The following is a 72,089-nucleotide window of genomic DNA, read 5'->3' on the forward strand; positions in this document are numbered from 1 at the left end:
TCCAATTAACCCCATCCCCCACTCAAATATGGGTGTTCCCCTCCCCATCCTGCTCTCATTACTGACCTCCCTGCAACAATCCTGATCACTGGGAGTTCAGTCTTGGCAGGACCAAGGGCTTCCCCTTCCACTGGTGCCCTTACTAGGCTATTTATTGCTACTTAGGGAGTTGGAGCCCAGGGTCAGTCTATGTATAGTCTTTGGGTAGTGGCTTATTCCCTGAAAGCTCTGGTTGGTTGGCATTGTTGTTCATATGGGGTCTCAAGCCCCTTCAAGCTCTTTCAGTCCATTCTCTGATTGCTTCAACAGGGATCCCGATCTCAGTTCAATGATTTGCAGCTGGCATTCACCATATTCTGACTGTGTCTCTCAGGAGAGATCTACATCTGGTTCATGTCAGCTTGTACTTCTTTGCTTCATCCATCTTATCTAGTTTGGTGGTTGTATATGTATGAGATACATATGGGGCAGGCTCTGAATGGGCGTTCCTTCAGCCTGTGTTCTAAACTTTACCTCCCTATTCCCTCCCAACAGTATTCTTATTCCGCTTTTAAAGAAGGAATGAAGCATGTGAATTTTGATCATACTTCTTGGCTTTCAAGTGTTCTGTGCATCTAGGGTAATTCGAGAATTTTGGGCTAATATCCACCTATCAATGAATGGATACCATTATTCTTTTTCTGTGATTGGGTTACCTCACTCAGGATGATATTTTCCAGTGCCATCCATTTGCCTATGATTTTCATAAATTCATTGTTTTTTTTTAAGATTTATTCATTTATTATATATAAGTACACTGTAGCTGTCTTCAGATATACCAGAAGAGGGCATCGGATCTCTTTACAGATGGTTGTGAGCCACCATGTGGTTGCTGGGAATTGAACTCAGGACCTCTGGAAGAGTAATCGGGTGCTCTTAACCGCTGAGCCATCTCTCCAGCCCAAATTCATTGTTTTTGATAGCAGAGTAGTAGTCCGTTGTGTAGATGTACCACAAATTCTGTATCCATTCCTCTGTTGAAGGGCATCTAGGTTCTTTCCAGCTTCTGACTATTATAAATAAGGCTGGTATGATCATAGTGGAGCATGTGAGTTTGTTATATGTCAGAGCATCTTTGAGTATATGCCCATGAGAGGTATAGCTGAATCCTCAGGTAGTACAATGTCCAATTTTCTGAGGCACCTCCAGACTCATTTCTGGAATGGTTGTACCAGTCTTTAATCCCACCAACAATGGAGAGGTGTTTCTCTTTCTCCACATCCTTGCCAGTATCTGCTGTCACCTGAGTTTTTGATCTTAGCCATTCTGGCTGGTGTGGGGTGGAATCTCAGGGTTGTTTTGATTTGCATTTCCCTTATGACTAAAGATGTTGAACATTTCTTTCAGTGTCTCTCAGTCATTTGGCTCTCCTTTGCTGTGAATTCTTTGTTTAGGCCAGACCCCATTTTTAATAGGGTTATTTGTCTCCCTCCAGTCTAACTCCATGACTTCTTTGTATATCTTGGATTTATCCCTCTATCAGTTGTAGATTTGGTAAATATCTTTTCCCTATTTGTTGGTTGCCATTTTGTCCTAAAAACAGTGTCCTTTGTTTTACAGAAGCTTTGTAGTTTTCTGAGATCCCATTTGTTGATTCTTGATCTTAGACCATATGGCATTGGTATTTTGTTCAGGAAGTTTTCTCCAGTGCCCATGTGTTTGAGTCTCTTCCCCACTTTTTCTTCTATTAGTTTGAGTGTATCTGGTTTGATATGGAGGTCCTTGATCCACTTAGTCTTAAGCTTTGTACAGGGTGATAACAATGGATCAATTTGCATTCTTCTACATGCTGACCTCCAGTTGAACCAGCACCATTCAATGAAAATGCTATCTGTTTTCCATTGGATGGTTTTGGAGCCTTTGTCAAAAATCAAGTTACCATAGGTGTGTGGGTTCATTTCTGGTATCAATTCTATTCCACTGGTCTATCTGCCTGTCCCTGTACCAATACCATACAGTTTCTTTTTTTATCACTATTGCTCTGTAGTATTGCTTGAGTTCAGGGACAGTGATTCCCCCGGAAGTCCTTTTAGTGTTGAGGATAGTTTTAGCTCTCCTGGGTTTTTTGTTATTCCAGATGAATTTCCAAATTGTTCTGTCTAACTCTCTGAAGAATTGGATTGGTATTTTGATGGGGATTGCATTGAATCTGTACATGCTTTTAGTAAAATGACCATTTTTAATATATTAATCCTGCCAATTCATGAGCATGGGATATCTTTCCATCTTCTGAGATCTTCTTCAATTTCTTTCTTCAGAGGCTTGTAGTTGTTATGATACAGATCTTTCATTTGCTTGGTAACAGTCACACTGAGGTATTTTATATTATTTGGGACTATTATGAATGGTGTCCTTTCCCTAATTTCTTTTTTTTTTCTTTTTTTTTTTTATTATTAACTTGAGTATTTCTTATATACATTTCGAGTGTTATTCCCTTTCCCAGTTTCCGGGCAAACATCCCCCTCCCCCTCCCCTTTCTTATCTGTGTTCCCCTCCCCACCCTCCCCACATTGTCCCCCTCCCCCCAACAGTCTAGTTCACTGGGGGTTCAGTCTTAGCAGGACCCAGCTTTCCCTAATTTCTGTCTCGCCTTGATTCTCTTTTTGTGTAGAGGAAGGCTACTGATTTATTTGAGTTAATTTTATACCCACCCAATTTGCAGAAGGTGTTTATCATGCTTAGAAGTTCTCTGGTGGACCTTTTCGGATCACTTAAATATACTATCATATCATCTGCAAATAGTGATATTTTGACTTCTTCTTTTCCAATCCGTATCCCTCTGATCTCCAGTTATTGTCCGATTGCTTTGTCTAGAAATTCAAGAACTATATTGAATCAGTAGGGAGAGAGTAGGAGGACTTGTCTAGCCCCTGATTTTAGTGGGGCTAGTGAGTGCATCAAGTACTCTCCATTTAGTTTAATGTTAGCTACTGCTTTGCTGTATATGGCTTTTACTATATTTAGGTTTGGGCCTTAAATTGATATTCTTTCCAGAACTTTTGTCATGAAGGGGTGTTGAATTTTGTCAAATGTTTCTCAGCATCTAAAGAAATGATCTCGTGGTTTTTTTTTTTCTTTCAGTTTGTTTATGTAGTGGATTACATTACTGGTTTCCCGTATATTAAACCTTCCCTGCATCCCTGGGATGAAGCCTAATTGATTATGATGGATGATTGTTTTGATGTGCTCTTGGATTCGGTTTGCAAGAGTATTTTGAGTATTTTTTTTGTCGATATTCATAAGGGAAATTGGTCTGATGTTCTCTTTCTTTGTTGGGTCTTTGTGTAGTTTATGTATAAGTGTAATTATGGCTTCATAGAAGGAATTCGGTAGCGCTCCATTGGTTTCAATTGTGTGGACTTGTTTGGATAATATTGGTATGAGGTCTTCCATTAATGTCTGATAGAATTCTGCACTGAACCCATCTGGACCTGGGCTCTGTTTGATGGAAGACTTTTAATGAGTGCTTCTATTTCTTTAGGAGTTATTGGGTTGATTCAATGGTTTATTTGTTCCTGATTAACCTTGGGTATCTGGCATCTGTCTAGGAAATTGTCCATTTCCTCCAGATTTTCAAGCTTAGTTGAATATAGGCTTTTGTAGTAGGACCTGATAACTTTTTGAATTTCCTCTGATTCTGTAGTTATGTCTCCCTTTTCATTCCTGGTTTTCTTAAATTGTAAACACTCTCTGGGTCCTCTGGTTAGTCTGGCTAAGGGTGGATCTACCTTTTTGATTTTCTCAAGAACCAGCGTTTGGTTCTGTTGATTCTTTGTATAGTCCTTTTCCTTTCTACTTGGTTGATTTCAGCTCTCAGTTTGGTTATTTCTGAATTTTACTCCTCCTGGGTGTTTTTGCATCATTTTGAACTAGAGCTTTTAGGTGTGGTGTCAAGCTCCTGATATATACTCTCTCCTGTTTCTTTCTGCAGGCACTCAGAGCTATGCGTTTTCCTCTTAGCACAACTAAGGGTGCAGGGAGCTCTTTGACAGGGTCCCTTCAAATCTGAATGGTGTCTGCACCCCATTGGGACCTACAGCTTGAGTGCCCCTATCTTCCTGTTCCTCGAGGCCCTGTACAGTTTCCTCATGGGCCAGGGATGTAGGCATGGGTGGGTATTACTGGTGGTCTCTCCTGCCCTGGAGTCTCAGGATTGCCCCCCTATCTGGGAGGTGAGCTCTCCTTCCCACAGTGTTTGGGAGTAGGGAGCTGTGGGCCAGGATCAGAGAGGTTTGGGCCCCAGCTAGAAACCAGAAGTGCCTGGTCCCAGAGGAATTTTGCCTTTGTGAGTCCTTAGTCCACCAGGCAGGTCACTTGGAGCAGAAAAGTTGGTCTTACCTCTAGTTTCTGGCCTGGAGTCCCTACTCAGACGGGTTTCAGCTCCCCATGAGGTCAGCAACCAAAAGTGCCTGCCCTGCCTTCATGCAGGACCCTGTGCAGACCATCCCAGATGGCACTAGGCAGTAGGTGTTTTCTTCTAGAGTCAGAAATATGGGCAGAGAGTAGTTTCCTCTGGGTTCCCAGGTGTGTCTCCCCCTCTGAAGTTCTAGCTCTGCGTCCCATGGGATTTGGGTGCAGGTTGCTGTTTGACCAGGTCCCATAGGATCCGGGAAGTGTCTGGACTGCAGGGACCTTGCAACTTGAGTGCCCCTATTGTCCTCTTCCCAGAGGCCCTATACAGTTTCCTTATGGGCCAGGGATGTGGGCAAGGGTGTTCATTAACTTTTTTTGATAACTTCTGTTTGAAAGTCTATTTTATTCAGTATAAGAATGGTTAGTCTCTCTGTTTTCTTGGTACCATATGCTTGGTGTCAAAATTATTCCCAGACATTTATTCTGAGGAAGTTTCTGTCATTATCACTGAGGTATGTTCCCGGTATGCAGCAAAATCCCAGGATCTATTTATGTATCCAGTCTCTTAGTCTATGTGTTTTCATTAGGGAATTGAGACCATTGATGTTGAATTATATCAGGGCACAATGATAGATGTTCCCTAATATTTTAATATTTCTGTTGTTAGAGGTGGAATTTGGTTTGTGTGACTATCTTCTTTTGGGATAGTTGTAAGAGGATTAATTACTTGCTTTGAAAAGGGCGTAGTCTCCCTACATGTGTTGAACTTTTCCATATGTTTTCATTTGTAGGAATGGATTTGTGGAAATGTTTTGTGTATGTTTTGTTTGTAGGGCAAAGTACATTGTCATTAGGACAAAATAGCAAACAACAGATTGGGGAAAGATCTTTGGCAATCATACATCTGATAGAGGGCTAATATTCAATACATAAAAGAACTCAAGAAATTAGTCCAAGGAATCAAATAACCCTATTAAAAATGTGATACAGTACTAAGAAACCAATTTCAACTGAGGAATATTGAATGGCCAAAAAAGAGTTAGAGAATGGAATGAAAGACAATAACTTCTTGAAATTCTTAAGCAAATGGATGGAAGTAGAAGACAGTATCCTAAGTGAGGTAACCCAGTCACAAATTACCTCACATGGCATATAATCACAGATAAGTGCATATCTGCAAACAAGAAGCTGAAAGTACCAACAGTGCAGCTCTCAGACTCTATGAAATCCAAGAAGGAAGAAGATCACACCTAAGTGTGAATGCCACATTCCTACTCAGTAGGTAGAAGAGAACATTCTCTAGGAAGTAGAGGGAGAGAGGGATGTGGGACCTAGTAAAAAACAAAATTGGGCCAGTTCAGATTTGGGAGAAAATGACGGGGAAGTTAGAATATCAGGAATTTGAAAGTAGGTATGTAAAAGTAGGGGAGGGGTAAAAAGGCATAACCACCAGAAATGTCCAGTTGCCAAGGACCTAAGAGCTTCCTAGGATATAACAGGGAGCATATTATCGAAATGACCATAGAAGTGGAAATAGATCCTGCAAACACCATATCTAGTTGCTAGGCATGGCCTCCAGTTGAGGCATGGGGACATCATCCTACCTCAAAATAGTAATGCACACTTCCTCATGTCAAAAGGAAATGCAGGGACAAAGAGTGGAGCAGAAACAGAAAGAAAGGCCCACCTTAGGCTCCATCCCATCTGTTGACACCAAGTTCAGACACTGTTGTGGATTCCAAAAGTGCTTATTGACAGGAGCCTGATACAAAAGACCCCTGAGATGCTCTGCAGGAGTCAGACAAATATCAATGTGATAGACATAGCAAAACATTGGAATGGACACATGGACGCTAATGAAGAAGTTAGGGAAAGGACTGAAGGAAGTGGTTTATTACCTCATAAGAAGGATAAAAATATCAGACAAACAGACCACCCAAACCATCCAGAAACTCAGTATGGAGGGAGAAGAATGCAGAGGGCAGTGGGATGGAGGGAAGGGGGTGGGAGAGGGAAGGGGTTGTGGCAGAGGAAATGGGGAACATGAACATCTTAGGGGGACTAGGAGTGAAGCACCAGGAGCCAGCATAGTGAGTAGATTCAGGGGTTAGGCGGACCATGAAGTAACACTCTAGACCTGGTGTACATGATAGAATCTGAAGACTCAAAGAGGTAGATCATATATAAAATGCCCAACAGGGGAGAGAGGGAAATTTTTGAATCTACCTCCAGTAGAAAACAGGGCATCAAGTGGAGGGTTGCGGTTGCCATACCCAAAGTCATAGACTCTGCCTTAGAATTCTTCCTGTCTAAACAAACTGCAGAGACAAAAATGGAGAAGAGCATGAGGGAAATGAGGTCCAGTGATATACCCAAATTGTCATCCAGATAAAGGGGAGGCTCTAAGGCCTGACATTATTACAGATGGTATAGTGTGCTTAAAGACAGGGTAGTAGCATGTCTGCCCTACGAGAGGCCCAGCAAACAGCTGACTGAGACAGAAGCAAATATTATGCCCAACCAAAGTATGAAGAAGGGAGCCCCTGTGGTTGAATTAGGATAAGGCTTGAGTGCATTGAGGAGGAAGTGTGATCAGAGGAAGACCAGGAGTCTCAACAAACCTGGACCCTGAGATCTCCCTAGCTCTAAACCACCAAAGAGGCAGTGTCTACTGGCTGGCCTGGGACTCCCAACGTAAGTACAGCAAAGGACTGTATGGTCTGGACTCAGTCAAAGAAGACACACCTAACCCTTGAGAACCTTGATATCCATGGGAGTGGGACCATCTGGCGGGATACTGTGTATGTGTCTGTTTGGGGACATCCTCTTGGAGACAGGGTAGGAGGAATGAGATGAGGAACTGTTGGAGGGCAGAAAGGAGGGAGATGAGGACTGGACTGTAAAAAATGATTAAAGATAAGTTGACAAAGTGATTTACCTTCCTGGTTGTTAGAAATATCTCTTTTAAATTCCCAGTGAAAGACCCCCTTTGCCTGGCCACAATCTAAGTTTGCAACCATCCTACCGACTGAATAAAGTTAGACCTTAATTACAAAAATATAGATAAATAGATTGATAGATGTAGAGATATAATATATAAAACACATAATATATATATATAATATATAATATATATATGGAGAGAGAGAGAGAGAGAGAGAGAGAGAGAGAGAGAGAGAGAGAGAGAATATATACCTTGCATTATTAATTCAAAAGATTGCAGTTACTGTCTGAACACAGTAATTAACAAAGAATATTTTCAGGTTCCCTTGTAGGACACAGCATTTTAAGGCCAGGACCCAGGAGTTTTTGAAATGGTAATTTCAGGACATTCCCACCAAGCTCTCTTAACATCTGTGCTTAACAGAGACAGATCTCAGTTAAGTCCTTTTGCAATGTTAACAGAAAACGTGTCCTTCTTGTCTACTAAAAAATTAAGGGCCTGTGGTCATGGGATGCTCATTCTTAAGATAATCACAAGGAAACTTTGAGTAAATGACTGGATTGATATGTAAAATAAAAGGTGGGGTTTGTGATCTGCATGGCCTGAGCTACACAGAGAATTTTTTTTGAACCGCTCAATAAATAAATAAATTGGTGCTCAATAAGGAGTAGAACTCTCCTGAAGGTGGGACAATTAGACTCAGAAACATATGACTTCCCTCTGTGGCCATTCAGTGCAATCAGTGCAGTTTGGTCAGTCCTGAAACCATGTGAACACAGCACCTGAAATGGACTCACCATGCTTTATTCATGTATGTGAACATACTTTTTCACACACAGTTAAAAGTAATCAGAAATTGATGGGAAAAGTTTTGGGACATGATGGTCCTAGGAATAAATGGGACAACTGATGTAGCACACATTCCTTAAGAAGGATAAAAATAATTTGAATTAAAAAATGGCTAGTGGGCTAAGTTAGAGCTAAGAGTAATTTATGTTGTTTCCAAAGATTAATGTTCCATCCCTACAAATTGGTTTTGCTGTAATTCCAGTCCCATGCTTCTCCTGTGATTTTATGTCCTCTGTGGGAGCAGACATGTGCAAACACATGAAAACACACTCAATCATGTTCAGAAACACAGGTTTTCTCTAGAGACATACATACATATATATGATCATGAATTAATTGTAACATAAATGTAAACAGTGTATTAATCTGGCAGAGTTATTTCTTTACCTTTTGTTTGTTCCCAGTCCCTCCACAACAAAACTTAGATTTGCTTAAAAGTGCTCCTGGACTGCCAAGCAATCAAAGGACCTATGCTGACCTTCGATGCTAACCAGGCTACTTCCAAACCCTATCCTGTGGTACTTACTTAAAATTATTGACTTGACTCTTCTGACCATTTTTTCATGGGTCAGTTTCATTTGTACACACAGCACATCTGCTCCCTACCTGTCCTTCTGAAAGGAAAATTATACAGATTTGAGGTTTAAAAATATGAAGTTAAAAGAATAAGTTTTAAATTCAGACTCAGGGCTAAACACTGTGAAAAGCAAGTCCAGGCAGCCCCGCCCTGCTGCTAGAACTAACAGACCATAAAAGGAAAGGAATGCAGAACAGACCAGGAGTACCGGATTTGACTCACAGGCTACCTGGCAAGAAGAGATAAGCCCCCAGCCCCCGACATCCAGGACGCCCCAAACCTGCCAATGTGTGTAGCTATACCTTATTACCTCATCATGTGAAATAGCCAATCTTATGTGAACATGTCTATGTGCCTCATATGAATCCACCAGTCCCCGTAACTATGCATCTGCTTCTGTACGCCCGCTTCTGCTTCCCCAATCCTTATAAAAGCCCCATGCTGGAGCTGCTGGGCGCGCAAGTCCTCCGAAGAGACTGTGTGAGACTGTGTGCCCGCAGGTACCTGTGTTTTCCAATAAACCCTCTTGCTGATTGCATCCGAGTGGACTCGGCTTGGTCATTGGGCGCTTGGGACTCCTCCTGAGGGAAAGGTCCTCTCCGGGGGTCTTTCACTTCCTCTTCCTAGTGGAATTCCCACCCTTATCGCTGATTCTGCCCAATCTCTTATTCAGAATTCCTTAATCAGCATTACAAGACAGAGAATATGTGATAAGAATTGTGTACACAACTTACAAACTTGAAAGAGGAGATTCTTGGTATAATCATTACAGTGTGTCTTTCTAATATAAATAGGATTTAACATATCAGCTCAGGCTTTCCTAATATCATAATCAAGATTTATTTGAACACCTAATCCTGTCTCTGGTGACCAGTGGTCAGAGGACTGTCATGCAATTCCTTTCAGGCTGGGCTCTCTCTGCTCAGTAAGGAGAAAAAGACCATGTGAATGAGTGTTGCTCTACCTCTCTATATTAGGATTGACGGGAGTATGAATTAGGAGGAAGCTGTGTAAGAATTTAATTTACTGACCAATGTTCAAGCAGGTATAATCACAGCCCAGAAAAAGAGGAGGAAGAAGGAAGGTGAAGCCTTTCTGCTTTGGTAGTTGTTGGCATGAGTAGGCAAGAAATCCATTTTAGAAAATCAGTAAATTTCCATAATGGCCAGCTTGGGGCATTCTACAGAGCAGGCCAATGATGAACCTGAATGAGGAACTGAACTGATATATAGAAACCAAATTTCTGTGTTTTCCCTAGTTCAAAAATAGATCTAGACAAACTGGTGTGGGTGTACCTAACAGAAAAAGTATTATTCCTTTTTGAAAATAAAGAATATAAGAGAAAAGATACAATACTTGGTGTGCCCTAGTACATAGTTTACTCCCTGAAAAATATTGGACCATACAGTGTGTTTTAAATTTTAAAAGTAACGTTTGAGAGTAAAATTAAATCATGTCTTCTTTTCCTTTCTTCCTGGTGTTAAGTCTGAAAGCCTGGGAATAGTGGGTAGCGGGGAGGGAGCTATTGATCAAAACAAAGCAAACCTGGCCTTCTGATTTTCTCATTGGAACTCAATTCCTAACTGTCACAGCATATTGCTGGCATACCTCATCCTCTAGCCCAAGAGTAGGGATGGCATTCTCTCACTTACATTTCAAACCATTTGATAACTGGTCTTTTTCATTTATAATTATTATTCTAACCTCTTTGTCTGGCTCTTCCTTCTCCCCTCCTTCCACTCTCCACGAGATTCAAGGTCATGTATTTTCTTGGTTCTCCCAGAAACCCAAAGATCTATCTGTGTTCTTTCTTTTGTGTATAATAAACTCTCTAATCCAACATGCCTAGGAGCAGTGATGTCTTTTATTTTATACAGTGAATGTATAATTGAATATGCAAAGAATGCACACTGTGCCATGGAAAAGGGTAACAAGTGCTCTGGGAGACTGGAACATTCTATTAAATACCAACGTCATGGACTGGGGCTCTGTCTGTACTCATGATGGAACTGCAGAGCTTGGAGGACTCAGATGTTTGAGTCATTCGCTCTGTGATTCCCCCAGTAGAGGAGCTACTACTGTCCTGGGACCCAAATGAGTTGTACAAGCTTATTAGTAACTCTGGCTATGCCTTTCACACATGAACAATAGTGACAGGTAGTTTGAAGGTTCTTTATTGTGTTCTCCTTAGATGCATCTGTAGCGGTTGGCTATCAATCCCCTGAGAGGACAGGAACCGGATATGTCCTGACCCTGATTCTCCTAATTCCCTGGGTGCTGGTGCAGAGATGGCACTAAGCATTTTCCCCTGATGTCAGATATTTCGGCAGAGGGTAGTCTCCTCTGATTTCTTAGGAGTGTCCACAATTCTGAGGGTCCAGCTTAGTCACAACCCCTCTCGTGTTTTGTGTGTGTGGAGCTGTTTGACCAGTTCCATTCAGTTCCAGATGCAGACATGGACTCTGGGTTCACACATCTGGCTGCTCCTATATTCCGATGTCCAGAGGCATTATGCAGTTATCTCATGGGCCAGAAATATTGTAGAGGTGGGCAGTATTGTATGCATTCAATGATAAGTTGATATTCGGCTCAAAGCTCAAATAACCCAAGATGCAATCCATGAACCACATGAAACTCTAGAAGAAGGATAACCCAAGTTGGGATGCTACACTACTTCTTTAAAAGGGGAAAAAAAATAGCCATAGGAGTGGATAAGGTGGAAAAGTGTAGAGCAGACAGTGAAGGAAGATGATGTAGATTTGCAAGGATGGTTTTCACACGGTAATGCAAATTAATATAAAAACAAAATTCAGGAATAAAATTGTAAACTCTTTAGGCAAGGATAGATGCCAGAATAGTGTCCCAAATCTATTGACAAAACTGAGGAACTGGATGTTGTTAGTGTATATCATACCTTATAGATATAACTATTACAAGAATGTTCAATGTATTTCTGAGATAAAAGGCCTATTTAATGGACAAAATGAGCGAAATGTGCATTGGTTCTAATGCTGCTTGTGTTAAATCAGTCCCCAAACTGTACAGGATTCCTGCATTTGAGACACTGAGAATGCCTATCCTCAGCTGGTTATGATTGGTAAACTTGTGCAGCTGTTGCCAGGGCGAAGTGGGTATTAACCAAATTCCATTACACCCAATATTTGTTTATCAGGAATTTTTCAATAAATAAGAAAATAACCACATTAATTACTCATGTAATTAATGAGTAAAAGGCTTTTTACAACACAGTTATCCACAAATACATGACAATTACTGGACTGGATTCCTATCAATAAGCAATTGGTAAATCATTGCATGCAGCATTATTCTCAAAAAACATCAGAAAAGTCATCTGGTAGATAAATCCATACTTATAGTCAGTGTGGTAGCATTTTGCACTTTACGAATTCTTTATACAAGAATAAAATGTTCAGTGTATAATTAATCTCATTGGTCTAAAAGGACACTGAAGGGAATCTATGACATTCTGTTACAGAAGATTAGTTTTCAGGAGAAACAATGTGGTCATAATCTTTTGAAGCTGTAAGATATGATCGTCATCCTACTTTCTTAAAATTATAATAATATTTCGCTTCAATTACATAAAATTTCTCAAACAGGTATAAAACATTTTGGACATGTATTAGCGCCTTTTCTGTTGATATGATAAAAAACAGTGTCTAAAACAACTTAAAGAACAATTTAATTTACCCATGGCTTTAGAGGGGTGTAGGTTCCCATGTGATGTGACAACAGAAGTATTAAAAATTCCCTTCAGATATTGTGATGTTATATATGCTTGCTTGGATGTCAGTCATTAGTCAAGGCAACCTTTTGTCTTGATTTTTATGTGTCAGCCTACAGAACACAAGTTATAACATAGAAGAAACACTTCATTCTGTCCTGTTTTGTTAACACATTTTAACAATGTTAAAGTTAAAATGTTTAAAAAGAATGTAACAGTGATAAAATAATTCATATGTATCGAAAACAGCATTTTCATGTATACCTTAGAAGTCAATAAATATAAAAATCAGTAACTAACTGTGTTTCTCACAGCATATCTTGATTGTTATGTGTAGGTACATATTTTTTGATGTTCTATGCTTCTTCAGATTCCCTTTACACAGGACTTGGTACATCATCTTCAAGTTTGCCATCAAAGGAGATTATCTAGAGATGCTAGACAATGTAAAAGAAGTGAGCTTTATTTTAATAAATACTTTATGGTATGCGTATTCCAGTTTGGTGTGTCTGTGTGTTTGGGTGTGCACATGCATGTGTGTGTTTTTAATGTTATATGGGTTTTCAAGGCATGGATGATATGTAGTGAGTGAGTGACACAATTGTAGAACCTTCTTGGCCCTCTTTATATAGTGTTCAAAGTCAGGTTAACTACCTTGTGTACTGTAGCCCGTTCTTATTGCACAGATGTGCCAATAAATTTACCTAAAGCATTACACTAGTAAAATATTGTCTTCTTTACATTTTGTAAAATAGCCAATGATTTTTCATTAATACCATGTCCATGAGACTAAGCAGTGATGTTAGAACAGACCCCACAGGGAGCCAACAGAATCAGGGACTCACTCTGCTCCAGGTATTGGGGAACCTACCTGAATAAAAAGCTCCAAGCTGCACATATGCTATGCATGTTTTCAGGGGGTAGCACAGGTCAAGTCCATGAATGCTTTTTGGGTTGTGGATAATTCTCTGACAACCCTTAAGTATAGAGGTCAATTAACTCTGTTGGTCTATGTATGAAGTTCTTATTACCCCCAGATTCCTCAATTTCTTTTAAAATATATCACAAACTTCTGGAGCTCCCTCCAGTGTTTAGCCATTTTGTACAGCTGTAGCCTGGAGCCTCTAAAAGGACAGATATGCTAGGCCCCTGTCTGTCAGGATGCAGAGTATCATTAATGCTGTCAGGGATTGGTTCTTGTCCATGGGATTCATCTGAAGTTGGACCAGTCATTGGTTTTCCACTCCCTCAGACCCCACTCCTTCTTTGTCCCTGCACCTCCTGTAGGCAGGAAGATTTTGTAGATGGTTTAGTATGATCAGTCCTTCATTGGGAGTCCTGTCAGGTTACAGGAGGTGGTCACTTCAGGCTCCATATCACACACTCCTTGGAGTGAGTCTCAGCTACTATCACACTCACTCATTCCAAGGAGAATCCCCCATTCCAGGTCTCTGGCACATCCTAGAGAAGCCCTTCCGCAGCCTCTCATTCCTTCTGGAGATGCCCCCAGCCTTCTCACTTCTGTCATCATCTAATGTGTTTGAGTCCCTTGGTAGGGTCACAGCAATCAGGACAGTGGGGAGGTAGAGAAGCTTTGCAACACTGCATGCATTATTGAATTCTCCAGTGGCATTTATACACAAGCAGAATAAAGATTTCTCACAGCTTCTAACTCACAACAGCTTCTATTACTTAAACAGTAGTTTATCTGGGTACATGTGGACCTAAATCAACTTGCAGTTTGAGATATCTGTCTGGGGTCTCACTCTTCTAAGTGTAGATAGAGGTCAAATCATTCCTTCCTGCTTGCATGGATTAACTGCTGGGAACAAAACCAGGAACAAGGGAACAAGGGAGATTCACTGGAGGACAGACAAGTAAGCTATTGGAAGAAAAGCTGTTGTGCTGCTGAAATTCTGATCTGCAGGGATAGCAAAACATTGGCCTAGGCTGGAACCACTATGCTGTGTCTTTTTAAAACCCTCGAACCCTAAGGATAAGGCTGATGTCACTCAAAATTCACTAGCCAATCAGCACCTCGAGAGGGAGTTAGCAGTCAAGGGAGGCGGTTCCTCTTCCAGGTAGAAGGTCAGCAACTTCCTTTGGGAACTCAGCCCCTCTGAGTGCTTCCGGATGGTACATTCTGAGTCACTCTTCAGGTTGCTGTGAGAGGAGCTCAGAACACCCAACATGGTAAGTGCAAGATCATGTCCACAAACAGGAGGAGCAAGCTGCTTAGCAAAGGATACATCCCAGTGGCTGGACTGAAAGCGGCAGCCAGAACTAATGCTGCCACTTGTGAGGTCCAATGCAGTACCAGAGGGTGGATACTGAATTACTTTATTATGAAACCTGCATTTCTCCGAAATCGTTATGGCGGCCGCTTGTGTTGAGAAATATACTTGGCAGGATATCAACCCTGAAGCCCCGGGATTTAAACTATCTTCTAAAAATTCTGAACTTGGTAGTTAACAGTTAGTTATAAGGTCCATTTGGCTTGATTTTTGGAGGCTGTGAAATATCTCGTGTGTTGTGTAGTACTCTAATTATAAGCTGTGTAGTAAATGAGTAGAATTGAGAATGTATTGATTTACCAACGTTTAGATTATAATAAGTTACACTAAGTAGAATGTAGCTGAGGTAGGACTGCTTATAAACACCTCACAGGTATGGAGTAAGCTAAGCAGTCCCGTTTAAGATTAGGATAGTAGTGTATATGTTTGTTTAGCAGGATTGTCCAGATATTTGTCTCCAAACCATAAAAAAGGGGACAAATCTTGCTTAAACTCAGCGATAAGACCCATGATGGTCTCAAAGAACAGGACCCTAACAAAATGCCCAAGGTGAGATTATAGGGTCACAAAGAACAATGAGGCCTGGTCTGCCCTATAGATATGATTATCAGCTCCAAGTCAACTGTGGACTTCGCTAGGAACGTTTTTTGGATACTTAGGGTTCCCTTGTACAGCACTGTTTTATTAGACTTCTCCTGAGTTTGTACCATTGTATGAGAGTTACTGATTGCTTCATAATAATTTCCACTTGGTTCTACTTATCCCCTGTAAATAATATAAAAGACGCTACTCTTTAGAAGCTTACTTGGTATAAGACACAGCTTGTGCATGATCTACCCACCACAGCTGCTGCAGATTCTACCTTCTACCTTTCCTAGCATTCTCATCCTCTGGACCTCCAAATCAGGACCCCATCACTGGAGGCGGAAACTTAGGGTTGTTTTGATTTGCAGTTCCCTTATGACTAAAGATGTTGAACATTTCTTTAGATGCTTGTCAGCCATTCGGCATTCCTCAACTGTGAATTCTTTGTTTACCTCAGAACCCCATTTTTTAATAGGGTTATTTGTCTCCCTGCAGTCTAACTTCAGGTGTTCTTTGTTTATTTTGGATATAAGCCCTCTATCAGTTGTAGGACTAGTAAAGATCTTTTCCCACTCTGTTGGTTGTCAATTTGTCCTAACAACAGTGTCCTTTGCCTTACAGAAGTTTTCCAGTTTTATGTGATCCCATTTGTCGATTCTTGATCTTAGAGCATAAGCCATTGGCTGTCACAGATAATCCTGAAGCATCCGCATTTTGATCATCCTTCTGAGTTTCATGTGTTCTATGCATCTATGGTAGTTTGAGAATTTGGGCTAGTAAACACTTGTCAATGAGTACATACCATGTGTGTTTTTCTGTGATTGGGTTACCTCACTCAGGGTGATATTTTCCAGTGCCATCCAATTGCCTACGAATCTCATAGAGGCATTGTTTTTGATACCTGAGTAATATTCCATTGTGTAGATGGACCACATTTTCTGTGTCCATTCCTCTGTTGAAGGGCATCTGGGTTCTTTCCAGCTTCTGGCTATTATACATAAGGCTGCTATGAACATAGTGGAGCATGTTTCTTTGTTATATGTTGAGGCATTTTTTGAGTATATGCCCCAGAGAGTTAAAGCGGGGTCCTCAGGTACAGCAGTGTCCAATTTTCTGAGGAACCTCCAGACTGATTTCCAGAATGGTTATACCAGTCTGCAATCCCACCAACAATGGAGAAGTGTTCCTCTTTCTCCACATCCTCGCCAACATCTACTGTCTCCGGAGTTTTTGCTCTTAGCCATTCTGACAGGTGCAAGGTGGAATCTCAGGGTTGTTTTGATTTGCATTTCCCTTATGACTAAAGATGTTGAACATTTCTTTAGGTGCTTCTCAGCCATTCAGCATCCCTCAACTGTGAATTCTTTGTTTAACTCTGAACCCCATTTTTAATAGGGTTATTTGTCTCCCTGCAATTTAACTTCATGAGTTCTTTGCACATTTTGGATATAAGCCCTCTTTCTGTTGTAGGATTGGTAAAGATCTTTTCCCACTCTGTTGATTGCTGTTTTGTCCTAACAGCAGTTTCCTTTGCCTTACAGATTTTGCAGTTTTATGCGATCCCATTTGTCAATTCTTGATCTTAGAGCATAAGCCATTTGTGTTTGTTCAGGAAATTTTCTCCAGTGCCCATATGTTAGAGAATGTTCCCCACCTTTTCTTCTATTAGTTTGAGTGTATCTGATTTGCTGTGGCGGTCCTTGATCCTTTGGACTTAATTTTCTACAGGGTGAGAAGAATGGATCGATCTGAATTCTTCTACAGGCTGACCTCCACTTGAACCAGCACCGTGTGCTGAAAAGGCTATCTTTTTTTCCATTGGATTGTTTTACCTCCTTTATCAAAAATCAAGTGACCATATGTGTGTGGGTTCATTTCTGTGTCTTCAATTCTATTCTACTGGTTTATCTGCCTGTCTTTTTACCAATACCATACAGTTTTTATCACTACTGCTCTGTAATACTGCTTGAGTTCAGGGATAGTGATTCCCCCAGAAGTCCTTTTATTGTTGAGGATAGTTTTAGGTGTCCTGGGTTTTTTCTTATTCCAGATGAATTTACAAATTGTTCTGTCTAACTCTCTGAAGAATTGGATTGGAATTTTGATGGGAATTGCATTGAATCTGTAGATCGCTTTTGGCAAAATGGCCATTTTTACTATATTAATCCTGCCAATCCATGAGCATGGGAGATCTTTCCATCTTCTGAGATCTTCTTCATTTTCTTTAGAGGCTTGAAGTTCTTATCATACAGATCTTTCACCTGCTTGTTTAAAGTCACACCGAGGCATTTTATATTATTTGGGAATATTATGAAAGGTGTCTTTTCCCTAATTTCTTTCTCGCCTTGCTTCTCTTTTGTGTAGAGGAAGGCTTCTGATTTATTTGAGTAAATTTTGTACCCAGCCATTTTGCTGAAGGTGTTTATCAGTTTTAGTAGTTCTCTTGTGGAACTTTTGGGATCACTTAAATCTACTATCATATCATCTACAAATAGTGATATTTTGACTTCTTCCTTTCCAATCTGTATCACATTGATCTCCTTTCCTTGTCTGATTGCTCTGGCTAGGACTTCGAGAACTATAATGAATAATTAGGAACAGAGTGGGCAGCCTTGGTTTTCTCATATAATCTCTTGCTCTCTCCATGCATGTTACTTGAGAGTTTTGCTGGGTATAGTAACCTGGACTGGCACTTGTGTTCTGTTAGGGTCTGTATGACATCTGTCCAGGACCTTCTGGGTTTCATAGTCTCTGGTGAGAAGTCTGGTGTAATTCTTATAGGTCTGCCTTTATACGTTACTTGACCTGTTTCCCTTACTGCTTTTAATATTCTTTCTTTGTTTTGTGCTTTTAGTGTTTTGACTATTATGTAACGGGAGGAGTTTCTTTTCTGTTCCAAACTGTTTGGAGTTCTGTAGGCTTCTTTTATGTTTATGGGCATCTCTTTCTTTAGGTTAGTGAAGTTTTCTTCTATGATTTTGTTCAAGATATTTACTGGTGCTGTGAGCAGGGAGTCTTCACTCTCTTCTATACATTTAATGCTTAGGTTTGATCTTCTCATTGTGTCCTGGATTTCCAGTATATTTTGGGCCAGTAGCTTTTTCCCTTTTAAATTATCTTTCACTGTTGTGTCAATGATTTCTATGGAATCTTCTGCTCCTGAAATGCTCTCTTCTTTCTCTAGTTTTCTGTTTTTTGCTTGTATCTACAGCTCCTTGTCTCCTCCTTTTTTTTTTTTATTTGTTTGGTTTTTTTTCTTTTTTTTTTTAATATCCAGGGTTGTCTCCCTTTGCGCTTTCTTCATTTTTTTCTATTTCCATTTTCAGTTCCTTCACCTGTTTGATTGTATTTTCCTGTAATTCTTTCATGGATTTTTGTTTTTCCTCTCTAAGGGCTTCTTCTTGTTATTTGTGTTTTCCTGCATTTGTCTAAGGCAGTTCTTTATGTCTTTCTTGAAGTCGTCCATCATCGTGATCAAATGTGATTTTAAATCTAGATCTTGCTTTTCTGGTGTGTTTGGATATCCAGTGATTTCTTCAGTGGGAGGATTGGGCTCCCATGATGCCATGTATTCTTGATTTCTGTTGCTTGGATTCCTGCAGTGGCCTGTCAACATCCGCTTGTCTCTGGTGTTACTTTGTTCTGCTATTTCTGAGAGTGACTTGACACGTCCTATAGGCCTGTGTGTCAAGAGTGCTGTTGTCCTGTTTTCTTTCAGCCAGTTATGGTAACAGTGTGTTCTGCTTTCAGGAGTGTAGTTATTCCTGTTCACTGGCTTTCAGCTGTTCCTGTGGGCGTGTGTCATGAGTCCACCAGGCAGGTTACTTGGAGTAGAAAAGTTGTTCTTACCTCTACTCTGGCGTCTGAAGTGTTCCTCAGGGTTGGGTTTAAGCTCTCAGTGAGGGCATCAGCCAGCAAGGCCTCCACCTCTTCCAGGATCTCTGTGCACAGAGCACCCAGATGGGACTAAGCAAATTCCTCTATAGTCAGAAATGTGGGCAGAGAGTAGTCTCCTCTGGTTTCCCAGGTGTATCTGCCCCTCTGAAGCTATAGCTCTCCCTCCCACGGGATTTGGGCGCAGGGAGCTGTTTGACGGGGTCTCTTCAGATCAGCGCACAGTCTGGACTGCAGTTTACAGCAGCTTGATTGTGCCTATCTTCCTGTTCCCACAGGCCCTATACAGTTTCCTCGTAGGCCAGGGATGTGGGCAATGGTAGGGAGAGTTGGCAGTCTCTACTGCTCTGCAGTCTCAGGAGTGCCCACAAGTCTGGGCGATGAACTCTCTTTCCTATGTCGTTTTGTGAGTTCTTGAATTTCTGAATGTTCTACATTCAGTTTTGTGTGACTAATTTTGTCAATTGTTTAGAAATTAGTAGAAAAGAGGTAATAGGGTTCCTTCAGAAGTGTTTCATTAGAATCTTTTTACCTTTCTATTACCTCCAGTCAGTGGCATGATTCACAGAAATTCAATTCTTAGTTACAAACGGAGCTTCTGAGATGCAAGTTTCTCATGCGCTCATACTGCTGGTTCTGTAAATAGTACAAATCACACATCTTGTAACATAATCCATATAGCAGGAAGCAGACATTAAATGATGTATGTGATGGGAGGAAATTATATTATGGTCCAGTCTATTTGCCGTCTGTGGGATTCTTTTATGTTCATGGGCATCTCCTTAGTTAAGTTAGGGAAGTTTACTTCTGAGAAAATTTGAAGATCTTTGCTGTCTCTTTAAGTTTGCCATCTTTATTATCCTCTATAACTACTAACCTTAAGTTTGCTCTTCTCACAACATTGCTGTGTTCTGGATTTCCTGAATGTTTTGACTTAGAAGTTTTGTGGGGGTTTTCTGCATTCTCTTTGACTGTTGTGTCAATGTTTCTATGGTATCTTCTGCCCCTGAGATTCTCTCTCAAACCCTTATATTTTGTTGGTGATGCTTACGTACTACTCCTGATCTCTTTCCTATGTTTCCTATCTTCAGGTTTGTCTCTCCTTGTGGTTTCCTTGTTGTTCCTATTTACAATTTTAGATCCTAGATGACTTTGTTCAATTTCTTCCCCTCTTTCTTAGTTTTTTTTTTATGTAAATCTCTAGGGGATTTTATTGTTTCCTCCCTAAGGCAACTACTTATTTACATGTGTTCTGTATTGCTTTAAAGGAGGTAATTATGTCCTGCTTAAAATCCTCTATCATGACCATGAGATGTGATTTTCAATCCAAATCTTGCTTTGCTGGTATGTTGATATACCCATTACTTGTTGTGGTGAGAGAACTGCGTTGTGATGATGACAGTTAGTGTTGGTTTTTGATGCTTCGCTTCTTATGCTTTCCTACTGCCATCCAGTTATTGCTAATGATAGTTGATATTGCTGTTTCTGTTTATAGCTTTTTCCCCCTGTAGACTCATATGCCTCTGATCTTAGGAATGAGAATGCTCCTGGGAGACCAGTACTCTCTGGCCTTGTTTTTGGTCTGGAGGGCTATGACACACCCTTAGCACTGGGCACAGATAGAGACCAGGTCTGTCCTCTGCCAGGCCTCCCCACCACTCCATTGCCAAGATTATTCCAAGCTCATGTCTCCTTTAACAACTGTGGAGCAAATGTGTGTTCCAACCTCTGTGATTTGCAATGAGAGCACTCCTAAGAGACCATCTCAATGTGGCAAAGTTTTTGATCTAGAGAGCAATAGGACCGCCTCAGCTCTGGGAGCAGATGCAGACTATAAGGGTCACATCCCAGATTACTCAGACATTCCTGTGCCTTTCGAGCTCCTCGTGTATCTCCCTTTGGACAGTCAGTGGAGGGAAAGTGCAGTTTCACCTGTGGGCATAGGAGTGAGAGTGCTCCTGATAGACCACCCCTGAAGACAGGATTTGGGTGTGCAGGTCCTTGGGAAAGCTCCAGCTTTTGGCGCAAATGGAGACTGGAAGGCGGTATCATGATGTATCATGTACACATGTATTGTATCTTGTAGGATGTCCTGACCTATGATGATGTGCATGTGAACTTCACTCAGGAAGAGTGGGCATTGCTGAATCCTTCTCAGAAGAGTCTCTACCAAGGTGTAATGCTAGAGACCTGTAGGAATCTCAGCGCTATAGGTAATTCAATGAATTCATCATTCACTTTGTAAAATATAGGCACAGCTGGTTTTGTTTAATATTTAATTTGGTTTTTTTTTTGTTGTTGTTGTTGTTTCTTTTCCGAGCTGGGAACCGAACCCAGGGACACTTGCGCTTGCTAGGCAAGCGCTCTACCACTGGGCTAAATCCCCAACCCTGATTCAATTTTTTTTTAAGTCACTTAAAAATGAGGAAGAATGAAGTGAGTAAATCAGACATGGTTCTAAAGTTCACTAAAGATAGTAACTTAAATGTTGCCTAATTCCAATTATTTAACATAATTTCTCTGATACCATTTTTAGGCTACATTTGGGAAGACAATACTACTGAAGAATATTGTAAAAGTTCTGGAAGACATGGAAGGTAATTTTCACGTGAAAGATGATAAGATAATGCCACCCATGAAAATTTCATGTGTGCAGCAAGTTTTAAAGAAATGCAACAGGGTAAAATACTGCATCAAATATTGATTAGGTCATCATTATATGTCTAGACCCTTTCAATAAGCAAATAGTCCATAGTAAATTGTGGTGAACCTTATTCTGTAACAGCATGACTAAATTTAATGATATGGACATTTTATGAGATTCAAGAATGGTTTTGTGGAGAAACATTAAACCTTGTACCACAACTCTGTGAGGAAAACAAATTGAAATTGTGTAAATGTAATGTAGAAGTTTAGTTTTGTAATGTGTTGACTGTTATGTGTTATTCTTCTTTTGATATAGATGTCATATGTCCCTATGAATGCAAGCCAGGAGAGCATAGTGATACTGAAAGAAGCAACATACCTCTCTCTTTTCCAGAAAAATTAGAAGATGTACAGTAGATACCACTTTGAGGAGAGTTTCTTAATGTGGGAAAAGTTGATAAATATTTAGTTTTTGACTATGATTGGTGACATTTACACATTCAAAGTGCTGAATCACTTTATGAGATTAGGGTTATAGAAATTATCCTCTTTGCATTGGCTCATGTTGCAATTGTAGTATTCCTCAAAGATAGCAAAATTTATCTTCGCAGTCAGTCTACAAACGCTCCGAGTTCATTGAGTTTTCATCAAATGTGTTATTACTCTTAATAGAAAAATTATGGAATAAATATGAGTCATGTAATCAATTCTCTGCCTATTCCTTGTGTCTTCAAACATTCAAGACAACCCATAATAAAAGGCAACACCTTTGAATGTAAACAAACTGTTATTATGTTAAGATCAGTTTGGTCTTTACACTTAAACCAAATTTGAAATGAATTCATAGATATAAAAAGATTCATGAATATAATCAATGTGAGAAAAAATTTACATGTGCCAATTGTATTTGCAGGTATGAAAGAAGTTTTACTGGAAAGCAAACCTTTGATTTTATTCTGTATGGTAATGGCTTTGCAGTTCAGGGTCATACCCAAAGGCATAATGCAGAGGAGCCCTTTGAAGGTAACCTATGTGGTAAAGCTTTTGTACAGAGGAATAATCTCAAAACAAATAAGAGGACACATAATGGAGAAGAAACTTCTGAATGTAACCAATGTTGTAAAGACTTTGTAAGAAGCAGTGCTCTCCAAAATCATGAAGGAACACACACAGGAGAGAAACTCTGTGAATGTAGTCAATGTGGTAAAGCGTTTGCAGAAAGGGGTAGTCTCAAAAGACATAAAAGGACATGTAATGGAGAAAAACGTTATAAATGTAACCAATGTTGTAAAGCCTTTGTCCAAAACCATTGTCTCCAAAAACATAAAAGGACCCATACAGGTCAGAAACCCTATGAATGTAACCAATGTGGCAAAGACTTTGCAGACAGCCGTAATCTCCAAACACATAAAAGAACACATACAGGAGAGAAACCCTATGAATGTAACCAATGTGGGAAAGCCTTTGCACAAAGGAGTCATCTCCAAAGACATATAAGAACTCATACAGGAGAGAAACCCTACGAATGTAACCAATGTGGCAAAGCCTTTGCAGAAAGCGGTACTCTCCAAATACATATAAGAACTCATACAGGAGAGAAACCCTACGAATGTCACCAATGTGGCAAAGCCTTTTCAGGAAGGAGCCATCTCCAAATCCATATAAGAACTCATACAGGAGAGAAACCCTACGAATGTCACCAATGTGGCAAATCTTTTGTAGGAAGAAGTCATCTCCAAAGCCATATAAGAACTCATACAGGAGAGAAACCCTACAAATGTCACCAATGTGGCAAAGCCTTTGCAGAAAGCAATTATCTCCAAAGCCATATAAGAACTCATACAGGAGAGAAACCTTATGAATGTAACCAATGTGGCAAAGCCTTTGCCCAAAGAAGTACTTTCCAAAGACATATAAGAACTCATACAGGAGAGAAACCCTATGAATGTCACCAATGTGGCAAAGCCTTTGCACGGAGCAGTCATCTCCAAAGACATATAAGAACACATACAGGAGAGAAACCCTTTAACTTTTACCAATGTTCCAAAGCTTTCTCACAAAGCAGTAGTCTCTGAAATCATAAAAGTACATGTACAGGAGCAAAATTTTTTGAATGCATCCATTGTGGTTTTATAACATTTATACAAAGCAATGACCTCCAAATACATAAACAATCACATACAGCAGAGAAACCCAATGAATGTGTTACATGTTCTTAAACCCTTAGACATCACAAGCATCTTCAACTGCATGACTGAATAGGTCCTAGAGAAAAATGCTTGGACTGTAACTGATGTGGTAAAACCTTTCCCAAAACAGTCATCTCCTAGCCCATAACATCATACACACTGCATAGGAACCCTATGAATGTAAGAAATGTAGCAGACCTTTTGCAAATCGCAGTACGTTCCAAGTAAATAAAGAAGACATACTCAATAGACACCCTATGAATATAATCAGTGTGATCATGCCTGTGTATTTGAACGAGCAATCATCTTTCTTTCAAATACATAAAAGAAGACAAACATGAGGGACACCCTATGAATGTAAGCAAAGTGTTAAAGCCTTCGCATATCAGTCATATTCAAAGGCACAAAATAAACCATAATTTAAAAAATCCTTTGAGTGTATTTAATAAAACCTTATGAGTCCATTTAACCTGGTCAAACCTTCATGTATTTCTATAGACTTCTTCAACATAAAAAAATCCGTACCAGATAATAACTATGTGAATAGATTGAATATGGGGAGGTCTTTTCAATTCTCACATATCATCATCGGGGCAAAAAAATAAAGCTATGAAGGCATTGAATATGGTAAAGTCTTTGCACATTTCTAAAGTCTTTATCATCATGAAAATAATCATGCTGTAAAGATATGAGTATAAAAAATGTGGAAAAGCCTTTGTGCAATAGGGTTCTCTCAAATACAGCACAACGCAAACCCAGGTGATGAAAATGGTAGGAATTTAATGTAATAATGCTGCTCCTAGATCATGGACAGAAAATGAACTCAAAGCCTAAACTGTGACAAGTTAGACATCCCCTAATCACTGTGACGCAGAATGTCATAGAGCTGCTATCCCACAATCAAAATCTCTGACCAGAATCTTCCCTGTGTAAAAGAACTGGAACAACAAAAATGGAGAAGAGCCTGAGCAAAAGGAGGTCCAAATTGAGTTCCAGGTCAGTGGGAGGCACCAAGATCTGACACTATGATTCAGGCTATGGTATGCTTACACACAGGGGCCTATCATGACAACCTTCTGAAAGACCCTAGTAGCAGCTGAAAGAGTCAGATGGAGACATTTATACCCAACCAATGGGCAGAAACTCGGGACCCCTGTGGTTGAATTAGGAAAAGGCTGGAAGAACCTGAAGAGTGATCCTATATGAATACCAGCAGTGTTAATTAACCTGGGCCCCTGGGATGTCTCAGACACTGACCAACCAGCCAGGCAGCATATACATGAGCATAGGAGCCCCCAACACATACAATAGAGGACCTTTAAGTCTGGACCCATTCGGAGAAGATACACATATCTTCAGGAGACTTAGGGCACCACAATGAGGGATGGTGGGATACAGACATCCTTTTGGGTGTGGTAGGGAGGATGTGTGGGATGTGGAACAGTCAGGGTAGACCGGAAGGGGGATAACACTGGAATGAAAAAAAATTGAACAATCGATTCAAAAATAACGAGGAAACACATCTGGGCCAATTTCAGATACATTTTCCCACTGTCCAGAATTTAGGGGTAGATGCTTATGTAGATTAAAGTGTCAACTGTTTTCCGATGTGTGTGTTACAGTTTAGCCAATGATATTCATTTGCTCTTTGGTGTAAAAGTACCCGTGTTGTGTTTTATTGTTGTTGTTTTTTTTTTTCCCCCCGGAGCTGGGGACCGACCCCAGGGCCTTGCGCTTGCTAGGAAAGCCCGTGTTGTGTTTTTAGGAGCATGAGATAAATAGCTGGGGCATTATTAGAGATCGTCATTATGTTTTCAAAAACAAAAAGATGAGTAAAGGAAGGTGGCCACCAATGGGAAGTCCACAACTCCTGTCTGCCTGGGTATGTGAACTTAGTTTCACCAGATGATTAAAGGAGGGTGACTAAAAAAGGGGGGAATTCTTGGGGCTGGAGCTTGTTTCTTTGTTGCTTCTTCCCAATTGGTGTGGATTGGTTGTAATGTCCTCTAGTGCCAAATTGGTTCCCAAACTACATGAGAATCCTGCATTTGAGACCTGAGACTCCCTATCCCCAGCACGTTCTTATTGGTGAAATTACAAGAGGCCAATGTCTAGGCAAAGACAGAGGAATCACTTTTGAATTCAAGAACAAGGAGGATCACCAGACCAGGAAACAAATTGGATGCAGGCTTGGGAGCTGAGAAAGACAGAGTACCCTCCATGTAAGTTTCAGGGAAGAGGGGCCTCAGCGGTATCTCCCCAAGTCGGTTGTGAGTAGCAAAGATGTGATAAAGATTTTACTAAGCAACCAATCAGAACTTTCACAGGGCAGGCGGTGCGTTAGCAATGTTGAAGTTTGGGAGTGGCCCAGGCAGTGAGATGATTTATGCATATTAAATACAGATCTGTGTGTGTATGTGTGCTTGTGGTGGGTGGTTTCTTGTGTGTGTGTGTGTGTGTGTGTGTGTGTGTGTGTGTGTGTGTGTGTGTGTATCCTACATTTGAACATCCATACCATTGATTGTTGTGGATATGTACATATTTTTTAAAGTTCTGAGGTTCTTCAGGTACCAAATAGGTCCCATTTGGTACTTCCACTTCAAGGATGTCATCAAAGGAGATTATCTAAAGAATATAGATAATGCAAAAGAAATGAGATGTATTTTTAAGAAAATATTTAGTGTTTGTGTGTGTGTGTGTGTGTGTGTGTGTTTACTGTGATATGGGTTATTAAGTCATGTAAGATATGGAGATTGGGAGGCAAAATTTTAGATCCTATTTATACAGTGTTCAAACTTACGTTGTATTACATACTGTAGACATTTCCTATTGCAAAGATATGTAAATAAAATTAGCTAAAACATTATAGTCGTAAAACTTGTCTTCTGTACATATGGTAAAGTAACAAGTGTTTTTTTAATTATTGCCATGTCCACGAGAATAGGCAGCGAAGTTAAGAGAACAGACAGGACAAGCAGCCAACAGGCTGGGGGACCATCATTTTTTCAGTTGTTTGGGAACACATATAAATAACAATCTTCAAGGTGCACATAGGCTGTACATGTTTTTGGGTGTCGGTACAGGTCCAGGCCATGAATGCTCTTTGGTTTTTGGATAATTCTCTGGGACCCCTTAAGTACTGAGGTCAATGAACTCTGTTGTTCTACTTGTGAAATACTTATTACTTCCAGATTCCTCAATTCCTCCTGGAAAATATTCCACCAATTCCTGGAGCTACCTCCAGTATTTGGACATTTTGGACAGCTACTACCTGGAGCCTCCAAGAGGACAGATATGCTAGGCCCCTGTCTGTAAGGATGCAGAGTATCATTAATGCTGTCAGAGATTGGTTCTTATCTATGAGATGGCTCTGAAGTTGGACCAGTCATTGGTAGCCCATTCCCTCAGACCCCACTCCTTCTTTGTCTCTGCACCTCCTGTAGGCAGGAAGGTTTTGTAGATGGGTTAGTATGATCATTCCTTCACTGGGACTCCCTTATGTAACCAGGGAGGTTACATAAGGTGGTGACTTCAGGTTCTACCTCACACGCTCCTTGGAGTGCGTCTCAGCTACCATCACACTAATACATTCCATGGAGCATCACCCAACCAGATCTCTGGCACATCCTAGACAATCATGTCCCAATCATATTATTCCTTCTGGAATTGCCCCCTACCTCCTCATATCTGTCATCATCTAGTGTTTTGGGGTCCCTTGGTAGGGTCACAGCAATCGGGAGAGTGAGCAGGCAGAGAAACTGTGCAACGATACATACAATATGTTATTTCTCAGTACCATTTATAGGAAAGCAATATAAAAATTTCTCACAGCTTCTAAATCGAAACAGCCTTTACTACACAAACGGTAGTTCATCTGGGTACAAGCTAACCTAAATCAACTTGCAGTTTGAGATGTCTGTCTGGGGTCATAGTGTTCTGAGTGTGGCTAGGGGTCAGCTCACACCTTCATCCTTGCATGTTACCTTCCATGGTTTAACTGCTTACAATAGACACGGTGAACAAGGCAAATCTCATAAAGGACATCATTTAGATGGGATTGGCTTACAGGTTCAGAGTTTCAGCCCACTATCATCAAGAGAAGAACATGGCAGCATCCTTGTAGGCATAGTACAGGAGGATCTCAGAGTTCTACATCATTATCAGAAGGCTGCTAGCAGAATACTGGCTTCCAGGCAGCTAAGAAAGGGATCATAATGACCACAACCACACTGTTATACACCTAACCTCCAATGGTACACACCTAACAAGTCCACCCACTTGGCCAAGCATGTACAAAACAACACAAGGTAAGTTCTTTATTATCTGAGCTATTTACCGCCTGACTCAGTGGAGTAACTATTGACAAAAGAGCATTCTGCACAAGAGGTACAATTTATGAAGCTGTGCAAACTTTCTCAGACTGAAAGGCCCAGGGATTCATCACAAGCTGTTGTACCCTCTGGGCATCTGTGCCCTCTCTGTGTGGAGCAAAGTTTCAGCCCCTCACTCAGCTTGGTGCTTCTGGTGATTTAGATGGAGCAAAGTTAGGGATGCCTCCTAATGTGTATCAACCTAACTTCTGTGTCACGGCTGCCCTGCTTCCCTCACCTTTTCAATTCCACTCCACCCCCACCTGCTTGACTCCACCTCTTCTTCCTCATCTTCCTATTCTTTTCATTCTTCTCCTGCACATCTTCTTGCTCCCCCCTCCTCTTATTTTCATTGCTTGTTTTTCCTTTTACTTGCAGTAATGTACTAAGTATCTGTGATCTACCATCCTTCTACATACAGGTATCCAATTCAGAATGTTAAGAAGATGATGTACCAATCGCCAAGAACATATACAGAGTATCTTTGATATTCCAAACCTGTACTCTGTGTCTATTGAAACATTAATTTTCACTTTTCTCACCCACATATTGGCTCTGACTAAATACTAACTCTGTATGTTTGAAAGCTCTAAGGAACATGAAGTGTTTGTTGGTCATTGTGAAGGTGGCTCATTTCACTTTGCCTGAGGACCTCCTGGTGGTTTGAAAGAGAATGCTTACTATACACTCATATGTTTGCATATTCTGTCCCTGGTTGGTGGGACAATTCAGGAAAAGATTAGTTGGTATGACTTACTAACGGACTTGTGTTTCCCGGGGAAGGAAAAGGCAGACTTTGACGTGTCTAAAGCCCAAGCAATACTAAGTGTCTCTTTTCTGCCTCATCCTTGTGGATCAGGATTCAATGTGTAATGTCTTACCTATTGTGGCAACATGATGACACTTGCTGATTGCCACTTTCAGTGCCATGATGATACATTCTTTTGTGAGTGTATGTGTGTGTGTGTGTGTGTGTGTGTGTGTGTGTGTGTGTGTGTGTGTGTGATATTCCAAACATTCAGTTTTACCACTGAAGACTCAGGAGGCCAATGTTTTGGTGAAAGTCTTCTAGATCCAAAGGCAAAGTGAGAACCCAGCTGACCTTATTCCTAAACTGACTACCCAAAAATAAAGGGTCTTTCTCTTTCTCCAAGCTACCTTAAATACTCCTTAGCTCATTGCCTCCCTTTCCACATCCTGTGTTCATTCACCCTCAATTGTCACATTGTTTTAATTTTGATTTATGGTTAAGTTCATTTAATCCTGTTTATAGAAATATCTCAGTTTCAATGTTATGCGTTAGAGCTGAGCAATGGCTCACCAAGCAACAGGTTTTTCAAATTCATAAACTTGGAGCTCACAATGAGAATAAATGTCTTGCAAAAATGGCTGCAAAATCTTACTGTACTTACTATGAAACTGTAAGTCCTCAGTGAGCTTTTCTATGTGTTTCCTTTGTTATGGTATTTTATCAGAACAATAGAAAAACCACTAAGGGACTTGAATGTTCATCCATATTATGGCAGATGTGTTGACTGATACTCTTTTCTCTGTATAAATCATGCATTCCTTACTTCTTCATCTCTCTAATGAAGTCTGGATGTTTCAACATGCATGTCTTGAGAATATGGGTGTGATGAACCTGTGTGGAAACCCATATGACACCTGGTGTTCAGTTGTTCTGTAAGTGGAATCATGGGCTTCCCTGCTAATTCTTTGGTTGGTTGCCCTAAGGCTGTCACCATACCATTTTGTATAGAATGGGATCTTGTCATAATCCCCCAACCATGCACAAGTGCTCTGGTTTGTTCAAAGCCCAGAAGACTTACTTTTCAGTTTGTCTCACTGACCATAGAAATGACGAGGATGTGATGGATCCTTATAATTGTCAACTTGGCAAAATCTGGAATCACAGGAAGGAAAGTCTCAAGCAGGGATCATTTGAATCAGGTTAGCATGTGACTATATGTGTGGGATACTGTCATAATTATGTTTCTTGAGGTGAATATACTCACTAAGGTGAGTGCTTCCATTTCCTAGGGACGGACCCTGGTTGTGGAAGAATTCAAAAAGTGAACTGTTCATTAGCCCACATAATCTAAGCAATCTCTGCTCTTGTCAGTGGACAGCTGCGTACTCTCGTATCAAGCTCATGACCCTGTGACATCATCCAATAATGAGATATAGCCAGGAACTGTGATCTCAAATTATATTTTCTTTCCCAAGTTGGTATTGTTACTATATTTTATTTTAACAAAGCAATGAGCCTTAGAAATAAATTTAAACATTTCATTTCTACTTGTAGGATTTTTTAAAAATGAAACTTAAAGAGAATGTGGCTTGGATGGGGTAGTCTACAGAATACTAAGTTTATGGTTTTAGAAACATGTATTCCTGTCTCCTGGGATTAAAAGATTTTTCTAAATGGCTGGAGCTAATTTAGTTTGGTGGAACCTTGGCAAAAGATCATTACTTCCTTAATTCAATTTACTAACCTTCAAGGGAGGATTCAGCTCCATTTCACTGGATAACATTAATACTCAAATCATATATTTTGTACTTTTCCTCTCTCAACTTCCCGTTTTTCATTAAAGTGCTCCACATGAGACTTAACCTGAAAACAAAGTCTATGATGGGTATTTCTGAGACTTCTTTGTCAAGACAATTACTCTGAATCTTTTCACCTTAGCCTTGAGCAGACTCTTCAGACAAGGCATAAAGTAGTGACATTATGCAACAAAATACTACATAAGCAGTCTATACAGCACATACTGAAATCGTTCTCCTTTGAACCCTCTTGGGCCAAGCCTGCACAATACAAATCACTCTCAGTAACAAAGATAGCCCCATTCCTAATAAGATAACACATTAAGTCCCATTTAAAGCATTCCATTGGTATCCAAATCCAAAGTCCCAAAGTCCACATTCTTTCAAAGAAAAGGATGAACAGGCCTATCACAGCAATAACCCAGGCCCTGCTACCAGTTTCTGTCTCACTTAGGGTTTTATTTCCGTGAACACACACAATGGTAAATGCAAGTTTTTGCAGCACAACATTTAATTGGGGCAGGCATACAAGTATAGAGGTTTAATCCATTATCATCAAAAAGAGAGCATGTCAGCATCCAGGGGGGCATGGTGCAGAATGATCTGAGTTCTACATCTTCACCCAAAGAATGCCAGGAACAGACTAATCATCTGAGGAGTAGGTAGGAGGAGGATCTCAAAGGCCATCACACAGTGACACACCACCTCAAACAAGGCCATCCCTGCTAATAGTGCAAATCCCTGGGCCAAGCATATGCAAACCATCACAATTTATAATGAGATGAACATGGGTTTTTTCTTTGAGTTTGTTTATACAATGAATTACATTTATGGAGTTACATATACTTTACCATCCCTGCATTCCTTGGATGAAACCTTCTTGATCGGGATGGGTGATTATTTTGATGTGTTCTGGGATTTAGATTGCTAGAAATTTATTGAGTATTTTGTAATAGGTATTCTTATGGAAAATTGATCTGGAGTTCTCTTTGATGGGTGTTTGTGTGCTCCCCTGCCGGGAAATTCCACCAGTTATACCTCCCCCACTCATTTGTGGTTTTATTACCTAGTTACACCCTCTCCTCTGGGTAGTCACATGACCGGTAGGAATGGCAGAGACTTTCCACCACCCAAAACCACAGCATTGTTCCAGGAACCAAGGACAATCTGACTATAGCTCCAAAAACATCCTTGTGGGCCTTGATAGCCCCATCCCCATTCCTGTGGCTTTTTTTTTTTTTTGGTTGTTGTCCTTAAATATAGCATATATCTGTAGAATGGGGTTCTTAGCCATCTTCTCCTGCTTGAAGGCTGAGGAACCCCGATGCCCCAGAATTAATAAACCTCTTGCTGATTGCATCGAATCTAGGCTCTGGTTGTCTTTGGTTACCTGTGGATCTTTGGTGGTATTCCTTAGGGTCCAAGAGTATCTGTGGAGAAAATTTTCCACTTTCTCCTGATGTTCAAGTTTTGTTGAGTATAGGTGTTTGGAATGGGATCTCATAATTATTTAGTATTTTCTGTTTCTGTTGTTTTTTCTCCCTTTTCATTTCTGATTTCGTTAATTTCGAAACAATCAAGGTGCCCTCCCCTGAGTTTGGCAAAGGTTTTTCTACCTTGGCCATTTTCTCAAAGAACTAGCTTCTGGTTTTTTTCATTCTACATAGAGTTTGTTTTGTTGTTGTTGTTGTTGTTGTTGTTGTTGTTGTTGTTGTTGCTTTGTATTTGTTCTGTTTGATTTTTCTTTTTGTTTTTCTTTTTTGTTTCTTTCTTTGTTTCCACTTGGTTGTTGTCAGCACTGAGTTTCAGTATGCCATGCCATCTTTGTGTGTATTTGTTCCATTTTGTTCTAGAGCTTGCAAGTGTGTTGTCAAGCTGCTGCTGTACTCTCTCCAGTTTGATTTTGGAGAAACTCAGAACTTTGAGTTCTCCTGTTAAGTGTGCTTTCATTGTGTCCCATGAGTTTGGGTATGTTGTCCCTTCATTTGCATTAAATTCTTAAAAGTCTTTAATTTTTTTCTTTCTTCCTTAACTAATTATGTTGTTATAAAATTATTAAATATATAATGGTTGTCTTTTACTCCCTCTAGATCCAGCATTTGGGTCTTTCTTACTTACAGTTGGGTATTTCTTATTTACATTTCAATTATTATTACTTTTTCTGGTTTCCAGGGAAACATCCACCTAACCCCTTCCCCTCTCCTTCTATATGGGTATGGAGTATGCTAAGCAGTCCTGTTTAAGATTAGGTTAGTAGTATATATGTTTGTTTAGCAGGATTGTCCAGATATTTGTCTCCAAACCATAAAAAAGGGGACAAATCTTGTTTAAACTGAGCGATAAGGCCCATGATGGTATCAAAGAACAGGACCCTAATAAAATGCTCAAGATGAGATTATAGGGTCACAAAGAACATTGAGGCCTGGTCTGCCATATGGATACGATTATCAGTTCCAAGTCAACTGTGGACTTGGTTAGGAATGTTTTATGGATTCTTAGTGTTCCCTTTGTACAGAACTGTTTTATTAGACTTCTCCTGAGATTGTACCACTGTATGAGTGTTACTGACAGCTTCATAGAAATTTCCACTTGGTTCTACTTATCCCCTGTAAATAGTATAAAAGACGCTACTCTTCAGAAGCTCACTTTGTATAAGACACAGCTTGTGCATGATCTACCCACCGCAGCTGCTGCAGATTCTACTTTCTACCTTTCCTAGCATTGTCATCCTCTGGACCTCCAAATCAGGACCCCATCACTGGAAAAGAAACTACTATTTCAGGACTCTCATGCACTTAAGAAATGATTCTGGGGATCTTTGCTGTGTCAATCTGCTAGCTGCCTACGTAGCACTTGCAATCCTTATTTAAACTGTATTTCAACAACCTGAGGCCTTTTCTGGATAGAAAATCATCCATCCCAGCATATGTGGAATTCAAAACACTGTTTTTTGGCTAGCTCCTCTTTTAGCATTACACAGAACGGAGCCCATGGTATCATTAAAAAGACTTTTGCTTGTTGATATTTTAATTGTATGGGAAGGGATTTCTTTCTGGGATATATTAACTCTGAGAGAGCTGTATCTTCTGGTCTGTACTGAAATGATTCTCAGACAATGTAGTCTTACACTAGCCTAAGACTCAGGTAGCCTTGATCTTGGTCAGTTGCTCCCCAGGGCAATGACCTTGCATTCTTTTACTGGAAATGCCTAAATTTTTGAGATAAAGGAATGAAGCAAAATGATGTTTTATACTTGCTTGTTTGAGTCATATAATGAACTGTCCATTTCTACTACCTTCACATGAGAACCAGGGGAATTGTGTACTCTCTTAACTGTCAGATGAAAAAGGGCGGGCAATAGCTAGATCAACAACCAAATTTGAAGGGAGTCTGCTATAGTGGTCGCCATTCTGGAGAAGTACCTGATTCAGGCAGGGTGAAAAATTTCTAATTTCACATCACATATTAAATAATACATGTAATAAAAAAGTAGATTTGTGGATCCTTAATTTTGGAAGATGAGCTTGAGACAGTGGATGATAAATTCCTATTTTAGGACCCATAATATAGAGATATGTGCAATCTTTGTTTACAAACTTAAATCATTCCCAAATTGGATAGCAGATGCCATCGTCTGTAGCTTGGTGTGTCATGATATAGATATCAGCAGTTAACATTTCACATAGAGACAAGGATAAAAACTATCTTATTAATGCCATTCCTTCTATGAAGAAGGACCTGCTGTTTTTCAAAGTCACTTGTATTTATCTTTGCTTAAAGTCAATTTTGATTATTACTTTAAAAATTTCATTTTTTATGCACACATGCTATATTCCAGTACTTGGTTCTATTCTCTAATGTTTCCCAGGAATTAAGAATTTCATTTTTTCGTATAAAGAGAATTTATATCTTCCTTTTTCAAGCAACATCTCTGTAGCTCAGGCTTTCTTGAAGTCATCCAGTTAAGATTGATTTGACCACCTAATCCTGCCTCTACTGACCAGTGGTCAGAACACTGTCCTCAACTCTTTTCACGATCTCGTTTGTCTTGTCATTAAGGAGAAAAAGAAGACATGAATGAGTGTTGTCTAACCTCTCTGTGTTAGGGATGCAAGAACTACAAATTACAAGGAACCTGTGTAGTTAAGAATTTACTTCTCTGACAACTTTGGAGCTGGTATAATCACAGCCCAAAAAAAGCAGGAGGAATAAAGAAGGCGAGGCATTTCTGCTTTGGAACTCGTTCTCATTAACCATGAGTAGGCAAGTAATTTTAGACATTCAGTAAATTTCCAGACTGGTCATCTTGGAGTGTTTTCCAGATCGGAGCGAAGGTGAAATTAAAAGAGAAACTGAACTTATATGTATGAACCAAATTTCTGTATTTCCACTAGTTCGAAAAAAAGAAGATCTAGACAAAGTGTGGCTGTGCCTAACCAGGAAAGTTATTATTCCTCTTTGAAAATACACAATGTTAGAGAAAAGATATAATACTTGGTGTGCTCTAGTACAAACATCAGTCCTTGGAAAATATCGGACCATCCAATGTGTATTGAATTTGACAAATAGTAAATGAGAATATAATTAAATCATTTCGTTCTTCTCCTTTTCCGTAGTGTTAAGTATGAATCCATGGGACCAGTGGCATGGGAGCCCTATTTATCAAGTCAATGCAAAACTGACCTTCTGATTCTCTAATCAGAACTCACTCCCTAACTGTCACAGAATAGTGCTGGCATACCTCCTCTTCTACCCCAAGGTTTAGGATGCCATTCTCCCAGCTTCAATTCCTTATGTAATCCAAGCATTTGGTAACTGATCTTTCTCTTTTATCATTATCATTCTGATCCCTTCCTTGGTGTGGCTCTTGTTTCTTTCCTGCTTCCTGTCTCAACAAGTTTCAAGGTCATGTTTATTCTTGGCTGTCACAGATAATCCTGAAGCATCTTCATTTTGATCACCCTTCTGATTTTCATGTGTTCTATGGATCTATGGTAGTTCGAGACTATGGGCTAGTAATCGCTTATCAATGAGTGCATACCATGTGTGTTTTTCTGTGATTGGGTAACCTCACTCAGCGTGATATTTTCCAGTGCCATCCATTTGCCTATGAATCTCATAAAGTCATTGTTTTTCAGAGCTGAGAAATATTCCATTGTGTAGATGGACCACATTTTCTGTATCCATTCGTCTCTTCAAGGGCACCTGGGTCTTTCCAGGTTCTGGGTATTATAAATAAGGTTGCTGTGAACATAGTGGAGCAAGTTTCTTTGTTATATGTTGGGGCATTTTTTGGGTATATGCCCAAGAGAGTTAAAGCAGGGTCCTCAGGTAGTGCAGTGTCCAATTTTCTGAGGAACCTCCAGACTGATTTCCAGAGTGGTTGTACCCGTCTGCAATCCCACCATCAGTGGAGGAGTGTTCCTCTCTCCACATCCTCGCCAACATCTGCTGTCTCTGCAGTTTTTGATCTTAGCCATTCTGACAGGTTCAAGGTGGAATCTTAAGGTTGTTTTGATTGGCATTTCCCTCATGACTAAACATGTTGAACATTTCTTTAGGTGCTTCTTAGCCATTCAGCATTCCTCAACTGTGAATTCTTTGTTTAGCTCTGAACCCCATTTTTAATAGGGTTATTTGTCTCCCTGTAGTTTAACTTCATGAGTTCTTTGTATGTTTTGGATAAAAGCCCTCTATCTGTTGTAGGATTGGAAAGATCATTTCCCAATCTGTTGATTGCTGTTTTGACCTAACAGCAGTGTTCTTTGCCTTACAGAAGTTTGGCAGTTTTATGTGATCCCATTTGTCGATTCTTGATCTTAGAGCATAAGCCATTGGTGTTTTGTTCAGTATATTTTCTCCAGTGCCCACGTGTTAGAGACTCTTCCCCACTTTTATCTCTATTAGTTTGAGTGTATCTGGTTTGATGTGGAGGTCCTTGATCCACTTGGACTTATGTTTTCTACAGGGTGAGAAGAATGGATTGATCAGCATTCTTCTACAGGCTGACCTCCAGTTGAACCAGCACCATGTGCTGAAAAGGCTATCTTTTTTCCATTGGATTGTTTTGCCTCCCTTATCAAACATCAAGTGACCATAGGTGTGTGGGGTCATTTCTGTATCTTCAATTCTATTCTTCTGGTCTATCTGCCTGTCTCTTTATCAATACCATACAGTTTTTATCACTACTGATCTGTAATACTGCTTGAGTTCAGGGATAGTGATTCCCCCAGAAGTCCTTTTATTGTTGAGGATAGTTTTAAGTGTCCTGGGTTTTTTCTTATTCCAGATGAATTTACAAATTGTTCTGTCTAACTCTCTGAAGAATTGCATTGGAATTTTGATGGGAATTGCATTGAATCTGTAGATTGCTTTTGGTAAAACGGCCATTTTTACTATATTAATCCTGCCAATCCATGAGCATGGGAGATCTTTCCATCTTCTGAGATCTTCTTCAATTTCTTTACAGGATTGAAGTTCTTATCATACAGATCTTTCACCTGCTTGGTTAAAGTCAGACCGAGGCATTTTCTATTATTTGGGACTATTATGAAAGGTGTCTTTTCCCTAATTTCTTTCTCGCCTTGTTTCTCTTTTGTGTAGAGGAAGGCTTCTGATTTATTTGAGTAAATTTTGTACCCAGCCATTTTCCTGAAGGTGTTTATCAGTTTTAGTAGTTCTGTGGTGGAACTTTTGGGATCACTTAAATATACTATCATATCATCTGCAAATAGTGATATTTTGACTTCTTCCTTTCCAATCTGTATCACATTGATCTCCTTTCGCTGTCTGAATACTCTGGCTAGGATTTCAAGAACTATATTGAATAAGTAGGAACAGAGTGGGCAGCCTTGTCTAGTCCCTGATTTTAGTGGTATTGCTTCAAGTTTCTCTCCTTTTAGTTTAATGGTAGCTACCGGTTTGCTTTATATAGTTTTACTATGTTTCTATATGGGCCCAAAATTCCTGTTCTTTCCTGGACTTTTATCATGAAGGGGTGTGGAATTTTGTCCACTGCTTTCTCAGCGTCTGATAAAACAATCATATAGTTTTTATCTTACAATTTGTTTATATAGTGGACTACATTGATGGGTTTCCGTATATTACACCATCCCTTCATATCTGGCATGGAGCCTTCTTGATCATGATGGATGAGTGTTTTCATGTGCTCTTGGATTCGGTTTGCCAGAATTTCATTGAGTATTTTTGCGTCAATATTCATAACAGAAATCGGTCTGAGGTTCTCTTTCCATTTTGTCTTTGTGTGGTTTAGGTAAAAGAGTAATTGTGCCTTCATAGAAGGAATTGGGTAGCACTTCGTCTATTTCAATGTTGCGGAGTAGTTTGGATAGTATTGCTATGAGGTCTTCTAGGAAGGTCTGATTGAATTCTCCACTGAACACATCTGGACCTAGGCTTTTTTTCATTGGGAGACTTTAATGACTGCTTCTAATACTTGACAGTTTATGGGGTTGTTTAAATGGTTTATCGGTTCCTGATTTAACTTCGGTTCCTGATATCTGTCTAGGAAATTGTCCAGATTTTCCAGCTTTTGTTGAGTATAGGCTTTTGTAGTAGGATATGATGAGTTTTTTAATTTCCTCTGATTCTGTTGTTATGTCTCCCTTTTCATTTCTGATTTTGTGAATTTGGACACACTCTCTGTCTTCTCTGGTTAGTCTTGCTATGGGTTTATCTATCTTGTTGATTTTCTCAAAGAACCAGGTTTTGGTTCTGTTGCTTCTTTGTATAGTCCTTTTTTTTTTCTACTTGGTTGATTTCAGCTTTGAGTTTGATTATTTCCTGCCTTCTACTCCTCCTGGGTGTATTTGCTTTTTTTTCTTCTAGAGCTTTTCGATGTGCTGTCAAGCTGCTGACATATGCTCTCTCCTCTTTCTTTCTGCAGGCACTCAGAGCTATGAGTTTTTCTCTTAGCACAGCTTCCATTGTGTCCTATATATAAGTTTGGGTACGTTGTACCTTCATTTTCATTAAATTCTAAGAAATCTATAATTTCTTTCTTTATTTCTTCCTTGACCAGGTTATCATTGAGTAGAGCCTTGTTCAACTTCCCTGCATATGTGGGAGTTCTTTCCCTGTTGTTATTGAAGACCAGCTTTAGCCGTGGTGTTCTAATAGGACATGTGGGATTATTTCTACCTTTCTGTATTTGTTTTGTGACTGAATATACAGTCAGTTTTGGAGAAAGTAGCATGAGGTGGTGAGAAGGAGGTATGTCTTTTTGTTATAGGATAGAATGTTGTATAAATGTCTGTTTAAGTTGATTTGGTTCATGACTTCTTTTAGTCTACTATGTCTCTGTTTAATTTCTTTTTCCATGATCTATCCATTGGTGAGAGTGGGGTGTTGAAATTTCCTAGTATTCTTGTGTGAGGTACAAGTTATGCTTTGAGCTTTGGTAAGGTTTCTTTTATGTATATAGATGCCCTTGTATTTGGAGCATAGATATTTAGGATTGAGAGTTCATCGTGGTGGATTTTTCCTTTGGTGAATATGAAGTGTCCTTCCTTATCTTTTTTGATGATTTTTGCTTGAAAATTGAAAATCTCAATGTGGTAAGGTTTTTGGTCTAGAGAGCAATAGGACAGCCTCAGCTCTGGAAGCAGATGCAGACCAAATGGAAACTGGAAGGCGATATCATGCTGTATCATGTACACATGTATTGTATCTTTTAGGATGTACTGACCTATGATGATGTGCATGTGAACTTCACTCAGGAAGATTGGCATTGCTGAATCCTTCTAAGAAGAGTCTCTACCAATGTGTTATGCTGGAGACCTGTAGGAATCTCAGCGCTATAGGTAATTCAATGAATTTATCATTCACTTTGTAAAACATCGGCACAGCTGGTTTTGTTTAATACTTGATTTTTTTTTTTTCGGAGCTAGGTACCAAACCCGGGGCCTTGCACTTCCTTATCTTTTTTGATGAATTTTTCTTGAAAATTGATTTCATTCGATATTAGAAAGGCTACTTCAGCTTGCTTCTTCAGACCATTTCCTTGGAAAATTGTTTTCCAGACTTTCACACTGAGGTAGTATCTGTCTTTGTTTCTGAGGTGTGTTTCCTGTAGGCAGCAAAGTGCTGGATCCTCATTACATATCCAGTTTCTTAGTGTGTCTTTTTATTGGGGAATTGAGTCCATTGATGTTGAGAGATATTAAGGAATAGTTATTGTTGCTTCCTGATATATTCATATTTGGATGTGAGATCATGTTCGTGTGTTTTTCTTCTCTTTTTTTTTTTTTTGTTGCAAGTCAATTAGTTTCTTGCTTTTCCTAGGGTGTAGCTTGCCTCCTTTATGTTGGGCTTTACCATTTATTATCCTTTGTATGGCTCAATTTGTAAAAAGATATTGTGTGAATTTGATTTTCTCATGGAATATCTTGGTTTCTCCATCCACGTTAATTGAGAGTTTTGCTGGGTACAGTAACCTGGACTGTCACTTGTGTTCTCTTAGGGTCTGTATGACATCTTTCCATGATCTTCTGGGTTTCATAGTCTCTGGTAGAAGTCTGGTGTAATTCTGATAGGTCTGCCTTTATACATTACTTGACCTGTTTCCCTTACTGCTTTTAATATTCTTTCTTCGTTTTGTGCATTTGGTGTTTTGACTATTATGTAACGGGAGGAGATTCTTTTCTAGTCCAAACTGTTTAGAGTTCTGTAGGCTTCTTTTATGTTTATGGGCATCTCTTTCTTTAGGTTAGTGAAGTTTTCTTCTATGATTTTGTTCAAGATATTTACTGGTTCTTTGAGCTGGGATTCTTTACTCTCTTCTATACCTTTTATGCTTAGGTTTGATCTTCTCATTGTGTCCTGGATTTCCAGTATATTTTGGGCCAGTAGCTTTTTCCCTTTTACATTATCTTTCACTGTTGTGGCAATGATTTCTATGGAATCTTCTGCTCCTGAAATGCTCTCTTCTTTCTCTAGTTTTCTGCTTTATGCTTGTATCTACAGCTCCTTGTCTCTTTCTTTGTTTTTTTGTTTGTTTGTTTGTTTGTTTGTTTGTTTGTTTTTAAATCCAGGGTTGTATCCCGTTGTGCTTTCTTCATTTTTTTTTCTATTTCCATTTTCAGTTCCATCACCTGTTTGATTGTGTTTTCCTGTAATTATGTCATGGATTTTGTTTTTCCTCTCTAAGGTCTTCTACTTGTTTATTTGTGTTTTTCTGCATTTCTCTAAGGCAGTTCTTTATGTCTTTCTTGAAGTCCTCCATCATCATGATCAAATGTGATTTTAAATCTAGATCTTGCTTTTCTGGTGTGTTTGAATATCCAGTGTTTTCTTTGGTGGGAGGATTGGGTTCCCATGATGCCATGTATTCTTGATTCCTGTTGCTTGGGTTCCTTCAGTTACCTGTCAACATCCGGTTGCCTCTGGTGTTAAGTTATTCTGCTATTTCTGACAGTGACTTGACCTGTCCTATAGGCCTGTTTGTCAAGAGTCCTGTTTTCCTGTTTTCTTTCAGCCAGTTATGGTAACAGAGTGTTCTGCTTTCAGGAGTGTAGTCTTTCCTGTCCACTGGCTTTCAGCTGTTCCTGTGGGCGTGTGTCATGAGTCCCCCAGGCAAGTTCCTTGGAACAGAAAAGTTATTCTTACCTCTAGTCTCATGTCTGAAGTGTTCCTCGGGGCTGTGTTTAAGCTCTCAGTGAGGGCATCAGTCAGCAGGGCCTCCACCTCCTCCAGGATCTCTGCATACAGGGCACCCAGATGGGACTAAGCAAATTCCTCTAGAGTCAGAAATGTGGGCAGAGAGTAGTCTCCTGTGGTTTCCCAGGTGTGTCTGCCCTTCTGAAGGTATAGCTTCCCTCCCACAGGATTTGGGTGCAGGGAGCTACTTGACTGGGTCTCTTCAGATCAGGACACATTCTGGACTGCAGTTTACTGCAGCTTGATTGTGCCTATCTTCCTGTTCCCAGAGGCCCTATACAGTTTCCTCTTAGACCAGGGATGTGGGCAATGGTAGGGAGAGTTGGCGGTCTCTACTGCCCTGCAATCCCAGGAGGGCCCACAAGTCTGTGTGATGAACTCTCTTTCCCATGTCGTTTTGTGAGTTCTTGAATTTCTGAATGTTCTACATTCAGTTTTGTGTGACTAATTTTGTCAATTGTTTAGAAATTAGTAGAAAAGAGGTAATAGGGTTCCTTCAGAAGTAGTTCATTAGAATCCTTTTACCTTTCTATTACCTCCAGCCAATGGAATGATTCACAGAAATTCAATTCTTAGTTACAAACGGAGGTTCTGAGATGCAAAAGTTTCTCATGTGCTCATACTGCTGGGTCTGTAAATAGTACAAATTCGACATCTTGTAACATAATCCATATAGCAGGAAGCAGACATTAAATGATGTGTGTGATGGGAGGAAATTTTGTTATGGTACAGTCTATTTTGAATCTGTGGTCTCCTTTTATGTTCTTGGGCATCTCTTTCGTTATGTTAGGGAAGTTTACTTCACAAAAAATTTGAAGATATTTGCTTTTTAAGTTCGGCATCTTTATTATTCTCTATAACTACTAACCTTAAGTTTGCTCTTCTCACAACATTGTTCTGTTCTGGATTTCCTGGATGTTTTGACTTAGAAGTTTTGCGGGGATTTTTGCATTCTCTTTGACTGTTGTGTCAATGTTTTCTATGGTATCTTCTGCCCCTGAGATTCTCTCTCAAACCCTTATAATTTATTGGTGATGCTTACGTATTACTCCTGATCTGTTTCCTATGTTTCCTATCTTCAGGTTTGTCTCTCCTTGTGGTTTCCTTATTGTTCCTATTTACAATTTTAGATCCTAGATGACTCTGTTCAGTTTCTTCCCCTCTTTATTAGTTTTTTAATGTAAATCTTTAGGGGATTTTATTGGTTCCTCCCTAAGGCAACTACTTATTTACATGTGTTCTGTATTGCTTTAAAGGAGGTAATTATGTCCTGCTTAAAATCCTCTATCATGACCATGAGATGTGATTTTCAGTCCAAATCTTGCTTTGCTGGTATGTTGATATACCCATTACTTGTTGTGGTGAGAGAACTGCGTTGTGATGATGACAATTAGTGTTGATTTCTGATGCTTCGCTTCATATGCTTGCCTACTGCCATCCAGTTATTGCTAATGTTAGTTGATCTTGCTGTTTCTGACAATAGCTTGTTCCTCCTGCAGACTCATATGCCCCTGATCTTAGGAATGAGAATGCTCCTGGGAGACCAGTACTCTCTGGCCTTGTTTTTGGTCTGGAGGGTTATGACACACCCTTACCACTGGGTGCAGATAGAGATCAGGTCTGTCCTCTCCCAGGCCTCCCCACCACTCCATTGCCAAGAATGTTCCAAGGGCGTCTCTCCTTTAACAACTGTGGAGCAAATGTGTGTTCCAACCCGAGTGATTGGCAATGAGAGCACTCCTAAGAGAACACCTCAATGTGGCGAGGGTTTTGGTCTAGAGAGCAATAGGACAGCCTCAGCTCTGGGACCAGATGCAGACCATAAGAGTACCATCCCAGGTTGCTGTATAGATCCTGGGCCTTGGGAGGTCCAGGTATTTCTCCCTTTGGACAGTCAGTGGAGAGAAAGTGGGGTTTCACCTGTGTGCTTAGGAGTGAGAGTGCTCCTGATAGACCAGCCCTGAAGACCAGTTTTGAATATGCAGTTCCTTAAGACAGCTCCAGCTGTGGGCACAAATGGAGACTGGAAGGCGGTATCATGCTGTATCATGTACACGTGTATTGTATCTTTTAGGATGTACTGACCTATGATGATGTGCATGTGAACTTCACCCAGGAAGAGTGGGCATTGCTGAATCCTTCTCAAAAGAGTCTCTACCGGGGTTGGGGATTTAGCTCAGTGGTAGAGCGCTTGCCTAGTGAGCGCAAGGCCCTGGGTTTGGTCCTCAGCTCTGAAGAAAAGAAAAGAAAAGAAAAAAAAAAAGAAGAGTCTCTACCGTGGCTTAATGCTGGAGACCTGTAGGAATCTCAGCGCTATAGGTAATTCAATGAACTTATCATTCACTTTGTAAAATATAGGAACAGCTGGTTTTGTTTAATATTTGATCCATTTTTTGTTTTGTTTTTTTTTGTTTGTTTGTTTTTTTGTTTTTTTTTGAGAGCTGGGGACCGAACCCAGGGCCTTGCACTTGATAGGCAAGCGCTCTACCACTGAGCTAAATCCCCAACCCTGATTTGTTTTTTGTTTTTTTTGTTTTGTTTTGTTTTGTTTGTTTTTTTTTATTTCACTTAAAAATGAGGAAGAATGAAGTTAGTAAATCAGTCATGGTTCTAAAGTTCACTACAGATAGTTATTTAAATGTTGCCTAATTCCAATAATTTAACATAATTTCACTGATACCATTTTTAGGCTACATTTGGGAAGACAATAGTACTGAAGAATATTGTAAAAGTTCTAGAAGACATGGAAGGTAATTTTCACGTGAAAGATGATAAGATAATACCTCCCAAGAAAGTTTCATGTGTGCAGCAAGTTTTAAAGAAAAGAAACTGGGTAAAATACACACTGCATCAAATATTGATTGGGTCATCATTATATGTCTACACCCTTTTAATAAGCAAATAGTCCATAGTAAATTGTGGTGAACCGTATTCTGTAACAGCATGGCTAAATTTAAGGATATGGACAGTTTTAGAGATTCAAGAATGGTTTTGTGGAGAAACCTGAAACCCTGTACCACATCTCTCTGAGGAAAACAAATTGAAATTTTGTAAATGTAATATAGAAATTTATTTTGTTATGTGTTGAATGTAATGCATTATTCTTCTTTTGCTATGGATGTCATATGTCCCTATGAATGCAAGCCAGGAGAGCATAGTGATACTGAAAGAAGCAACATACCTCTCTCTTTTCCAGAACAGTTAGAAGATGTACAATAGATACCAGTTTGAGGAGAGTTTCTTAATATGGGAAAAGTTGATAAATATTAATTTTTGACCATGACGGTCAACATGTACACATTCAAAGTGCTGAATCACTTTATGAGATTAGGGTTATAGAAATATTCCTCTTTGTATTGGCTCATGTTGCAAATGTAGTATTCCTCAAAGATATCAAAATTTATGTTCACAGCCAGACTACAAACGCTCTGAGTTCATAGAGTTTTCTTCAAATATGTTAACAATCTTAATAGAAAAATTATGGAATGAATATGAGTCATGTAATCAATTCTCTTCCTATTCCATGTGTCTTCAAAAGTTCAAGACAACCCAGAATATAAGGCAACACCTTTGAATATAAACAAACTGATATTATGTTAAGATCATTTTGCTCTTTACATTTAAACCAAATTTGAAATGAATTCATTGATATAAAAAGATTCATGAGGGGATTGGGGATTTAGCTCAGCGGTAGAGCGCTTGCCTAGGGAGTGCAAGGCCCTGAGTTTGGTCCCCAGCTCCGAAAAAAAAAAGATTCATGAATATAATCAATGTGAGAAAAAATTTACATGTGCCAATTGTATTTGCAGGTATGAAAGAAGTTTTCCTGGAAAGCAGACCTTTGTTTTTATTCAGTATGGTAATGGCTTTGCAGTTCAGAGTCATACCCAACGGCATAATGGAGAGAAGCCCTATGAAGGTAACCTATGTGGTAAAGCTTTTGTACAGAGGAATAATCTCAGAAGACATAAAAGGACACATAATGGAGAAGAACCTTCTGAATGTAACCAATGTTGTAAAGACATTGTAAGAAGCAGTGCTCTCCAAAATCATGAAGGAACACACACAGGAGAGAAACTCTATGAATGTAATCAATGTCGTAAAGCCTTTGAACCAAGGAGTAGTCTCAAAAGACATAAAAGATCATGTAATGGAGAAAAACGTTATAAATATAACCAATGTGGTAAAGCCTTTGCCCAAAACCATGGTCTCCAAAAACATAAAAGAACCCATACAGTACAGAAACCCTATGAATGTAACCAATGTTTTAAAGCCTTTGAATGAAGAAATCATCTCCAAAGTCATATAAGAACTCATACATGAGGGAAACCCTGTGAATGTAAGCAATGTAGGAAAGCCTTTGCACACAGCAGTAGTCTCCAAATATATATAAGAACTCATACAGGAGACAAACCCTGTGAATGTAACCAATACATTAATAACCACAGCAGTACTCTCTAAAAACATAAAAGAACACACGCAGGAGAAAAACCCTATGAATGTACTCAATGTTGTAAAGCCTTTGCAGGAAGCAGTCATCTCCAAAGCCATATAAGAACACATACAGGAGAGAAGCCCTATGAGTGTAACTAATATGGCAAAGCCTTTGCACAAAGGAGTAATCTCAAAAGACATTAAAGAACATATAATTGAGAAAAACCTTATGAATTAACCAATGTTGTAAACCCTTTGTAAAAAGTGGTGATCACCAAAAATATAAAAGAATGCATACAGGAGAGAAACCCTATGAATGTAACCAATATGGGAAAGCCTTTGCAGGAAGTAGTAATATCTAAGAACAAAAACGAAGACATACTGGAGAGAAACCCTGTGAATGGAACAAATATGCTACAGCCTTTGCACAAAAGAGTCATCTACAAAGACAACAGAAACCATGCAGGAATGAAACCCTTTAACTGTAACCAATGTGCCAGAGCTTTTTCACAAAGCAGTGGTCTCTAAAATCTTAAAAGTACACATACAGGACAGAAAGTTTTTTGAATGCATCCAGTGTGGTTTTATAACATTCTCACAAAGCAGTGGCCTCCAAATACATAAACAATCACGTACAGCAGAGAAACCCAATGAATGTGTTACATGTTCTTAAACCCTTAGACATCACAAGCATCTTCAACTGCATAACTGAATAGGTACTAGAGAAAAATGCTTGGACTGTAACTGATGTGGTAAAACCTTTCCCAAAACAATCATCTCCTAGCCCATAAAATAATACACACTGCATAGGAACCCTATGAATGTAAGAAATGTGGCAAACCTTTTGCAAATGGTAGTACTTTGCAAGTAAATAAAAGAAGACACACTCAATAGACACCCTATGAATATAATCAGTATGATTATGCCTCTGTATTTGAATGAGCAATCATCTTCCAAATACATAAAAGAAGACAAACAGGAGGGACCCCCTATGAATGTAAGCAAAGTGGTAACACCTTCACATATCAGTCATATTCAAAGGCAAAAAATAAACCATATTTTAGAAAAATCCTTTGAGTGTATTTTTAAAACCTTGTGAGTGCATTTAGCCTGGTGAAACAATCATGTATTTCTATAGACTTCACCAACATGAAATGATCCATATCAGATAGTAACTATGTGAATAGATTTAATATGGGGAGGTCTTTTCAATTCTCACATATCATCATCAGGGCAAAAAAAAAAGCTATGAAGGCATTGAATATGGTAAAGCCTTTGCAAATTTCTAAAGTCTTTATCATCATGAAAATAATCATGCTTTAAAGATATGAGTATAAAAAATGTGGAAAAGCCTTTGTGCAATAGGGTTCTCTCAAATACAACACAACTCAAACACAGGTGATGAAAATGGCAGGTATTTATTGTAATAAAGCTGCTCCTGGATCATGGACAGAAAATGAACTCAAAGCCTAAACTGTGACAAGTAAGAGATCCCCTAATCACTGTGACACAGAATGCCATAGAGCTGCCATCTCAAAAATCAAAATCTCTGACCAGAATAGTCCCTGTGTAAAAGAACTAGAAGAACAAAAATGGAGAAGAGCTTGAGCAAAAGGAGGTCCAAATTGGGTTCCAGCTCAACGGGAGACACCAAGATCTGACACTATTATTTAGGCTATGGTTTGCTTACAAACGGGCCTATCATGACTGCCTTCTGAAAGACCCTAGAAGTAGCTGAAAGAGTCAGATGGAGACATTTATACCCAACCAATGGACAGAAACTGGGACCCTGTGGTTCAATGAGGAAAAACCTAGAAAAACCGGAAGAGTGATACTATATGAATACCAGCAATGTCAATTAACCTGGGCCCCTGGGATGTCTCAGACACTGACCAACCAGCCAGGCAGCATATACATGAGCATAGGAGCCCCCAACACATACAATAGAGGACATTTAGGTCTGGACCCATTCGGAGAAGATACACATATCTTCAGGAGACTTAGGGCAACACAATGTGGGATGGTGGGATGGGGACATCCTCTTGGGTGTGGTAGGGAGGAGGTGTGGGATGTGGAACAGTCAGGGTAGACCGGGAGGGGGATAACACTGGAATGAAAAAAAAATTGAACAATCAATTAAAAAATAACGAGGAAACACATCTGGGCCAATTTCAGATATATTTTCCCACTGTACAGAATTTAGGGGTAGATGCTTATGTAGATTAAAATGTCAACTGTTTTAGGATGTGGGTATTACAGTTTAGTCAATGATATTCGTTTGTTATTTGGTATTAGAGTACACATGTTGTGTTTTGAGGAGCACAAGATAAATAGCCAGGGCATTATTAGAGACCGTCATTATGTTTTCAAAAACAAAAACACGAGTAAAGGAAGGTGGCCACCAATGGGAAGTCCACAACTCCTGTCTGCTTCGGAACGTGAACTTAGTTTCACCAGATGATTAAAGGAGGGTGATGAAAAAAGTGGAGTATTCTTGGGGCTGGGGCTTGTTTCTTTGTTGCTTCTTCCCAATTGGTGTGGATTGGTTGTAATGTCCTCTAGTGTTAAATTGATTCCCAAATTACATGAGAATCCTGCATTTGAGACCTGAGACTCCCTATGCCCAGCATGTTCTTATTGGTGGAATTATAAGAGGCCAATGTCTAGGCAAAGACAAAGGAATCACTTTTGGATTCATGAGCAAGGAGGATCACCAAACCAGGAAACGAATTGGATGCAGGCTTGAGAGCTGAGAAAGACAGAGTACCGTCCATGTAAGTGCCAGGGAAGAGGAGCCTCAGCGGTGTTGCCCCAAGTCGGTTTTGAGTAGCAAAGATGTGATAAAGATTTTACTAAGCAATCAATCAGAACTGTCACAGGGGGGTACGTTAGCAATGTGCAAGTTTGGGAGTGGCCCAGGCAATGAGATGATTTATGCATATTAAATACAGATCTGTGTGTGCATGTGTGCTAGTGGGGGTTCGTTTGTATGTGTGTGTGTATGTGTGTGTGTGTGTGTGTGTGTGTGTGTGTGTGTGTGTGTGTCTGTGTGTATCCTTCATTTGAAAATCCCTACCATTGATTGCTGTGGATATGTACATATTTTTTAAAGTTCTGTGGTCCTTCAGGTACCAAATACTTCAAGTATGTCATCCAAGGAGATTATCTAAAGATGCTAGATAATGTAAAAGAAATGATATGTATTTTTAATAAAATTTTGTGTGTGTTTGTGTGTGTGTGTGTTTACTGTATTATGGGTTATTAAGGCATGTAAGATGTTGAGACTGAGAGACAAAATTTTAGATCCTCTTTATACAGTGTTCGAACTTATGTTGTGAGTATTACATACTGTAGACATTTCCTATTGCAAATAATAGAAAAACAACTAAGGGATTTGAATGTTCATCCACATTATGGCAGATGTGTTTACTGATACTATGTTCTCTGTATAAATCTTGCATTCCTTATTTCTTCATCTCTCTAATGAAATCTGGCTGTTTCAACTCGCATGTCTTGAAAATATGGGTGTGGTGAAACTGTGTGTGGAAACCTATAAGACACATGGTGTTCAGTTCTTCTGTAAGTGGAATCGTGGGCTTCTCTGCTAATTCTTTTATTGGTTACCCTAAGGCTGTCACCATACCATTTTGTATAGGGTGGGATCTTCTCAAATCCCCCAACAATGCACAAGTGCTCTGGTTATTTCAAAGCCCAGAAGACTTACTTTTCAGTTTGTCTCACCGACCATAGAAATGAAGAGGATGTGATGGATCCTTATAATTGTCAACTTGGCACAATCTGGCATCACAGGAAGGAAAGTCTCAAGCAGGGATCATTTGAATCAGGTTAGCATATGACTATATCTGTGGGATATTGTCATAATTATGTTTGTTGAGGTGTATACACTCACTAAGGTGAGTGCTTCCATTTCCTAGGGACGCACCCTGGTTGTTAAAGAATTCAGAAAGAGAACTGTTCATTAGCACACATAATTTAAGCAATCTCTGCTCTTGTCTTTGGATAGCTGTGTACTCTTGTATAAAGCTCCTGAACCTGTGACATCATCCAATAATGAGATATAGCCAGGAACTGTGATCTTTTTTTTTCTTTTTTTTTTTTCGGAGTTGGGGAACCGAACCCAGGGCCTTGCCCTCGCTAGGCAAGTGCTCTACCTCTGAGCTAAATCCCCAACCCCAGGAACTGTGATCTTAAATTACATTTTCTTTTCCAAGTTGCTATTGTTACTATATTTTATTTTAACAATAGCAGTGAGCCTTAGAAACAAATTTAAACAATTTGTTTCTACTTGAAGGATTTTTAAAAAATGAAACTTAAAGAGAATGTGGCTTCTATGGGGTAGTCCACAGAATACCATGTTTATGTTTTCAGAGACATGTATTCCTGTCTCGTGGGATTAAAAGTTTTTTCTAAATGGCTGGAGCTAATTTAGTTTGGTGGAATCTTGGCACAAGATCATTACTTCCTTAATTCAGTTTAATAACCTTCAAGGCAGGATTCAGCTCCATTTCACTGGATAGCTTTAATACTCAAATCATATATTTTGTACTTTTCATCTCTCAACTTCCCTTTTTTCATTAAAGTGCTCTACATGAGACTTAACCCAAAAACAAAGTCTATGATGGATATTTCTGACACTTCCTTTGTCAAGACAATTAATCTGAGTTTTTGCCCTTAGCCTCAGGCAGACTCTTCAGACAAGGAATAAAGTAGGGACATTCTACAACAAAATACCACATAAGCAGTCCATACAGCACATACTGAAATCCTTCCCCTTTGAACCTTCTTGGGCCAATCCTGCACAATTCAAATCACTCTAAGTAACAAAGATATCCCCATTCCTAATAAGATAACACATTAAGTCCCATTTAAAGCATTCTTCTGCTATCCAAATCCAAAGTCTCAAAGTACACATTCTTTCAAAGTAAAGGATGAACAGACCTATCACAATAATACCCCAGGCCCTGGTACCAGTTTCTGACTCACTTAGGATTTTATTTCCGTGAACACACACAATGGTAAATGCAAGATTTGCAGCACAACATTTAATTGGGGCGGGCTTACAACTATAGAGATTTAATCTGTTATCATCAAGAAGGGAGCATGGCAGCATCCAGGGGGGCATGGTGCAGAATGATCTGAGTTCTACATCTTCACCCAACAGAAGCAAGGAACAGACTAATCATCTGAGAAGTAGGTAGGAGGAGGGTCTCAAATGCCATCACACAGTGACACACAAACTCAAACAAGGCCATCCCTTCTAATAATGCAAATCCCTGGGCCAAGCATATGCAAACCATCACAATAAATAACGAGATGAACATGGGTTTTTTTCTTTGAGTTTGTTTATAGAATGGATTACATTTATGGAGTTACATATACTTTACCATCCCTGCATTCCTTGGATGAAACCTTCTTGATTGGGATGGGTGATTATTTTGATGTGTTATGGGATTTAGATTGCTAGAAATTTATTGAGTATTTTGTAATAGGTATTCTTATGGGAAATTGTTCTGGAGTTCTCTTTGATGGGTGTTTGTGTGCTCCCCTGCCGGGAAATCCCACCAGTTATACCTCCCCCTCTCATTTGTGGTTTTATTACCTAGTTACATCCTCTCCTCTTGGTAGTCACATGACCGGTAGGAATGGCAGAGACTTTCCACCACCCAAATCCAGAGCACTGGTCCAGGAAGCATGGTCAATCTGACTATGGCTCCAAAAAAAATCCTTGTGTGCCTCGATGTACCCATCCCCATTCCTGTGCCTTTTTTTTTGGTTCTTGTGTTTAAACGTAGCATATATCTGTAGAACAGGGTTCTTAGCCTTCTTCTCCTGCTTGAAGGCTGAGGAACCCCGATGTCCCAGAATTAATAAATCTCTTGCTGATTGCATCGAATCTCGGTTCTGGTGCTCTTTGGGTACGAATGGATCTTTGGTGGTATTCCTGCGGGTCCAACAGTATCTATATAGAAAATTGCCCACTTTCTCCTGATGTTCAAGTTTTGTTGAGTGTAGGTGTATGGAATGGAATCTCATAATTATTTAATATTTTCTGTTTCTGCTGTTTTGTCTCCCTTTTCATTTCTGATTTCATTAATTTCGAAACTGTCACTGTGCCCTCCACTGACTCTGCTAAGGGTTTTTCTACGTTGTCCATTTTCTCAAAGAACTAGCTTCTGGTTTTGTTCATTCTACATAGAGTTTGGTTTTTTTTGTTGTTGTTGCTTTGTACTTGTTTTGTTTGATTTTTCATTTTGTTTTTCTTTTTTGTTTGTTTGTTTGTTTCTACTTGGTTGATTACAGCACTGAGTCTCAGTATGCCGTGCTGTCTAATCCTCTTGGGTGTATTTTTTCCATTTTGTTCTAGAGATTGCAAGCGTGCTGTCAAGCTGCTGCTGTACTCTCTCCAGTTTGATTTTGGAGGAACTAAGAACTTTGAGTTCTCCTCTTAAGTCTGCTTTCATTGTGTCCCATAAGTTTAGGTATGTTGTGCCTTCATTTGCATTAAACTCTTAAAAGTCTTTAATTTTTTTCTTTCTTCCTTAACAAATTATGTTGTTGTAATATTATAAAATATAAAATGGTTGTCTTTTACTCCCTCTAGATCCAGCATTTGGGTCTTTCTTACTTACAATTGGGTATTTCTTATTTACATTTCAATTGTTAGTACTTTTCCTTGTTTCCAGGCAAACATCCACCTAACCCCTTCTACTCCCCTTCTATATGGGTGTTCCCCTCACCATCCTCCTCACATAACTGCCCTCCCTTCAACAATCCCGTTCACTGGGGGTTCAGTCTTGGCAGGACCAAGGGCTTCCCCTTCCTCTGGTCCTCTTTATAGGCTATTCATTGCTACCTATGCAGTTGGAGCCCAGGGTCAGTCCATGTATAGTCTATGGGTAGTTGCTTAGTCCCTGGAAGCTCTGGTTGGTGGGCATTGTTGTTCATATGGGGTCCCAAGCCCCTTCAAGCTCTTTCAGTCCTTTCTCTGATTCCTTCAACAGGGGTCCCATTTTCAGTTCAGTGGTTTGAAGCTGGCATTCGCCTATGTATTTGCCATATTCTGGCTGTGTCTCTCAGGAGATCTACATCTGGTACCTGTCAGCCTGCACTTCTTTGCTTCATCCATCTTATCAAGTTTGGTGGCTGTAGACATATGGGATACATGTGGGTCAGGATCTGAATGGGCATTCCTTCAGCCTCTGTTCTAAACTTTGCCTTCCTATTCCGTCCCAAGCGTATTCTTGTTCCAGTTTTAAAGAAGGACTGAAGCATTCATATTTTGGTCATACTTCTTGAGTTTCATGTGTTCTATGCTTCTAGGGTAATTAGAGAATTTGAGCTAATATACACTTATAAATGAATGCATATATTTGTGTTTTTCTGTGATGGATTACCTCACTCAGGATGATATTTTTCAGTGCCATTCATTTGCCTATGAACTTCATAGAGTCATTGTTTTTGATAGCAGCATAGTATTCCATTGTGTAGATTTACCACATTTCCTGTATCCATTCCGTTGTTGAAGGGCATCTGGGTTCTTTCCAGCTTCTGGCTATTATAAATAAGGCTGCTATGAACATAGTAGAGCATGTGTCTTTGTTATATGTTGGAGCATCTTTTGGGTATATGCCCAAGAGAGGTATAGCTGAATCCTCAGGTAGTACAATGTCCAATTTTCTGCGTCACCTCCAGACTCATTTCCTGAATGGTTGTACCAGTCTGTAGTCCCACCAACAAGGGGGGGGGGGATGTTTCTCTTTCTCCACATCCTCACCAGCATCTGCTGTCACCTGAGTTTTATATCTTAGCCATTCTGACTGGTGTGGGGTGGAATCTCAGGGTTCTTTTGATGTGCATTTCCCTTATGACTAAAGACGTTGAACATTTCTTTAGGTGTTTCTCAGCCTTTTGGCATTCCTTAGTTGTGACTACTGGCTGGCCTGGGACTCCCAACATAAGTACAAAAAAGACTGTATGGTCTGGACTCAGTGAAAGAAGACACACCAAACCCTCGAGAGCCTTGATGTCCATGGGAGTGGGACAAACTGGTGGGATATTGTGTATGTGTCTGTTTGGAGACATCCTCTTGGAGACGGGGTAGGAGGAATGAGATGAGAAATTGTTGGAGGGCAGAAAGGAGGGAGAAAAGGGCTGGACTGTAAAAAATGATTAAAGATAAGTTTACAAAGTGATTTACCTTCCTGGTTGTTTGAAATATCTCTTTTAAATTCCCAGCGAAAAACCCCCTTCGCCTGGCCACAATCTAAGTTTGCAATCATCCTACTGACTGAATAAAGTTAGACCTTAATTGCAGAAAGATAGAGGAATAGATAGATAGATGTAGAGATATAATATATATGTATATATATAATGTTATATATATATATATAAAGAGAGAGAGAGAAAGAGAATATACCTTGCATTATTAATTCAAAAGACAGACGTTACTCTCAGAAGACACTAATTAACAAAGAATATTTTCAGGTTCCCTTGTAGGACACAGCCATTTAAGGCCAGGACCCAGGAATTTTGAAATGGTAATTTCAGGACATTCCCACCAAGCTCTCTTAACATCTCTGTTTAACAGAGACAGATCTCTGTTAAGTACTTTTGCAATGTTAACAGAAAATATGTCCTTGTTGTCTACTAAAAAATTAAGGGCCTGTGGTCATGGGATGCTCATTCTTAAGATAATCCCAAGCACAATTTGAGTAAATGACTGGGTTGATATGTAAAATGAAAGGCTGGGTTTGTTATCTGCATGGCATGAGCTACACATAGAATTTTTTTTGAATCGCTCAAAAAATAAATGAATTGCTGCTCAATAAAGAGTAGAACTCTCCTGCAGGTGGGACAATTAGTCTCAGAAAAACATGACTTCCCTCTGTAGCCATTCAGTGCAATCAATGCAGTTTGGTCAGTCCTGAAACCATATGCACACATCAACTGAAATGGACTCATCATGCTTTATTCATGTATGTGAACTTACTTTTTTCACACATAGTTAAAAGTAATCAGAAATTGATGGGAAAAGTTTTGGGAAATGACGGTAATAGAAATAAATGGGACAACTGATGTAGCACACATTCATTAAGAAGCATAAAAATAATTTTGAATTACAAAACGGATAGTGGGCAAAGTTAGAGCTAAGAATAATTTATGTTGTTGCCAAACATTAATGTTCCATCCCTACAAATTGGTTTTGCTGTAATTCCAGTCCCATGCTTCTCCTGTGATTGTATGTCCTTTGTGGGAGCAGACACGTGCAAACACATGAAAATCCACTCAATCATGTTCACAAGCACAGGTTTTCTCTAGAGACATACATACATATATGAGATCATGAATTAATTGTAACATAAATGTAAATGTAATGTAACATAATTGTAATCTGGCAGAGTTATTTCTTTACCTTTAGTTTGTTCCCAGTCCCTGCACAACAAAACTTAGATTTACTTAAAAGTGCTCCTCGTGCTCGCTTCGGCAGCACATATACTAAAAGTGCTCCTCGACTGCTCAGCAATCAAAGGAGCTATGCTGACCTGGCTACCTCCAAATCCTATCCTGCAATATTTATTTATAATTATTGACTTGACTCTTCTGACCATTTTTTCATGGGTCAATTTCATTTGTCCACACAGCACATCTGCTCCCCATCTTTCCTTCCTCTTCCTAGTGGAATTCCCATCCTGGTCTCTGATTCTGCCCATTCACTTATTCAGGATTCCTTGATCAGCATTACAAGACAGAGAATATGTGATAAGAATTGTGTACACAAACTTACAAACTTGAAAGAGGATATTTTTGGTATAATCATTACAATGTATCTTCCCAATTTAAATAGGGTTTAAGATATCAGCTCAGGCTTTCCTAATATCATAATCAAGATTTATTTGAACACCTAATCCTGCCTCTGCTGACCAGTGGTCAGAGGACTGTCATGCAATTCCTTTCAGGCTGGGCTCTGTCTGGACAGTAAGAGAAAAAGACCATGTAAATGAGTGTTGCTCTACGTCCCTATATTAGGATTGACGGGAGTATAAATTAAGAGGAAGCTGTGTAAGAATTGAATTCACTGACCAACTTTCAAGCAGGTATAATCACAGCCCAGAAAAAGAGGAGGAAGAAGGAAGGTGAAGTCTTTCTGCTTTGGTAGTTGTTGGCATTAACCATGAGTAGGCAAGAAATTCATTTTAGAAAAATCAGTAAATTTCCATACCGGCCAGCTTGGGGCATTCTACAGAGCAGGCCAATGATGAACCTGAATGAGGAACTGAACTGATACATAGAAACCAAATTTCTGTGTTTTCCCTAGTTCAAAAAGAGATCTAGACAAACTGGTGTGGCTGTGCCTAACAGAAAAATTATTATTCCCCCTTGAAAATAAAGAATATAATAGAAAAGATACAATACTTGGTGTGCTCTAGTACATAGTTTACTCCCTGAAAAATATTGGACCATACAGGGTGTTTTAACTTTTAAAAATAACATTTGAGAGTAAAATTAAATCATTTCTTTCTTTTCCTTTCTTCCTGGTGTTAAGTCTGAAAGCCTGGGAATAGTGGCTAGAGGGGAGGGAGCTATTGATCAAAACAAAGCAAATCTGGCCGTCTGATTTTCTCATCAGATCTCAGTCCCTGACTGTCACAGCATATTGCTGGCATACCTCATCCTCTAGCCCAAGAGTAGGGATGCCATTCTCTCACTTACATTTCCAACCATTTGATAACTGGTCTTTTTCATTCATAATTATTATTCTGACCTCTTTGTCTGGCACTTGTTATCCCCTCCTTCCACTCTCCACAAGTTTCAAGGTCATGTCTTTTCTTGGTTCTCCCAGAAACCCAAAGATCTATCTGTGTTCTTTCTTTTGTGTATAATAAACTCTCTAATGCAACATGCCTTAGAGCAGTGATGTCTTATTTTATACATAAGTGCATGTATAATTGAATATGCAAAGAATGAACAGTGTGCCAGTGAAAAGGGTAACAAGTGCTCTGGGAGACTGGAACATTCTATTAAATGCCAACGTCATGGACTGGGGCTCTGTCTGTACTCATGATGGAACTGCAGAGCTTGGAGGACTCAGATGTTTGAGTCATTTGCTCTGTGATTCCCCCAGTAGAGGAGCTACTACTGTCCTGGGGCCCAAATGCGTTGTACAAGCTTATTAGTAACTCTGGCTATGCCTTTCAAACATGAACAATAGTGACAGGTAGTTTGAAGGTTCTTTATAGGGTTCTCCTTAGATGCATCTGTAGAGGTTGGCTATCAACCCCCTAAGAGGACAGGAACTCAATATGTCCTGACCCTGATTTTCCTAGTCCCTGGGTATAGGGGCACAGATGGCACTAGGCATTTTCCTGTGATGTCAGAGATTTCAGCAGAGAGTAGTCTCCTCTGATTTCTTAGGAGCGTCCACAATTCTGAGGGTCCAGCTCCGTATCCACACCTCATGGGTTTTGCGTTTGTGGAGGTGTTTGACCAGTTCAGTTCAGTTCCAGATGCAGACCTGCACTGTGGGTTTACACACTGACTGCTCCTATATTCCTATGTCCAGAGGCATTATGCAGTTTCTTCTTGGGCCAGAAATATGATAGAGGTGGTCAGAAGTGGCAATGTGTCCTACAATCTCAACATTATCTGCACTTCTGGGTGCTCAGTTCTATCCCCAAAGAATTTGGGAGCTGGGAGCAGTTGAATTGGATTACATCATTTCCGGACACAGCCAGAAACCAGATGTGCCCTGTTCCAGAGGAGTTCTGCCTTTCTGTGTCCTGAGTCAACCAAGCATGTCACTTGTTGTAGAAAAGTTGGTCTTACCTCTACATTGAGGTGTAGGCAGTCCTGGCATCTGGCTTTCAGGTCTCAGCAAGGGCAATAACCTGAAGGGTCCTACCCCTGATTGCTCCGAGGTCCCTGTGTGAAGGGGGAACTGGTGGCACTAGGCATTTTCCTCTTGGTTTGGCAATGTGGTCAGAGAGTAGTCTCCACCAATTTCTCAGGAGTGTCCTCAGTTCTGTGGGTCTGGCAATCCCCCCAACAGGATAGATAAACCCTTAGCCAGAATAACCAGAGGGTACAGAGAGCATGTGCAAATTCTGAAAATAAGAAATGAAAAGGGAGTCATACAAACAGAATATGTGAAAATTCAAAAAATTCATCACATCCTATTACAAAAACCTACATTCAAAAAAACTTGAAAATCTGGTGGAAATGGACAATACTGTCCAAACTATTTCACAAAATGGAAACAGACGAGCACATCCAAATTACTTCTATGGGCCACTATTACTCTTGTACTTAAACCACACAAAGACCCAACAAAGAAAGAGAACTTCAGACCAATTTCCCTTATGAATATGACGCAAAATTACTCAATACAATTCTTGTAACCCGAATCCAAGAACACATCAAAACCATCATCCACCATGATCAAGTAGGTTTCATCCCAGGTATGCAGCAATGGTTCAAAATATGGAAATCTGTGAACATAATCCACTATAGAAACAAACTCAAAGATAAAAACCACATGATCACACTAAACCCAGGGACTATACAAAGCTGTCCAATCTCTCCCTACTTATTCAGTAGAATTCTCAAAGTCATAGCCAGTGCAGTCAGAAAACAAAAGGAGTTCAAATCAATACAAATTGGAAAGGAAGGTGTTAAAATATCACTATTTGCACATATGATAGTATACTTAAGTGACCCCAAAAGTTCCACCAGAGAACTACTAAGCCAGATAAGAAAATTCAGCAAAGTGGCTGGGTATATAATTAACTCAAACAAATCAGTAGCCTTCCTCAACTAAAAGGATAAACATACTGAGAAAGAAATTAAGAAATGAGCCCCTTCATAATAGTCTCAAATAATAACACCTCGTTGTGACTTTAAACAAGCAAGTGAAAGATCTGTATGACAAGAACTTCAGTCTCTGAAGAAAGAAATGGAAGAAGATCTCACAAGATGGAAAGACCTCTCATGCCGACGATTGGCAGGATTAACATACTAAAAAAGGGCATTTTGCAAAAAGCAATCTACAGATTAAATGCAATCCCGAACAAAATTCCCATCAATTCTAGATAGAGATAGATGGAGAAATTTGCAAATACATTTGGATTAACAAAAAAAAAAAAGAAAAGAAAAAACAGGATAGGTGCAATTATTCTCAACAATAAAAGAATTTCTTGGGAAATCACCATTCCTGACCTCAGGAAGTATTACACAGCAATAGTGATAGAACCCGTATGGTATTGGTCCAGAGACAAGGAGATAAATTGGCGGAATAGAATCGAAGACCCAGAATGAAGAAACACACCTATGGTCTCTTTATCTCTGCCAAAGGAGCTAAAACCATCCTATGGAGAAAAGATAGCATTTTCAAACAATGATGGTGGTTCATCTGGAGGTCACCATGTAGAAGAATACAAGTCCATCTATACTTATCACCCTGTAAAAAGCTTAAATCCAAAAAGATCAAGGACTTTCACATCAAACCAGATACACTCAAACTAATAGAAGAAAAGTGGATAAGATTTTTGTACACATTGGCACTGGGGAGATTTCCTGTACAGAAAACCAATGGCTTATGCTCAAAGATCAAGAACTGACAAATGGCACCTCATAAATCTGCGATGGTTCTGTAAGTTAAAAGTCACTATCATTAGCAAAATCATCAAGCAACAGATTGGGAAAAGGTCTTTTACAATCCTACATAGCAGATTGAGGGCTAATATCCAAAATATACAAGGAACTCAAGGAGTTAGACTCCAGAGAGCCAATTAACCCTATTAAAAAAGCGGTACAGAGCTCGATATGAATTCACAGCTTAGGAATATCGAATGTCAGAGAAGAACGTAAAGAAATGGTCATCAACTTTAATCATGATGGAAATGCAAATCAAAACAACCCTGAGATTCCACCACACAATAGTCAGAATATCTAATATAAAATAAAAATCAAGATGACAGCAGATACTAGCAAGGAATGGAGAAAGAGAAACACTCCTCCATTGTTCGTAGGATTGCAAACTGGTACAACCTGTCGGGAAATCAGTCTGTAGGTTCCTCAGAAAATTGAACATTGCACTACCTGAGGACTGAGCTATACCTCTCCTGGGCATATATTGAACAGTGCTCTAACGTACAACAAAAACACATGCTGCACTATGTTCACAGCAGCCTTATTTATAAGAGCCAGAAGCTGGAAAGAAACCAGATGCACTTGAACAGAGGAATGTAAACAGAAAATAAGGTACATCTACACAGTGGAGTACTACTCAGCTATTAAAACAATGATTTCATGAAATTCATAGGCAAATGGAATGAACTAAAATACAGCATCCTGAAAGAGGTAGCTCAATCACAGAAAAAGAAACATATCGTATGCACTCAATGATAAATGGATATTCGGCTCAAAGCTCAAATAACCCAAGATGCAATCCATGAACCACATGAAACTCAAGAAGAAGGATGACCCAAGTTGAGATGCTACACTACATCTTTAAAAAGGGAACAAAAATATCCATATGAGTGGATAAGTTGGAAAAGTGTAGAATAGACACTGAAGTATGATTATGTAGATTTGCAAGCATGGTTTTCACGTGGAAATCCAAATTAATACAAAAACAAAATTCAGGCATAAAATTGTAAACTCTTTAAGCTAAGATAGGTGCCAGAATAGTGTCCCAACTCTATTGACAAAACTGATGAACTGGATGTGGTTAGTGTATATCATACCTTATAGATATAACTACTACAACAATGTTCAATGTATGTCTGAGATAGAAGGCTTTTTAAATGGACAAAATGAGAGAAATGTGCATTGGTTCTAATGCTCCTTGTGTTAAATCAGTCCCCAAATTGCACAAGATTCGTGCATTTCAGACACTGAGAATGTCTATCCTCAGTTGGTTCCGATTGGTAAACTTGGGCAGCTGTTGCCAGGGAGAAGCGGGTATTAACCAAATACCATTACACCCAATATTTGTTTATCAGGAATTTTTCAATAAATAAGAAAATAACCACATTGGAGAGCAACCCTGCCAATGTAATTAATGAGTAAAATACTTTTTACAACACAGTTATCCACAAATACATGACACTTACTGGACTGGATTCCTATCAATAAGCAATTGGTAAATCATTGTATGCAGCATTATTCTCAAAAATCATCAGAAAATTCATCCTGTAGATAAATCCATAGTTATAGTCAGTGTGGTAGCATTTTGCACTTTATGAATTCTTTATACAAGAATAAAATGTTCACTGTATAATTAATCTCATTAGTCTAAAAGCACACTGAAGGGAGTCTATGATATTCTGTTACAGAAGATTAGTTCTCAAGAGAAACGATGTGTTCATAATCTTTTGAAGCTGTAAGATATGATCGTCCTCCTACTTTCTTAAAATTATAATATTATTTCTCTTCAATTACATAAAATTTCTCAATCAGGTATAAAACCTTTTGGACGTGTATTACCGCCTTTCCTGTTGATATGGTAAAAAAAAAAAAGCAGTGTCTAAAACAACTTAAAGAACAATTTAATTTACCCATGGCTTTAGAGGGGTGTAGGTTCCCATGTTATGTGACAACAGAAGTATTAAAAATTAAAAATGGATGTCAGTCATTAGTCAAGGCAACCTTTTGCCTCTTGATTTTTATGTGTCAGCCTACGGAATACAAGTTATAACATAGAAGAAACACTTCAATCTGTCCTGTTTTGTCAAAACATTTTAACAATGTTAAAGTTAAAATGTTTTAAAAGAATGTAACAATGATTAAATAATTCATATGTATCCAAACAGCATTTTCATATATACCTTAGAAGTCTATAAATATAGTAATCAGGAACTAACTGTGTACCTTACAGTTTATCATGACTGTTATGGATGGGTACATACTTTTTTGATGTTCTATGCTACTTCAGATTCCCATTACACAGGACTTGGTACTTCATCTTCAAGTATGTCATCAAAGGAGATTATCTAGAGATTCTAGATTATATAAAAGAAGTGAGCTTTATTTTAGTATACTTTATTGTATGCGTATTCCAGTTTGGTGTGTCTGTGTGTTTGGGTGTGCACATGCATGTGTGTGTTTTTAATGTTATATGGGTTTTCATGGCATGGATCATATGTGGGGACTGACTGACACAATTGTAGATCCTTCTGGGCCCTCTTTATATAGTGTTCAAAGTCTGGTTGACTACCTTGTATATTATAGCCGTTTCGTATTGCACAGATTTGCCAACAAATTTAGCTAAAACATTACACTAGTAAAATATTGTTTTCTTACATTTTGTAAAATAGCAAATGATTTTTCATTAATACCATGTCCATGAAACTAAGCAGTGAAGTTAGAAGAGACCCCACAGGGAGCCAACAGAATCAGGGACTCTCTCTGCTCCAGGTGTTGGGGAACCTACCTGAATAAAAAGCTCCAAGCTGCACATATGCTATGCATGTTTTCAGGGGGTAGCACAGGTCAAGTCCATGAATCCTTTTTGGATTATGGATAATTCTCTGACAACACTTAAGTATAGAGGTCAATTAACTCTGTTGGTCTATGTATGAAGTTCTTATTACCCCCAGATTCCTCAATTTCTGCTAAAAATATATCACAAACTTCTGGAGCTCCCTCCAGTGTTTAGCCATTTTGTACAGCTGCAGCCTGGAGCCTCTAAAAGGACAGATATGCTAGGCCCCTGTCTGTCAGGATGCAGAGTATCATTAATACAGTCAGGGATTGGTTCTTGTCCATGGGATTCATCTGAAGTTGGACCAGTCATTGGTTGGCCACTCCCTGAGACCCCACTCCTTCTTTGTCCCTGCACCTCCTGTAGGCAGGAAGGTTTGTAGATGGGTTAGTATGATCATTCCTTCATTGGGAGTCCTGTCAGGTTAGAGGAGGTGGTCACTTCAGGCTTCATATCACACACTCCTTGGAGTGAGCCTCGGCTACCATCACACTCACTCATTCCATGGAGCATCCCCCATTCCAGGTCTCTGGCACATCCTAGAGAAGCCCTTCCGCAGCCTCTCATTCCTTCTGGAGGTGCCCCTGCCTTCTCACTTCTGTCATCATCTAATGTGTTTGTGTCCCTTGGTAGGGTCACAGCAATCAGGACATTGCAACACTGCATGCATTATTGAATTCTCCAGTGGCATTGATAGGCAAGCAGAATAAAAATTTCTCACAGCTTCTAACTCACAACAGCTTCTATTACTCAAACAGTAGTTTATCTGGGTACATGTGGACCTAAATCAATTTGCAGTCTGAGATATCTGTCTGGGGTCTCACTCTTCTAAGTGTAGATAGAGGTCAAATCATTCCTTCCTGCTTGCATGGATTAACTGCTGGGAACAAAACCAGGAACAGGGAACAAGGGAGATTGACTGGAGTACAGACAGGTAAGCTATTGGAAGAAAAGCTGTTGTGCTGCTGAAATTCTGATCTGCAGGTATTGCAAAACATTGGCCTAGGCTGGAACCACTATGCTGTGTCTCTTTAAAACCCATGAACCCTAAGGATAAGGCTAATGTCAATCAAAATTCATTAGCCACTCAGCACCTCGAGAGGGAGTTAGCAGTCAGGGGAGGAGGTGGCTCTTCCAGGTACAAGGTCAGCAACTTCCTTTGGGAACTCAGCCCCTCTGAGTGCTTCCGGGTGGTACTTTCTGAGTCACTCTTCAGGGTGCTGTGAGAGGAGCTCAGAATGCCTGACATGGTAAGTGCAAGATCAAGTCCACAAACAGGAGGATCAAGTTGCTTAGCAAAGGATTCATGTGTAATGGTTCCTCCCAGTGGCTGGAGGGAAAGTGGCAGCCAGAACTAATGCAGCCACTTGTGAGGTCCCTGGCAGTCTTTCCTTGTACCACAGGGTGGATACTAAATTACTCTATTATGGAACCTGCATTTGTCCGAAATCCTCATGGCGGCTGCTTGTGTTGAGAAATATTCTTGGCAGGATATCAATCCTGAAACCTCGGGATTTAAACTATCTTCTAAAAGGACTGACCTTCGTAGTTAATAGTTAGTTATAAGGTCCATTTGAGTTGATTTTTGGAGGCTGTGAAATATCTCGTGTGTTGTGTAGTACTCTAATTATAAGCTGTGTAGTAAATGAGTAGAATTGAGAATGTAATGATTTACCAACGCTTAGGGTATAATAAGTGACACTAAGTAGAATGTAGCTGAGGTAGGACTGCTTATAAACACCTCACAGGTATAGAGTATGCTAAGCAGTCCCGTTTAAGATTAGGATAGTAGTATATATGTTTGTTTAGCAGGATAGTTCAGATATTTGTCTCCAAACCATAAAAAAGGGGACAAATCTTGTTCACAATCAGCGATAAGACCCATGATGGTCTCAAAGAACAGGACCCTAACAAAATTCTCAAGATGAGATTATAGGGTCACGAACAACATTGAGGCCTGGTCTGCCATATGGATATGATTATCAGTTCCAAGTCAACAATGGACTTGGCTAGGGACGTGTTTTGGATACTTAGGGTTCCCTTTATACAGCACTGTTTTATTAGACTGCTCCTGAGTTTGTACCATTGTATGAGCGTTACTGATTGCTTCATAGAAATTTCCACTTGGTTCTACTTATCCCCTGTAAATAGTATAAAAGACGCTACTCTTTAGAAGCTTACTTGGTATAAGACACAGCTTGTGTATGATGTACCCACCACAGCTGCTGCAGATTCTACCTTCTACCTTTCCTAGCATTCTCATCCTCTGGACCTCCAAATCAGGACCCAATAACAGGAAAGAAACTACTATTTCAGGACTCTCATGCACTTAAGAAATGATTCTGGGGATCTTTGCTGTATAAATCTGCTAGCCGCCTAGGTAGCACTTGCAGTCCTTATTTAAACTGTATTTCAACAACCTGAGGACTTTTCTGGATAGAAAATTATCCATTCCAGCATATGTGGAATCCAAAACAATGTTTTGGCTAGCTCCTTTTTTAGCATTGCACAGAATGGAGCCCATGGTATCATTAAAAAGACTTTTGTTTGTTGATTTTAATTGTATGGGAAGTGATTTCTTTCTGGGATATATTAACTGTGAGAGAGCTGTATCTTCTGCTCTTTGTAGAAATGATTCTCAGACAATGTAGTCTCAGACTAGCCTAAGACTCAGGTAGCCTTGATCTTGGTCAGTTGCTCCCCAGGGCAATGACCTTGCATTCTTTTGCTGGAAATGCCTAAATTTTTGAGATAAAGGAATGAAGCTAAATGATGTTTTATACCTGTTCATTTGAGTCATTTAATGAACTGTCCATTTCTTCTACCTTCACATGAGAACCAGAGGAATTCTGTACTCTCTTAACTGTCAGATGAAAAAGGGTGGGAAATAGCTAGATCAACGACCAAAGTTGAAGGGAGTCTATTGTAGAAGTCGCCAATCTGGAGAAGTATCTGATTCAGGCAGGGTGAAAAATTTGTAATTTCACATCACATATCAAATAATACATGTAATAAAAAAGTATATTTGTGGGTATTTAATTTTGGAAGATGAGCTTGAGACAGTGGATGATAAATTCCTATTTCAGGACCCGTAATATAGAGATATGTGGAATCTTTGTTTACAAACTTAAATCATCCCCAAATTGTATAGCTCGTGCCACCATCTGCACCTTGGTGTGTCATGATATAGATCTCAGTAGTTAACATTTCACACAGGGACAAGGATAATAACTATCTTATTAATGCCATTCCTTCTATGAAGAAGACCTGCTGTTTTTCAGAGTCACTTGTATTTATCTTTGCATAAAGTCAATTTTGATTATTACTTTATAAATTTCACTATTTATGCACAGATGCTATATTCCTGTACTTGTTTTTATTCTCCAATGTTTCCCAGGAATTAAGAATTTCCTTCTTTAGCCTAGTAAGAGCACCAGTGGAAGGGGATGACCTTGGTCCTGCCAAGACTGAACCCCCCAGTGAACATGACTGTTGTGGGGAGGGCCGTAATGGGCGGAGGATGGGGAGGGGAGCACCCATATATAAGGGGAGGGGGAGGGGTTAGGGGGATGTTGGTCTGGAACCCGGGAAAGGGAATAAGAATCGAAATGTAAATAAGAATTACTCAAGTTAATAAAGAAAAAAATTATTCTTTCTTCTAAAGAGAATTTATATCGTCCTTTTTCGAGCAACATGTCTGTAGCTCAGGCTTTCTTAATGTCATACAGTTAAGATTGGTTTGAACACCTAATCCTGCCTCTACTGACCAGTGGTCAGAAGACTGTCCTCCAACTCTTTTCAAGCTCTCGTCTCTCTTGTCAGTAAGGAGGAAAAGAACAGATGAATGAGTGTTGTCTAACCGCCCTGTGTTAGGGATGCGAGAACTACAAATTACAAGGAACCTGTGTGGTTAAGAATTGAGTTCTCTTTCCAACTTTGGAGCTGGTGTAATCAAAGCCCAAAAAAAGGAGGAGGAATAAAGAATGTGAGGCATTTCTGCTTTGGAAGTGGTTCCCATTAACCGTGAGTAGGCAAGTAATTTTAGGCAATCAGTAAATTTCCAGACTGGCCATCTTGGGGCGTTTTCCAGATCAGAGCAAAAAGGAGCTGAACTTATATGTATAAACCAAATTTCTGTATTTCCACTAGTTTGGAAAAAAGAAGATCTAGACAGAGTGTGGCTGTTCCTAACCAGGAAAGTTATTATTCCTGTTTGAAAATACACAATGTAAGAGAAAAAGTATAATGCTTGGTGTGCTCTAGTACACACTTCAGTCCTTGAAAAATATCGGATCATCCAGCATGTTTTGAATTTGACAAATAGTATTTGAGAATATAATTAATCCATTTCCTCTCCTTTCCCATAGTGGTAAGTATGAATCCATGGGACAAATGGCTGGGGGGCCCTGTTTATCACATCAAAGCAAAGCTGGCCTTCTGATTCTCTCACCAGAACTCAGTCCTAATCTATGACAGAATATTGTTGGCATACCTCCTCCTCTAGCCCAAGAATAAGGATGCCATTCTCCCAGCTGCAATTCCTTATGGAATCCAACCATTCAGTTTCTGATCTTTCTCATTTCTCATTATCATTCTGACCCCGTCCTTGGTGTGGCTCTTGCTTCTTCCCTGCTTCCTGTCTCAACAAGTTTCAAGGTCATGTCTACTGTTGGCTGTCACAGATAAGCCTACATCTCTCTGTGTTCTCTCTTTTGTGTACAATAAACTCTACTCCACCATGCATTGGAGCAGGGATGTCCTTTACTTTATACATTGTATGTATAACTGAATATGCAAAGAAGGGACACTGCCTTCGCAAAGATGAATGAGTGCTCTTGGAGACTGGGACATTCTATTAAATGCAAACTTCCAAGCCTAGGGCTTTGTCTGTACCTAATATGGAAATGCAGAGCTTGAAGGCCTCAGCTGTTGGAGTCATTTGCTCTGTCATCCCCCAGTAGAGGAGCTGCTAGTCATATGATGCACAAATGAGCTTTCCATTCTAATGAGTGACTCTGGCAAGCCTATCATTCAGAGATAGTAGAGAAAGGTGTCTTTAGAGTTCTTTATAGTATTCTCCTCAGATGTGTCTGTAGCAAACTGTGAGGAAGACCACAAGACATTCCTTGATGACTGTGGGGAATCTCCATTGCCAGGGCAAGAGTAGCAAGTCTGGTGACATACCCAACTGTGATCTGCAGGTACTAAGATGCACTGTGGGTCAGACTCTGGTTCTGTTGTCCATGCGGTAATTAGAGCAGAGTCTCTTGATTTTGATCCTTCCTGAGTGTGAATGCACATGAGTGGAAGGGGCTCTGTAGCCCTTGGAGACGCCAGGTGTTGCACTTACATCTCACGATCCAGGACATGCACACAGGTGTTGCTTTGCGTTTTTTTTCCAGTAGGACAGGATTGGCAAAGTGAAGGCTTGATTTCTTGAATTTCTTTGTTTTTTTAATGGATGGGGGTGTTTAGACAGGGTTTCTCTGTGCAGTCCTGATTGTCCAGAACTCACGTAGATCTGCCCACCACTTCCTCTTGAGCACAGTGATTAAGGGCAATTTTGAACACATCTGACTAATGTTACATTTTTTCTCAATCTGTACTAAATTGGGTATTTCTTATTTACATTTCAAATGCTGTTCCCTTTCCCGGTCTCCATGCCAACATCCCCCTAGCCTCTGTCCTTCCCTTTCTATATGGTTGTTCCCCTCCCAATTCCCCATATTACCACGCACCTCCCCAAGAATCCCGTTCACTGGGGATCCAGCTATGGCAGGACCATGGGCTTCCCCTTCCACTCGTGTCCTTACTAGGCTTTTCATTGCTATCTGTGCAGTTGGAGCCCAGGGTCAGTCCATGTATAGTCTTTGGGTAGTGGCTTAGTCCCTGGTAGCTCTGATTGCTTGGCATTGTTGTTCATATGGGGTCTCAAGCCCCTTCAGCTCTTTCAGTCCTTTCTCTGATTCCTTCATCACGGGTCCTGTTCTGAGTTTAGTGCTTTGCTACTGGCATTCGCCTATGTATTTGCCATATTCTAGCTGTGTCTCTCAGGAGATGTCTACATCTGTTTCCTGTCAGCCTGCACTTTTAGCTTCATCCATCTTATCTAGTTTGGTGGCTGTATATGCATGGGCCACATGTGGGGCAGACTCTGAATGGGCTTTACTTCAGCTTTTGTTCTAAACTTTGCCTCCTTATCCTGTCCCTTTTAAAGAAGGACTGAAGCATCCGCATTTTGGTCATCCTTCTTGAGTTTCATGTTTCCTGTGCATCTATAGTAGTTCAAGAATTTGGGCTAATAACCACTTATCAATGAGAGCATACCAAGTGTGTTTTTCTGTGATTGGGTTACTTCACTCAGGGTGATATTTTCCAGTTTCATCCATTTGCCTATGAATCTTATAAAGTCATTGTTTTTGATAGCTGAGTATTATTCTATTCTGTAGATGGACCACATTTTCTGTATCCCTTCCTCTCTTCAAGGGAATCTGGATTCTATCCAGCTTCTGGCTATTATAAATGAGGCTGCTATGAACATAGTGGAGCATGTGTTTGTTATATGTTCGAGCATCTTTTGGGTATGTGCCCAAGAGAGGTATAGCTGGGTCCTGAAAGAATTCCAGGAAAACATAATCAAACAGGTGAAGGAGTTAAAAGTTGAAATAGAAGCAATAAAAAAGGACACAAATACAGCACTACAAAGGATAATAAATGGTAAAGCCCAACATGAAGGAGGCAAGCTACACCCTAGAAAAAGCAAGAAACTAATAGTCTTGGCAACAAAACAAAGAGAAGAAAAGCACACAAACATAATCTCACAGCCAAATATGAATACAACAGGAAGCAATAATCACTATTCCTTAATATCTCTCAACGTCAATGGTCTCCACTTCCCAATAAAAGACATAGATTAAGAAACTGGGTACGCAATGAGGACCCTGCATTCTGCTGCCTACAGGTAACACACCTCAGAGAAAAAGACAGACACTACCTCGGAATGAAAGGCTGGAAAACAACGTTCCAAGCAAATGGTCTGAAGAAGCAAGCTGGAGTAGCCATTCTAATATCGAATATAATCGATTTTCAATTAAAAGTCATCAAAAAGATAAAGAAGGACACTTCATATTCATTCATCTGAGGAAAAATCCACCAAGATGAACTCTCAGTCCTAAATATCTATGCTCCAAATACAAGGGTAACTACATACATAAAAGAAGCCTTAGTAAAGCTCAAAGCACACATTACTCCTCACGCAATAATAATAGGAGATTTCAACACTGCACTCTCATCAATGGACAGATCATTGAAACAGAAATTAAACAGAGACATAGACAGACTAAGAGAAATCATGATCCAAATGGACTTAACAGATATTTATTTATATTACATTCTATCCTAAAACAGAAGGATATACCTTCTTCTCATCACCCCATGGTACTGTGTCATGATGATGACAATTACTGTTGGTTTCTGATGCTTCGCTTGTGGGCTTGCCTATTGCCATCCAGTTATTACTAATGTTAATTGGTCTTGTTTTTTCTGACTTTAGCTTGTTCCTCCTGGAATCTCATATACCTCTGATCTTAGGAATGGAATGCTCCTGGGAGACCAGTTCTCTCTAGCCTTGTTTTGGGTCTGGAGGGCTATGACACACCCTTAGCTCTGGGCTCTGATAGAGACCAGGTGTTTCCTCTCCCATGTCTCCCCACAATTCCATTGCCAGGAATGTTCCCAGTTTGTCTCTCCTTTAACAACTGTGCAGCAAATGTGTGTTCCAACCTGTGTGATTCGCAATGAGAGCACTCCTAAGAGAACATCTCTCTGTGGGAAGGTTTTTGGTCTAGAGAGCAATAAGACAGCTCCAGCTCTGGGAGCAGATGGAGACCAGAAGGGTCCCATCTCAACCAGCCAGGCAGCATGTACATGAGCATAGGAGCCCCCAACACATACAATAGAGGACATTTAGGTCTGGACCCATTCAGAGAAGATACACATATCTTCAGGAGACTTACGGCGACACAATGTGGGATGGTGGGATAGGGACATCCTCTTGGGTGTTGTAGGGAAGAGGTGTGGAATGTGGAACAGTGAGGTTAGACCAGGAGGGGGATAACACTGGAATGAAAAAAAAATTGAACAATCAATTAAGAAATAAAGAGGAAACACATCTGGGCCAATTTCAGTTACATTTTCCCACTGTCCAGAATTTAAGGGTAGATGCTTGTATAGATTAAAGTGTCAACTGTTTTAGGATGTGGGTGTTACAGTTTAGTCAATGATATTCGTTTGATCTTTGGTGTTAGAGTACAAGTGTTGTGTTTTGAGGAGCACAAGATAAACAGCCAGGGCATTATTAGAGACCGTAATTATGTTTTCAAAAACAAAAAGATGAGTAAAGGAAGGTGGCCACCAATGGGAAGTCCACAACTCATGTCTGCCTGGGAATGAGAACTTAGTTTTACCAGATGATGAATTGGAGGGTGATGAAAAAGGCAGGGGGTATTTTTGGGGCTGGGGATTGTTTCTTTGTTGCTTCTTCCCAATTGGTGTGGATTGGTTCTAATGTCCTCTAATGCTAAATTGGTTCCCAAATTACATGAGAATCCTGCATTTGAGACCTGAGACTCCCTATCCCCAGCACGTTCTTATTGGTAAAATTACAAGAGACCAATGTCTAGGCAGAGACAGAGGAATCACTTTTGGATTCAAGAGCAAAGAGGATCACCAGACCAGGAAAGGAATTGGATGCAGGCTTGAGAGCTGAGAAAGACAGAGTACCCTCCATGTAAGTGGCATGGAACAGGAGCCTCAGCGGTGTCGCCCCAAGTCGGTTGTGAGTAGCAAAGATGTGATAAAGATTTTACTAAGCAATCAATCAGAACTGTCACAGGGAGGGTCGTTAGCAATGTGTAAGTTTGGGAGTGGCCCAGGGAATGAGATGATTTATGCATATTAAATACAGATCTGTGTGTGCTTATGGTGGGTGGTTTGTGTGTGTGTGTGTGTGTGTGTGTGTGTGTGTGTGTGTGTGCCCTTCATTTGAACATCCATACCATTGATTGTTGAGGATATGTACATATTTTTTAAAGTTCTGTGGTTCTTCAGGTACCAAATAGGTCCCATTTGGTACTTCCACTTCAAGGATGTCATCAAAGGAGATTATCTAAAGATGCTAGATAATGTAAAAGAAATGAGATGTATTTTAATAAAATATGTAGTGTGTGTGTGTTTGTGTGTGTGTGTGTGTTTACTGTGATATGGGTTATTAACGTATGTAAGATGTTGAGATTGGGAGACAAAATTTTAGATCCTCTTTATACAGTGTTCGAACTTATGTTGTGATTATTACATACTGTAGACATTTCCTATTGCAAAGATATGCAAATAAAATTAGCTAAAATATCATAGTCAAAAAGTGTCTTCTGTACATATTGTAAAATAA

At 39.7% G+C, this 72,089-nt stretch overlaps 1 protein-coding gene across 4 annotated transcripts; it reads left to right on the forward strand.

The window, feature by feature from the left end:
• The first annotated feature begins 14,586 nt into the window (after positions 1-14,586).
• Positions 14,587-54,355, forward strand: LOC148006599 (uncharacterized). 4 transcript variants are annotated; one of them, XM_087655019.1, is made up of 7 exons: positions 14,587-14,700; positions 39,729-39,854; positions 43,784-44,028; positions 44,399-44,459; positions 49,894-49,988; positions 52,529-52,643; positions 53,166-54,355. In XM_087655019.1, exons 3-7 carry the CDS (start codon positions 43,995-43,997, stop codon positions 53,191-53,193), a joined length of 333 nt encoding a protein of 110 aa, XP_087511145.1. In that variant the 5' UTR covers positions 14,587-14,700; positions 39,729-39,854; positions 43,784-43,994; the 3' UTR covers positions 53,194-54,355. The 4 variants fall into 4 exon arrangements, 2 of the variants coding, with proteins under 2 accessions (XP_087511145.1, XP_087511144.1); XM_087655018.1 differs by having other exon boundaries at positions 54,058-54,355; XR_015684086.1 differs by lacking the exons at positions 49,894-49,988; positions 52,529-52,643; positions 53,166-54,355 and adding an exon at positions 45,519-49,375.
• The last annotated feature ends 17,734 nt before the right edge of the window (positions 54,356-72,089 follow it).

This window comes from Rattus norvegicus, chromosome 3 (genome assembly GCF_021556685.1).
Source record: "Rattus norvegicus strain SHRSP/BbbUtx chromosome 3, alternate assembly SHRSP_T2T, whole genome shotgun sequence".
In the NCBI taxonomy this organism is placed as follows: Eukaryota; Metazoa; Chordata; class Mammalia; order Rodentia; family Muridae; genus Rattus; species Rattus norvegicus.

What these genes read in the sequence shown, in the direction of transcription:
- LOC148006599 (XM_087655018.1), top strand. Translation starts at nt 43,995, where the DNA reads ATGCTGGAGACCTGTAGGAATCTCAGCGCTATAG. An exon ending in AGTTCTAGAAGACATGGAAG is followed by an intron (nt 44,460 to 49,893) that starts GTAATTTTCACG and finishes CACCGACCATAG; the next exon opens with AAATGAAGAGGATGTGATGG. An exon ending in ATTGTGTCCCATAAGTTTAG is followed by an intron (nt 52,644 to 54,057) that starts GTATGTTGTGCC and finishes ACATTTCTTTAG; the next exon opens with GTGTTTCTCAGCCTTTTGGC.